Consider the following 72,089-nt stretch of genomic DNA (forward strand, 5'->3'; position numbering starts at 1 on the left):
GTATGTGGTGTTCCGTCCGTATTTCCCACGCGTATCCCTCATGTGTGGTGGGATCGGATTATTATGGGCTAGGTCCAAAAATTAGGCCTAAAACGGGTAGTCTGAACCAAAATATTATTCTTTTGCCTGGACCCGAGAATAAGAACACGACGTTGTTCAACTAATCTTATATAAGCAAAATAACTACCAAAATAAGACTGTCATTTAAAACAAAACTATTTTTTAATATATATTTTTTCAAGATTAAAATAGGTACAAAGCATAAATAAAACTATTTTTGTCATTTTTCGTTTTTATATAAAGATAAAAATATAAAGTACTATTTTTGTATTTTTCAAGATTAAAATGGCTACAAAACGTCAATAACTTTTTTTTGTAATTTTCGAAATTATACAACGATAAAAATATAAAGTACTTTTTTTGTATTTTTCAAGTTTAAAATGACTACAAAACATTAATAAAACTATATTTTTTATAATTTTCGAAATTATATAAAGTACAAAAATAAGGTACTATTATTTTGTATTTTTTCAAGTTTGTGAGAAATATATAAGCTAAAATTTATATATTTTTTTTTGTAATTTTTCTTTTGCGACGAAATAAAGTAAAATAGTCAAAATAGTTATATTAGACCCAATTTAAATATTCACGCTAAAAATGTGAAAATTTCCGGGGAGGGTCAAAAATCACACGTCTACAATGGGCACAATGCTGAAAGGTTTCCCACCAATTCCTTCCATTAGTGTTTTAGTTACCATAGCTAACCTGGTGTGGATCCTTGCTTTCTTCATTGGAAACACAATCATACCCAGGAAACAGAACATGAATACAATGACCCTTCGGTGAATATGCCCTAATGAGGTGATATCACACTCGTCCGGATAGGTACGGTAGGATTGTTGTGACCATACCTCTCGTACAAATAATCAAAAGGGATATAGGATTCTTTCAGACATGTCAGTTCTGGATTCTTCTTTAAACCCATCATTTTGAGGAAACCCCTACACTTGTGGTTCTCAGGCATTAACAAACCCGAATTTTCCCATGGTATACCGGCCAATCCTCCTATTTCTTCTAGCAAGGGTGTCATTTATTCTAGAAAGGGTGTCATTTCAATGTCCCCGAAGCGGAACACGGACCTCTCACAATCCCAGAATAAAGTAGCAGCTTCTATGACCTTATTGTTGGGTTGGATTTCCAGGAGGGAAGGTAGGTTGCCTAGATATTTCCGAACAAGGGTTTTATCACTGGAGTGGAGATCCTCCCACCAGCTTAGCAATTTTGGGTGGATGTTGGTGACCATGCCGAATCTGGGGACTTCGTGACTCATATTTCTACAAGACAAAAGGGTTAGGCATTTACCCCCGCCAGACTCGACTATTTAATATTAACAATTGGCATAAAACATTTAGTTCTCCAAATAAATGCACAGAACGTGGTAGTGTCCGTTTAGGTTTAGGGAAACCCAGTGGACTTTGGACAAGGCTATCTTAAAGAGTCATTATGCGGACAACATAACTGACTCGACTAAGTTTGACCATGATGCATGCATAGTTAAACAGAGTAAGGTTTCTATGGGGTTTTAGACTGGTACCCTTGAGTGGACAACTCAAGGGGGAAAGACACGGAACCATCGACTACACCGTTGATCGACTAGTTTTATCGCAAATATGCCTTTTCCGGATTTAGGGGTAATAATATCGGAAGAGCGCAACCACTCAATATAAGCGTTGCTATGGGATTTGTTCGGCATGAGTGGAATATGATGTTGAGCATGATTATGCAATAATTTAAAACATGTTTTCACGTATTTTCACGTTTAAGAAAGCACTAAATACAACAGTTTCATAATTTAAAGCAGTAGTAAAGGAAAGCAGTAAGGGAAAGAAACAAAAGATAAGTCAGTTTTGCAGTTGAAAAGGGAATTGAATGAACAAATAATTGCACGTAAAGAAGCATAAATTCACAATGATAGTCTGAAATGGTAAAAGCCTAAAAATCCCCAGCAGAGTCGTCATGCTGTCGCTCCCCTTTTTTTCTCGCGAAATCGGGTTTATAACATTTGGAGGGACAACTCTTTCCTTTTGGGAACTGGGTTTGCATTTGAAAAGTCGCCACCTAATGATTAAGGTGCATTAAGACACCAATGGGGTTTGATTTGAATAACTAGAGATAGGGTAAGGGCTTGAAATTATTCTAAGGGGAAGGTGTTAGGCCCCCCTCAGAATCCACTAGTGTGGTTACCGACCAGACAGTTATTGTGAATTCGGGTGCAATTAACATATAAGCAAAGAAGGCTCAAATAAGAGGGGATTTCAATACATAATGGTTTGAAAGTAAACAAATTTGAAAGAACGATCAAAGAGCTGATTTTTAAATAAAGAGTTACAATGCTAAAAAACAATAAAGAATAAAGGGGGGTCCTAAGTTTATTAAAAATATGGATCACACCACACAATGTCCGATAATCACTCCTCAATGAGGGGCTACACGTGACATTATCACATGGTCATCATATCCATATCTACCCTTCCCACCCCGTTAAGGTATTAAAGCGCGGATTGGTCTCGATTACTTATTGCATGTTATTACCCATCCCATTCCTATCAGTCCCGGAGGCACTTAGGACTACTAATCCTAAAAGGGAGGGATATTAGGCTTATTTGAAGTTTCAAAGGTAAAAACTCTAAGATGACATACAAAAAACACATACTGCATATTAAAAGGGAAACACATAAGCATATAGGCTCAAGTATACCTCCTCAAACAAAACACATAAAATAGCATGTCTTACACATACTGCTTCGGTTTGATTTAAAATACTGAAGATGAGGGAGACTAATTATTGAGGCAGACTAGTTTATTGCATAACTCAGATAAGAAGTCTGAATCAGGCTTGCCTGTTGGTTGTAGCGATTAACAAAGTGGATTCAATTTGCAGTTATTACTCTAAGGCTTGCCTAAATATTTAGGCGGGGTCCTATAGGCATGCTTGCTAAACCTTATTAAGCGAGGGAATTAGATTATTAAAAGAGGTTCAGAATGTTCAAAATTAAAAATTAAACCGGTTACAGGTTCTGCAGGTGATAGTATCTACTATTATTGATTTTAGTTCCTAGGAGCATGAAATCTAACATTCACAGTGAATAAAACGAATCAAATTTATTTAGAAACCCCTATAGGCATGATTTCTATATGTAGTGAACATGCTGAATTTAAAACACCCTATAGGCATCGTTTCTAGGTGAAGTTTTGAATATGCAGAATTAAAAAGTACCCTATAGGCATGTTTTCTAAATGAAGTTTGCATATGCAGAATTTAAAACACCCTATAGGCATGTTTTCTAAATGAAGTTTGCATATTCAGAATTTAAAATGTCCTATAGGCATATATTCTACCCTTGCATGCATATTACCCAACCCTTTTTATTAGCCAGCCCCAAATGTTTATTACAACTTATTACAAACTAGAATAATAAAATACATCAGAAAAGTACCAAAAAAGGTACAACCAAAGGACCCCGGGCATTGCTCTCACCCAAGTTTCATAACCAGAATATGGACAAGTGCATTGTGGAAGTGTTAGCCCTCATGTGTCCGAGTTTTGAGGGAGCTCATGGGTCCCAAGGCAAGGCTCACAAGAGCGGGGCAGAACTTAAGTCTAAGAGAGAATGGAAGTGCAGAAATAGAGCTTTACGAACTAAGGAAGGAAAGAGGTGTTGGGAAACAGTTACAGAGTTGATAATTTCATACAAAAGGGGTTTAGGGGTTGGGAATTTATTGCAAAGAGCCTATGTACTTAGGCAAGGGTCAGCTTTGGGCATACACATCGATAGAAGATGCTGGCATGCCTATAAGCCTACCAGAACACACAACATCAAAGAGACATAGAGGTTATGATCCCAGGGGATTAAATTCGAGTTATGGACAGCAATGTTCCATACTGCCATGCCTCAAACAAACCATAAGTATCAAACACATTGGGGTAGGGGTTTAGGGTTCATAATACATAGATTCAGAATAAGAAGAAAGAAATTATAGCATGCTAAAATAAAGTACTGGATTAAATACAAGCAGTAGGCAGACAAGAATGCAAGAACATTAAGTAACCATGTTGTTGTTGATGCTGAAAACTCAATTAGGACATACCAGTTCAAAGAAACAAAACGTAGTAAAGAAAGGTAGCAGGATTTTTGAAATATAGCTTTGGCTTTCAGCCAACTAAATAGGCCACAGTAGAAGTAGTGAATCAAGAGAGAATGTTTTGAGTGTAAGTGAGTTCAGAACTTAGAGTGTTCGTGTGTTTGTGCTAATGAAAGAGCAAAGTACTTATAGTTTGAAAACAGGTAGAAAATAAGGCAAGAATCATATTTTAGCAGTAATTATGAAACTATGTACTAATTAAAATCAAATCAGTATAAGTACTTCCTTTAATTAAGGAGTTAAATTTAAACGGTAATAGGCAGAAAACATTTAAGGAAAGAAATCAAATAGAGCATCATGTGCAGAATAGACAATTGGGGGTAGGTACATAGAGGTTCAATTAAGGGAACAACTAATGAAGAATCCTTGAAATACTCGGTTAATCCAAATAAGGTAAGAAGACAAAATAAAGTTGCAGAATATGGAGATAATCGAAAATTAGTATATAGTAAATCAGGGAATCAAGGATTTCGAAATCACTGATTTAAAGAGATAACATGGGTTCCCATGAGTAAGAAAATAAACCAAGTTAAAATAGGAGAATCGAAAGTCTAAGGAAAGTTTTCAAATCAAGCCCAAAAACAAGGAGCACAGAGTCAATCAAAGAGAGAACCATGAATCCTGTTTAAGCATATAAATAAAGTGCACAAAACATTAGGCATGTGAGGCTAAACTATGGCAAAGAGAAGCAGCATGCAATAACAACCACAAAGTCAGTAGACAATGAACTATCGAAACATGGTAGTCACATAGGTCAACTTCATTAGCTTAGTAATAGAGAAAAAAGAGAGTATCAGAAGCATGCAAAAGGGTCAAGTAAAAAAAAGCCCTTTCTGAAAAGTATAGTCTAGTTTCAATGATTGCAAGAAACCAAATCACATAAAGAAACAGATGCTGAAACAAAAAGGAATTTGAATCCAATCGAGCAACTTCAAACAGGTGAAACAGCTTTAGAAGCTCGAATAGGCCCCAAAGAAATTAGGGTTTTGAAACTTATCGGATTCATAGATGATGAACAAGTAAATCACACAGCAAATGGTCTCAAAACTCGAATGAACCCAAAATTTTAGGGTTTTTACCACCAATCGAGTCTAGAGATGAAAAATAAATAAATCGAACAAATACTAACAAAAATAGAATCAGAAACCTCGAAAGGAGTTAAGGCCCTTAACAAGCAAACTCAAGTAGAAGAATGGCATAAGGAAACACAGCAAAACGTGTCAAACAACTTAACAGAAAACCTAGTCGGAAAGGGTAAAGGTTTTGAAGGTAGAGTCTTAGAAGAAACTTTGAGGAAAAATGTTTAAAAATTTAGAGCAAACACAGATCTAAAATAGATCTAAAAGAAATCTGAAGAACCTTAAAAGTTAGAGTTTCAGAAGAACCCCAAATGGTGAGAAAGTCGAAGACCATTGATCTAACCAGGAGAGTCAAGAATCAGACTCGAATAGCCATAGTTGGCTAGGGGAAAATCAGAGATGACCGGAGAACGACCATAAACTGAAATCGACCCAGGTATGAACCAAGTTTTTTCACGATCTGGCGTTGAAACCATAATAGTCGAGCATGTAAAGGCCAAAGGAGGTGGATACAGGCCTCCAATGGTCTTGGAAGCCATGGATTTGGGAGGTTTTCGGGTGGTAGTTGAGGGCGGCGGCTAGGGTTTAAGAGGGGTTTGAGAGACGATTGAGAGAGAAGGGGGATTCAGAGGCGGCTGTAGGTAAGAAATGGTTAGGGTTTGGGGGTAGTTGGGAATTAATTTAGGAAATGGTTAATGTGAGCCGTTGATCTAGGCGATCAATGGCTGGGATTAAACGGGAATCCGGATTGGTTGTTTAAAAGGGTCATGGGTCGGTTTGAATGGGAATTAGGTCGGGGTAAAATTGGGTTTAAATTGAATTCAATTGGGGTCCGAATTGGGGCTATAATCGAAATGAAATTGGGCTAACATTTAAATAGCCACTTTTCCCTATTTGATTTATAAAAAATAGTAAAATAATTTGGAATTAAATGTACTAAAATGACTAATAGTATATAATTATCAAATTAAAATACTGGACTTAATTTTTATAAATATAAACATAATTAAATCCAAAAGAGCCTAATATTGCAATTATATGCAATTTAGCTTTAAAAAATTTGTAAAAATTATCTTAGCTATATTTTAGCATAAATATGAAAATCCAATAAATGAGTAACCAAAATGATAATTTTGGAAATAATTATTAGGTTTTTCTGGATAAAATAGGGCAATAAATTGATTTAAAAAAATCTTTAAAAATTAAGAAAAAATAATAAAATATTTGGACATGCTTATATATGAATACATATGCTATTTAAAAGTATTTTGCATGTTAAAAATATACAAGGAAAAATTGGGTATCAACACTAACGAGCATATTACTTCATACACTTGTGGAATCAAAGGAAATAACTTGAATGACGATGAAATTGAGTCAGTGTTATTGAAAAAGTTTGGGGAAACACTGTCAAAAGGAGCTATGATTTGGTATCACAACTTAGCCCCCAACTCTATTAACTCATTTGCTATGTTAGTAGATGCCTTCGTGAAAGCACACGCCGGGGCCATAAAGGTGGCCACGAGAAAATCGGACGTCTTCAAAATAAAATAAAGGAACGACGAGATGCTAAGGGAGTTCGTGTCCCGGTTTCAGATGGAATGAATGGAATTACCACCGGCCTCCGATGACTGGACAGTACAGGCCTTTATGCAGGGTCTGAATGAAAGGAGCTCGATCGCGTCTCGACAGTTGAAACAAGACCTGATCGAATATCCAGCTGTGACATGGTTCGATGTGCACAATCATTACCAGTCAAAAATTAGGGTCGAGGGCGACCAGTTGGGAGCCCCCTTGGGCTCAGTTCATCCTAACAGATTGACAGCCAAGCCCCTGAGGGACACAGATCGGGAATCAAGATTCAACAAAGAATGGTATCAGCCATATACCGATCGAAGGAACAGCGGACCGAGCCGTAATGCTTCTCTGAGTGATCGAAGAAACGACCGAGGTCAAAGTTCTTGGGGACTCATGAGTAAAAGCTGGTTCTATAAGAACACCGACCCCGCCGAGGCCCCTCGATTATCAGAGTACAACTTCAGTGTAAATGCATCAAGGATTGTCTCAGCTATTGGGAAAATCAAAGACACCAAGTGACCCAAGCCAATACAGACCGATCCTTCTCAAAGGAACCCGAACTTAATGTGTAAGTATCATGGCACACATGGTCATAGAACAGAAGATTGCAAACAGCTAAAGGAAGAAGTGGCTCGTTTGTTCAACGAGGGTCATCTTCGAGAATTCCTAGGTGATCGGGCTAAGAATCACTTCAGGGAGAGAGATGCAAGGAAAAACGAACAAGAAGAACCACAATATGTAATCCACATGATCATTGGCGGAGTCGATGTCCCTCAACGGCCTGTATTCAAGCAGACCAAAGTATCTATCACTAGAGAAAAATGGACTCGGAGCTATGTGCCCGAGGACGTCTTATCATTCTGTGACGAGGAAGCAGAAGGCATATCTCGGTCTCACAACGATGCCCTGGTAATCTCTATCCTTTTGAATATAATTCAAGTTAAACGTGTTTTAGTGGATCCAGGTAGCTTAGCAAACATAATCAAATCAAGGTTCGTGGAACAACTCGGCTTACAAGATCAGATTGTACCTGCATCCCGGGTCCTGAATGGCTTCAACATGGCAAGCGAAACAACAAAGGGAGAAATTATCTTGCTAGTGAACGTCGTCGGGACAATACAAGATATGAAGTTCCATGAGGTATAACGCACTCATCGGGAGACTGTGGATACACAACATGAGGGCAGTGCCTTCAACTCTTCACCAGATGATGAAGTTCCCAACAGTGGAAGGAGTAAAAATAGTCTACAGGGAGCAACATGTTGCAAATGAGATGTCTGCAATCGAGGAAGTGGTGCCGACTCCAGAGCCTTAGACCTCAAAGAAATCGAGCATCGGAGATAAACAAATGGCCAAATAACAATCACCGCTTCTAGCCTCGATGGAATTGGAGCAACAGGTAATCGAAGACGAAGATGAGGATTTCCTTACTCCCCGAACCTTCGTCGTTCCCGAAGAATCCAATACAACCAAATCAACTATTGAGGAGCTGGAGCAGGTCATTTTGATCAAATACATGCCCGAGAAAAAGGTATACCTGGGAACAGGATTGACCCCCGAACTCAGGAACAAACTCGTTCAATTTCTTATTGATAATATGGATTGCTTTGCTTGCTCCCATTTAGATATGACAGGGATTCCACCAGAAATCACCACGTATCGGCTAAGCACTGATCCCAGGTTCAAACCAATAAAGCAAAAAAGGCGGCCTCAGTCCGAGGTAAAGCATGCTTTCATAAAAGACGAGGTAACTAAACTTCTTAAAATAGGATCTATATGGGAGGTAAAGTACCCCGAGTGGTTAGCCAATGTAGTTGTAGTTCCTAAAAAAGGAAACAAACTTAGAATGTGTGTAGACTATAAGGACTTGAACAAAGAATGTCTAAAAGATTCTTTCCCACTGCCTAACATCGATCGTACGATCGATGCCACGGCTGGCCACGAGATTCTAACTTCTCTCGATGCCTACTCCGGGTACAATCAGATTCAGATGAACCCAGGGGACCAGGAAAAAACTTCGTTTATTACTAAATTTGGGACTTATTGTTACAATGTAATGCCATTTGGGCTAAAAAATGCAGGATCTACATACCAACGCCTAGTTAACAAAATATTTGAAGAAAAAATAGGTAAAACAATAGAAGTTTAAATTGATGATATGTTGGTTAAATCCTTGCCCGTAGAGGACCATTTGACTCATTTGCAGGAAACATTCAAAATCTTGAGAAAATATAACATGAAGCTTAACCCGGAGAAATGTGCCTTCGAAGTCGGCTCAGGTAAGTTCCTCAGCGTTATGGTGTCGAATCGGGGCATTGAAATTAACCCCGATAAGATCAAGCCCATTGAAGACATCACGATCATGGACAGTGTGAAGGCCATGTAAAGGTTGACATATCGAATAGATGCTTTGGGTCGATTCATTTCGTGGTCATCAGATCAGAGTCACCAGTTCTTTTCCTTGCTCAAAAAGAAAAAAGACTTCGCATGGACCCCTGAATATCAGCAGGACTTAGAATAATTAAAGCGATATCTGTCGAGCCCGCCTTTGCTTCACACCACGAAATTAGATGAAAAACTTTATCTATACTTGGCAGTGTCTGAGATAGCGGTAAGCGAGGTACTAGTTCGAGAAGAGAAAGGTACGCCATTTCCTGTTTATTACATAAGCCGAACTCTAGGAGATACTGAAACTAGGTACCCTCACTTAGAAAAATTAGCACTTTCATTGATAAGCGCATCTCGAAAGTTAAAACTATATTTTCAATGTCATCCTATATGTGTGTTTTGCATAAGCCCGAGCTATCGGGCCGATTGGCCAAATGGGCTGTCGAACTTAGCGGGTACGATATCGAATATCAACCCCCGAACGGCCATCGAGTCTCAAATCTTATCTGACTCCGTGGCCAATTTTACGCCAACCCTCATACTCGAAGTGGAGAAAGAATTCCTGCTAAGCTCGGGTACAATATCGGGGGTATGGACCCTTTTCACAAACGGTGCCTCAAATGTGAATGGGTCCGAGCTCAGCATTGTCTTAAAACCACCCACGGGTGATACCATTAGGCAATCTATCAAAACTCCAAGATTAACTAACAATGAGGCCGAGTATAAGGTCATGATTGCAAGTCTCGAGTTAGCTAAAAGCTTGGGAACAGAGGTCATCGAGGCCAAGTGCGATTCTCTATTGGTGGTAAACCAAGTACATAAAAGTTTTGAGGTTCGAGAAGATAGAATGCAACGGTACTTGGACAGCTACAAGTAACTTTTCACCGCTTCAAAGAGTGGACTCTGGATCATGTGCCTCGAGAACAAAATAGTGAGGTCGATGCACTTGCTAACTTGGGATCTTCTGTTACGACCCAACTTTACCTCCATTTGGGTATCGTGATGGCACTTAGTCTTAGGGACTAGGTAATCCTAACTCTTACTGAATATCAACCACAATAAGAATAGTCTAACAGATTCAACATAGAAATCTTTATGAAATATACATTTTCCCAAAACCGGTGGTACAAGTCATAAGCTCTATAGAGTTTCGCTACAACTTCTAAACACAACTGTATGGAAATAAGTACAACAGTGTGATTGCAAAATAGGAAGGTGACTCCGAAGCCTGCAAACGCCGCAGCAGGGTTACCTTAAGTCTCCTCGGCAAGAATCCGCACAACTATTAACAAACAAAACCTGGATCTGCACAAAAAAATATGCAAAAGTGTAGTATGAGCACACCACAGCGGTGCCAAGTAAGTATCAAGACTAACCTCGGTGGAGTAATGACGAGGAACCGTCAAGATACCCACTGGTCTAATAAGCAGAACAAGTGTAAGTATAGAAACAATGGAATATAATATCTATATAAAGACTACGTGATATGGATAATAACCCAATAATTGCAATAAGGGAAGAAAACAACGAGTAACCGCAGAACACCATAATAAGAACATAGAAAAGTGAACGGAAATGCAACCCAATCCGAAATCACAAATACAACAAAGACAAGTCATAACTCAGCAACTACGACAATTTTCTTTTTTCACATTCGGTCTTAGCTAGCAAACTTCAATTAATTAGTCAAATCCTTCAAGTGACAAAAATATTTCGAAATATACTTCGTTCAAATAAATATTTTTCCAAAAATAGTTCTTTCAAAGTAAATACCTTTCGAATATAATCTTCTCAAATAAATAACCTTCGAATATAAGTCACCCTGTGACACCTCATCTCATAATCATACAGTACGGGTCTCAATACCTGAACCCTAACACTTGGCATCTTGTGCTCTCATCACACCACATAATCACACTGACAACTCACGTGCCAAATAGAGCCATTCTCACATGGAAGACAAATAAACAAGGGTGTGCGTCTATACTTGACAATACCAAGAAGCCTCCTATCCGATTAGGGTGCTTAGCCACGTGTATGCTTGTGCAAGTGTCCTAACATAGTTCATACTAGCTAGTAAGTATAAGGAATAAAACAGACATCACATATAATGTTTACACAGGGATAGGATCAATGAAAACAATAGCTCAGAACACAGTGATTTTAACAGGGGATCTCCCAGGATATCGTCCCGTAGTCCAAATCATAAATATGTAGAGGAATCTCCCAGAATACTGATCCGTAATCCCAAAGTAAATATCCAGCACAGGGGGATCTCCCGGGATATCGTCTCGTAGTCCCAATTATAAATGTATAGGGGGTCTCCCGGAATACCGTTCCGTAGTCCCAAAGTAAACATGCATGGGGATCTCCCTGAATACCGTTTCGTAGTCCCAAAGTAAATACGTAGCGCAACCAACAGAAATAACAGTTACAGCACAACAGAAAGATCGTACATCACCATAATACGTATAACAACAACAATGACTATAATACAAGGTAAGACAAGTAAATCAACTCAAGGGCTGTAAATCACAAGGAAACGGTAGAACCAGCTCACAGGGAATAACCACAGAAAAGAATGCTGGCATAAAGGGAATAGTTCAACAACGGGAAAACTAACATGTAGCAACTATCCCACAATATACAAGTCAATAACAAGGAAATCAACACGAGTCAAGTAGTCCCAATTAAAGGCAAGTCAACAAGGATATAGGTTATCTAAACTCCTTTTAAGGTGGGACACTTTTCGAGGATATTCGACAATTTAATTAAGGAAAGATGATCTTAGCTTCACTTAAGACTAAACAATTTCAGGAGGGATACTAATAATTCTCAAATAAGACAAGCGGCTATGAAAAGATAGCATGACAATAGGAGAGGCAAAATTCTTCAATTAAATAAAATAGGAGTCAATTAGGCAATAAGAGTGAACCATGAAGCAATTAATTCCAATTAAGTATGTAGAGGTGAAACTAGTAAACAGGAAACCCAGTCATGTTAAGAACACATTCATACACAGTGAATATAAAGACCTAAGAACCCCAAAGTCTAATTTTCCATAAATACGTCCGAGCACGCACTCGTCACCTCACGTACACGAACTACAACCAACATAAAAGACTCGAATCCTAAGGGGAAGTCCCCCACACAAGGTTAGGCAAGATACTTACCTCAATCCGGCCAATTCAATACTCAATTTAGCTTTTTCTTTACCAATTCATCAACGCTCGGCTCAATCTAGCCAAAAACGAATTAAATACATCAAACAATGCAAGAGAAATAATTTCAATTAACAAAGCTATGATTCTTATAAAATTTGCAAAAAGTCAATAAAAGTCAACTCCCCAGGTCCGTACATCGGAACTCAGCAAAATTTACAAAAACCGAATACCCATTCCGATATGAGTTCACCCATACAAAAATTATCAGATTACGATACCATTTGGTCCTTCAAATCATCAATTTATATTTTTGAAAGACTTTACAAATTTTTCCCAAATTCTATCCCAAATCACGAATAAAATGATGAATTCAATGATATACTCATGAATATTAGCCAAAATCGAGATAGAATTACTTGCCCAGATAATTTCCTTGAAAAACTCCCGAAAATTCGCCTCAACCCGAAATCCCAAGGTCCAAGATGTAAAATAAAACCCTAACCCTAGTTTATATAGTGTACTCTCTTATCTCCACTACGCTGACCGCAAAAATCCAGGCGCGGCCACGAAATCCAACCCCCACGGTCGCGAAAAGTAGCGCTGTACGCGCTTTTGGTGGCTACAGTGATAGATTTAAGTATTTTGGCCATAACTTTCTCTACAGATGTCCAAATGATTATTTAAGGTCTACAAGTTACGTTTTTGAATCATTTAAAAACTCCTTGTAAATCAAAAGATATAGGCTTCTGAAGCTGGACCATTGAATTTGCAGATCTACCCTGGAGCGCCTCCGCGGCCAGATTTACGTTGTATGCACCCCCTACTCCGCCCTCAGCAAAATTTCATCGGCCTCAGCGAAATTCCTTCGCCCTCAATGAAAATTAAGCACCAGAACCATGCCTAAGTTTCGGTAATGCCTGGACTCGCTCAAAACTCACCCGAGGCCTACGAAACCTCAACCAAATATGCCATCAAGTCCTGAAATACCATACTAACTCAATCAAGCTCTCGAATCACCTCAAACAATAACAAAAATATGAATCACACCAATTCAAGATTAATGGACTTGAAACCTCAAACTTTTACAACCGATGTCGAAACATATCAAACCTCGTCCGAATAACCTCCAATTTGGCACACACATCACAAATAACATTACAAACCTACTCCAACTCCCGGAATTTTATTCCGACTCCGATATCATAAAAGTCAACTCTCGGTCAAAACTCTCCATTTTTCAAACTTCAACTTTCCCAACTTCCGGCGAAATGCCTCAAATTACACTACGGCCTTCGAATCCGAATGCGCACCTAAGTCCAAAATCACCATACGGAGCTGTTAAGATCATCCAAAATCCATTTCGGAGCCGTTTACTCCAAAGTCCAATTCCGATCAAATTCTTGCCGCTTAAACTTCCAAAAACTAGATTCCTTCTTCCAATTCTGCTCCGAATCATTCGGTAACTAAATTCAACCATTTACACAAGTTGATACTCATATTATGAAGTTGTTCAAGACCTTACACCACCAAACACAGCTTAATTTCTCATAACGACCGGCCAGGTCGTTACATCCTCAGTCGAAGAAGATGACATCGTCTCGGGGACTGTCGTCCAATTATTAAGGTCTGTGGTTGAAGAGGGTCATGCCGAGATAAATTCAACGAGTTTAACATGGGATTGGAGGAATAAGTATATCCACTATTTGAAGAGTGGAAAACTTCCACTGGACCACAAAGAATCGAGGGCCTTACGAGCCAAGGCTGCTAGGTTTGCATTAGATGAAGATGGGACTTTGTACCAAAGAATTTTCGATGGACCATTGGCGGTATGCTTGGGGATAGGGGACACCGATTACGTCCTTCGAGAAATCCACGAAGGCACTTGCGGGAACCATTCTGGTGCCGAGTCTCTAGTCCGCAAGATTATCAGAGCAGGTTACTACTGGGATAGCATGGAAAAAGATACTAAGGAATTTGTTAGAAAATGTGATAAGTGTCAATGATTCGCACCAATGATCCACCAGCCCGGAGAACAACTCCATTCAGTCATATCCCCGTGGCCTTTCATGAAATAAGGAATGGACATAGTTAGACCCTTACCAATGGCTCCAGGTAAAACTAAGTTTATTTTATTTATGACTGATTATTTTCTAAGTGGGTAGAAGCACAGGCCTTCGAGAAGGTCTGAGAAAAGGAAGTTATTGACTTTATCTGAGACCACATCATATGCCGGTTCGGGATACTTGCCGAGATTGTATGTGACAATGGAAAGCAATTCATCGGCAGCAAGGTAACGGAGTTCTTCGAAGCACATAAAATAAAGAGGATTTTGTCAACACTGTACCATCCGACTGGAAATGGACAGGCCAAGTCAACAAACAAAACTATCATTCAAAACCTAAAGAAAAGGTTAGATGATGCAAAGGGAAAATGGAGAGAAGTTCTACCCGAGGTCTTTTGGGCATATCGGACAGCATCGAAGTCTAGCACGAGGGCCACCCCTTTTTCCCTAGTATATGGTTCCGGGGCCCTTATTCTCGTCGAGGTCGGGGAGCCCAGCGCCAGGTTTCGACATGCATCGGAAAAGTCAAACCACGAGGCCATGAATGCTAGCCTCGAGTTGTTAGATGAAAAGCGAGAAGCAGCGCTTGTTCGGATGGCCACACAAAAGCAAAGGATCGAAAGATACTACAATAGAAGAACCAACCTTTGACATTTTAGAATCGGAGACTTAGTCCTACGGAAACTCACCCTCAATAATCGAGACCCAAATGAAGGGAAACTAGGCCCGAATTGGGAAGGACCGTACCGAGTTCTCGGAGTTGTCGGTAAAGGATCTTACGAACTTAGCACAATAGAAGGTGAACAACTGCCAAACAATTGGAACATATCGTTACTTAAGCGATACTACTGCTAAAGCATAATTTTATCCTTTTGTCTGTTTAAGTTTAAAACTAACTTATTATAGATCTTTCGATCAAAGCTATCAAAGTCACGCGATCTCGAAGACACCCTTTTTCACACGAAGGCCTTAGGTTTTAAAGCATGCGTTGCACTCTTTTTCCCTTAGATTGGATTTTTTCTCAAATGGGTTTTATCGGCAAGGTTTTTAATGAGGCAACAATTATGTGCTACCTAAGGAGAACTCAATAGTATCCAAGGCTTCTTTTCAATCAACCTCGAATACTGGGGGGCATCACCCTCGGAGGTTATATTTTTGAGAAAAATACTTCACGCCTAAGAGGGCCTCGATAGGAGAAATTTGTAATGGGCCAAACGGTCAAATGAACCGTGTCCATATAAAATAGTCGAGCCCTGATGGCAAAAACATGTACGCATGTATCAATAATTTGAAGAAGCATTCTTGTTATCTCAAAAACACTTTGTGTCTCAAAGAAGTTTACTATCATACGAGCTCTACACTTATAATCTTATGGGAAACGGCTTGAGAGACAAAGCATAGAAGCACCCCCGAACAGTCGGGGGCTGTCATCGACAGTCAATACATTCGAGTCATCGAAAACTCGGACTCATAAGACCAAAGAGGTATCCCCTCGAAATAAAGGCCAAGGCTAATATACTCAGGGACTAGCTTTTCGTACAAGTTCGAAAGGTTATGGGGAAACAAGTCCAAGTGACATATCCGAAGGCTACAGCCATATTAAAGACAACGGTCATATAAAAAGGCTACAACCAAAATAATGTGGCTCGGAGACGTTCGACTTCCGCCATAAATTAAAGGCCTTCAAATATTGAAAAACCGGTTAAATCAGGCTACCCTCGGCAAAAGCAAAATATAAAGGGCTTCGATAAATTCAGCCCTCGAATAATTTAAAGGGCTTCGATAAATTTAGCCCTTGGATAATTTAAAGGGCTTCGATAAATTTAGTCCTCGAATAATTTAAAGGTTTCTATAAACATCAGCCCTCGAAAAAACCTCTAGAGAAATTTGATTATTATTGCACAAACAAGTTTCTAATAAGGTTCTGATACGTCGAACCCTCGAAAAACCCAACGGGTACAAAAAACATGTGCTAAGGCATACAAAATGTTTACTAAGTCTTTTAGCCAAAAAGAGGGGAAAATTATAGCTATTTTAAGGCCAAAACGGCCCAACATAAAGAGCCTAAGGGCCGATATCTAAGAGTCTAAGGGCCAACTTAAAGAGCCTAAGGGCCGATGTATAAGAGCCTAAGGTCCAACTTAAAAGGCTTAAGGGCCAAAACATATAGAGGTCGAGATCCTGTTCTCACCCGACTCAGACTCGAGAATTCCGACATCCCAAACTCACATCAAATTGATTTAAATTTAGCTCGAGGATTCACAAAACCCTAAGGGGTATTATATTGATCAAATAAAAACCTAAGGGTTTATTACGTTCTGAGTCCGAACCGATACTCGAGCTGATTATTTGAATTATCGAAATCTTCCACAAATGAGAACAAAATTCAACACAAGTCGAGGATAAAACAAAAGGATACCTTATATTTATAAGGGGATTTTTACAAAAAATATTTACAATACCCACGAGCGGTCCTTACACAAAAACAAAATAAAGAAACCTAAAACTACTCCGGGGCCGCATCTTCGGCAGCTGCATCTCCGGGAGCCGCGCCTTCAAGAGCCTCATCTTTGGGGTCTTCTTCTTCATCTACCCCACTATCAGAGCCACTGGATGAATCCTCGTCATTAGAAAGCAAAGCGACGGCCTCTTCTTCCAAAGCCTTTGCCTTTTCAATGTCGGCAGAGAAATCGAAACCGCGAGCATGCACCTCCTCGAGGATCTCTCTATGGGACTGTCGCCTGGCGTGGTCGAGTGCACATGATAACTTGACTTCAGCAATAGTAGATATCTCTCTTCCTGGGTGTTGGATGACTCGGCGTCGGCTCGGTACGAAGATGCAATTACCTCAGCGTTAGATTTGGCCTTCGCCAGCTCAGCAGCAGATTTAGCTTTAAGCTCCTCGATTTTGCGGCCTTGATCTAAGATCTCCTCCTTCACTTTTTGAAACTGGTGTTTGAGTGAAGCCAGCTGCTCTTGAAGAGTTTCTTTTTAGAGGCGAAACTGTCCATGCCTTGCCTCCACCCCAAGGTCTCGGCCTCCTTCAGCTTTAGCTCCTCCCGAAGTTGCTCTACCAACTCGCCCTTCTGCTAAAACTGCATAATTGAAGTATTAGTCGTCAAAACAAACAAGTACACAGTAGACCTTCAAAGGTTGTATTACCTTTTCAACGAGCTCGGATCGTCTTGACAAGCCTTCGTCAACTCAACTCAGAGATCGCTCATCTCATCCTCTTTCTTGGCATAAAGGATTTTAAGAATGCCCCTCTCTTCCGAGATCTTCTTAAGCTCAGCCTTATATTGAGCAAGCTCAGCTCGAGACTTGAAGAATGCTTTCTTATGAAGCACGATGGCCTTTACAAAAAGGGATATGTTAGATTCAGAACAACAAGGATAAAATACAAGCATGATTTCAAAGGACAAATACTTACTTGTTTGAAGAGCCGTCGGGCCTCATCGAAAATGAAAGAAGCATCTGGGTCGGGGCCATCCTTAATCCCAGCAAGGCACTCTCGAATGATATCATGCCTTTCATGGCTCATTCCTACGTCAAGAGTCTCCATGTCCTGGGCATCTCGGAATTGCCCCTCGGAAAAGATCGGGCCTTGCGGTGAATCGTCTATGTTGATTACCCCAAGCGGTTCACTTGGGATATTATCTTGTCTTTGAAGAGCCTCGGGGTTAGGCTCTTCTATCTCATCCACCAAGCGTCCCCCGAGGTAAGTCACCCCCTTTTCACCTGATGACCCGGGGACTTTGCTCGAGCTCCCCTTAGAAATTTCTTCAGTTCGAGGTCAAACCGTCTCTGCCACCACAGGTTTAGCGGCCTTCGAAGCGTCAGAGCTTCTTTTTTCATGAGCTACCAACAAGCAGTCGTTATATTCTTCTTCTTCCTGGTCCCGGAGGCGTTGGGCCGTTTCTAGAGATAAGGCCACAGTATCGACCTTAGGCTTTAGAACCGTGCTTTTCTTCCGCTTCGGTGTATTTACAGGCGACTCCCTCTTTTTCTTCTTTTCTTTGGGAGGCTTTGAGATCTCTTCTTCACCACGTGGGGGCGGCCGCATTTTAGTAGCTTCTCCGAGGCCTACATAAAAATGAAGTAAGTATTGCATTGAGGAACGCAAGTAAGCAAACAAGAAAACTCACTGTGGTTTTTTGCTTCCAATCGGCCCTTGGGTAACTCGCGCCAGCAGCGCTCCGTATATGAAGAAGTAGAAGCCAGTTTACGGACCCAACCCTCGAGGTCCGGGACCGTCCCAGGAAACCAAGTGACAGCTGCACCATCGGAGAATGGTTATATCGAGAAAAAGATAAAATCATGAAAGAAAAAGGAAAGCAAGGTATAAAGTCGCCATGTACTTATGATTCATGTTCCATTTCTCGGGGGATGGCATCCTCTCGGCATGAATTAAGACGGAGGTCCTGATTAGGATAAATCGGCTCATCTATCCTCGGTCTTTGTCCTGATCGATGCTGGAGAAGAGAGATTTTGAGGATCGCATTGCAGTTTTATCAAGCCACATCGGTATAATCGAGGATTGTACATCCTGATTAAATTGTCAATAGTGAATGGCATCCCCTTGACCTGCTCAAAAAGAATCTAATCAAATAAACAATTCACCAGAATGAATGGTAGATCTGGCCAAGCGTCACTTGGTACCGTTGGCAGAAGTCGAGAATAACTGGATCTACGGGACCCAGAGTTGGATTTACGGGGCCCAGCGTGAATGGGTAGGTGTACACGCTTAAGTACCCCACTTTATGGGTAGTGATGTTCTCTTCCGGGGAGGGGATCACCACATCTTTGTCACCCCAGTTACAATCTTTCTTTACCTGCTCGAGCTCATCCTTAGTTATCAAACAGATGTATCGAGACATAGGCTCACATCATCCTAGTGTCGATATGGGTTTTTCAATTTTAAAATCGAATGTTATTTCGCACAGCGGGAGAATGCACTCCTCAATGCGAGGTGGAACCACCGATTTACTTCTGGATGGCCATGATGACGAAGAGGCCTTTTCTTATTGGGGAATAGTTTTGGATGTTCTAGACATTGTAAGTCGAATAAAGAAGGAAAGGTTGATGATGGAGTAAAGAACAAATTAAGAAGAATGTGATTTCAGGGAAGTTGAAGGAGCTAACAAGATTTGAGAATGAATTGAGAAATAAAGTTTGCAAAATCATGAAGTTGGCCTATTTATAAAAGTTACTTAAGCGTACTGGGGAAACCAAAAGTCCGACCGTCAGCCACCTCTAATTAATGACCTAGGAAGTTGCATAGACGTAACCTTTCAGTTACTTCAGACGCTAATGTCACGAGAATGGCATCATGATCGAGACATCGAGGAGATCGAGATTCAAGTCGTTTATTATCATTCTATTCTAAGAAACGCGAGGACGATTTGTATACAGTCAAAATAGAGTGCCTTCGATCTATATACTCGCGAGGTCGTCCGAAGTCCGAGGCCGGGTAAGAACAAGTTCGAGCTTGAAGGATCAGACCCGAGTTCAAAGACAGAGCACGATACGTACCGAGGTCGAGTGTGCTCGACCCTGAAATAGTACTGTTATGGATTTGTACCAGAACAAGCTAGATTCCTGCCACGTCCCAAAGTCATGGCGCAAATCACGGGATAGAATTGTACAATTCCGTACTAGGCGGTTAGACAGTTGTACCAAGAATATTCCTTACTATAAATAAAAATATTCCTTATTTAGGGTTCCCCTATTATATAAAGGGGACCCCAATCATTTGTAACATCATCTAATCATTGAGCAAAGAATATACTCTCTACTTTTTGCCTATTGTTCATTTGAGTTGTCCTTTAGCTTTATTGTTCTTACTTTACTTTTCCTACTTAATTGTTCTTACTACCCTAAGTCACCTCGAGGTCGCTAAGCTCGAGGTTACTGTTGCTGAGTAACATTGGTTTGATTCACTTCTATCTTTCATTTCTACTTCATACTTCTTAATTATTAATTGGTATTGAACTAAATCATGTATCTTTAAAATTATTAATTAAATTTAGTTGTTACTCGTATTTTCGACGTAAACAATTATGTTGAGATTTGAAAGGCAAAAGATTAGTTTACTTCAAAAGGATTGGTGAAATAGTAAAATGGTTGATAATTTTATTTTACATAAAGCCTTATTCTAGTATCTTTTTCTTTTGCGACTCAATTATTTTTGAAAGAACTGACGAATTTCTGATCAAAGCATGAGCTATGCAAATAAGATTTTGGCTTAACACAAATGGATGTGGTTAGATTTTAATTTTAAGTTATCTTGTGATTTACGAGGATAGGTAGATATGGAGTTGGCATTAATCTCCATATTAGTACAAATTATGCCGATATTAGCTGTTATAAACTGTCTTTTTGTGCTTGCCATGCATATACAAACAAAGTGTGTGATAAGTCTAGGGTCAAATACAAACCCAAGTTTGTAACTGAAAACTAAAAGATGGGAACATACTTCAATGTTATATTATCTAGTGGTTTATGAGGATAAGTGGAGATAAGATTAGAGTTATCATTATTTTCCTGATTAAAACGAGTTTGAAGTCAGTTATAGATCCTACAAATGTTTTTTGTCCTTGTGCTCCCAAGTCAATAGTTTACAGGTAAAATGCTAAAATTAGTATTCGTCATTAGTTAAAATCAGTACCGGACAAGAAGTTAGCATTTACCACTGCTTCCTCTAATTTCAAATATTAGTCGTGTTAACAAACTGAATTTATTTCAAAATGACGTTCTAGAAAAATAAGAAGTCATTTACACTACTTTTTTCTCAAATTATATCCTTATTGTTTCAATTAAAGCTATCACATATCTTTCTTAAGGAATGCGGAAAAATGTGAACAGGAAAGAGAATAATATTTGACCATAAATATAACAATCACTAAACTTTAACAAAAAGCACCATCAGTGCATGGGATACATTTGCTACATTAGCTAGGCTAGAGTTTATAACTGAATGCAAATGGATATGACCAGACTTAAATTCTAGATTATCTTTATGTGTTTTATGAGGATAAATATGAACTGAAGTTAATTCAAAAGTTAGTACCAGATTTTGTCAATTTGTCAGTCTCCAAAAAAGGATAATTAACTTAAATGTCAGTACAAGTTCTACCGACTAAGAAGAGAGTTCGGTGCTTTAACACCCCCCCCCCCCCCTCCCCCTTCCCCTAAAAAAATCACTTATTAACTCTAATTAGTATATCGAATAATATGCTAAAGTAGTTGGAGTAAATTTTAGCAAATTAATGGAGTAATATTTTTGACATGTGCTAATTTGAACACTAAAATTAACATTGTTATGCAACTTCATACTAACATTTTAGCTTTGATAGATATTGAATTCAATACTTATCACTTTATTACTATCTTATTACTTTTTTTTTTTTACTTTTTTAAATCTTAAATCACTTTCTATTTAAACTTTTTATGCAATATTTAATGTTCAAAAAGTATGTTTCTCCAACAAAATCAAGTAACAATAAATTTAATTTTATTATTTTGTAACGTTAAAATTAGAGTGACAAAACATACCTTTGACATTAGGAGTGGGCATCAGTCGGTTCGGTTCGGTTGTGAATATTATCGGTTTAGCATATCGGTTATCGGTTGACAAATATGATAAATCGATAATCGAACCGATAAGATATCAGTTATCAATTATCGGTTCGGTTATCGGTTTACCCGATAAGATATAACTCAATCTAGAGTTAAACAAAAAAGAGAAGATAATTCACTGGAGTTAAGCAAAAAAGAGAAGAATTCACATATAATATACTACACATTTTTACGTTCTGACCACAACTAATATTTGAAGCATGCTTCATTTTGACAAATTCGAGACCTGTGCAATCTCCAAAATTGATACTACAACTCCACAAATATTCCATCTCCATTCACTAGAAATAGCAGTTAACAAGAACATAAATAACAATTTTTTTATTTTATGCCAAAAATTGAATGAAGCTCTGGATGTATTATATACTTAAGAGTAAAATCATAATTTTATTAAATCTTATTGGGTTGTCGGTTAACGTTAAGAAATTAGGCAAATCGAGGCCCGAACAGATAACTCAATAGGGAAAAAATACTAAATCATTACCGAACTGTTAACCCAATAACCCGATATCGATACCCCAATAAACTTTTTTCGGTTCGGACTATCGGCTATACTCGATTATACTCTGATATATGCCCAGCCCTATTTGACATGGTGCATGACGAATGACATTGTCATAACCTGAAGTTGCGAATTTGACCTTTAAGTCATGCATATTTTTTGAGCAATTCACGTATAAATCAGATTACTTTAACGTAACAAAAAAATAGTTTCATGACTTTAATTATATAGTGGCTAATGTTTATGGACTATATGTGAAATTAACAAATGAAAAATGCATATAAAATTGGACTCTAATCAAATTGGAATAGTGAGTGCGGAGACCGTGAAAGTCGAAATTGAAGCTAGCTGTTAAGCTTAATAGCGATCTTGGTCCAGTTGAGGGTTTCCCCTTTAATCAATTTCTGAATATTTGCTTAAACAGTGTTTTGTTGCTGCAATGGTGATTCAGTCCTCACTCAGGGAAGAAATATTTTGTTAAAATTAAACCAAAAAATACTAGTATTGATGGCTTGTTGCTGCTCTTTCATAGTAATTATTTAAAATTCTGTATAATTTTTTCAAATCATAGTAGTAGGGTAAATTCATGCATGCGTATATGAACTATGAATTATGAATCCACACACGTGGTATTAAGCTCTTTTGATTTGAATTACATGTTTATTTGTGTAAAAAAATTTATGGGGCTATGGTTTTAATCCTAAGATTAAGCTCAAGAATTTGAAATTGATGTGAAGGGTGTTGATTCTGTCCTAAAACTGTACTTTGTGAGCGTGAGAGCTACTCATTTTAGTAATACTCGATTTCATTTAGAAATTTGCTTATTATTTAGTTTTTACAATAAATAAATTTATTGGTAGCTCGGGCAGACTCTTGGACTATGTTATTGTTTGATCGAATTGAACTAATTATGTTTTTATCTTTTACTTTTGGGAAGAAATCGATGACAGAGAGTGCGGTTAAGAAGTATGCTTGCAATTTATTTGGAATTCCAAAAGGGAAGAAAAGTTGATCTACAGAAGTATTTGGGGTCAAGGAAATTCGGATTTAGTTTGTGTTCAGAGAATCGATTGTTGGCATGGAACTGGAATGATTTTTCCTCTTTAAGGCAAAAATGCAGTCTTTTATTGACAATGGAGTCATCTTAGACGCTTGTGATTGCTGGAATCAAGGCCAACGCAGATAAAAGAACGATGTGGTTTCTGAATAGTTGAGGTAAATATCTCGATTATTTTTTTTCCATTTAAGTAAGCATTTCTCGATCTGATTTTTGTTTTGCTCGGTAGCTCTATATGGTAGGATCAAGGTCACGCGAATAATTTAGGCATTTAATTTTAGGAGTAGTTTTAGGTTTCCTGTTATGGGTTTGTTGTATTTTTGCGACGTTATACTGCTTTTATGATTGATTACATATAACCCTTGTGATATGAAGTTATCGACATATATATAGTTTTTGACATATTTATTGCAAAGTGGGGATTGCTTATAGCGGACGGTTGCATCTAATTTACTGACAGCAAAGCATGCACCGGAGTGAGCCTAGTGGCAAGATATTTTGGCCGAAAACGCCCGATATCCTCTATATAAGTTTCGTGTAACACTGTAATTTTCAGAAGCAAAACTCATATCGTTTCTGTACTAAATAGGCGAGTGTGTAACTTGCGCTAAAAGAGGGCTTGATTTCTCGTCTAACACTAGAAAAATCAATCCTGAAACAGGTATATGAAAAAATGTTATGCTATTCATTCTCTTTCCTTTTGGATAATTGTTAACTTTATGGCTGGAATCGCTCATATGTTTATACAGGTTCATTTTTGGTAGGGGCGTTTAGGTTTGGCAAATCTAGGCTTTTGCATTGTGTTCCAAATGTTGAATCCTGAAATGAGAGTCTTGCTTTGATTCAAACTGTATTGGATCTTTCTTTTGTCAATGCATTTAATGATTTTCAGGTTCTTTCTGTTTCAGGGCATAAAAGGCCTAAGTATTCTGGTTTTAGATACTACAATTTTGTCTTGCTCGCTTTTAAGGTTTAAATTTGGTTTGAGTCTATTGTAAGCTCGACGCTACATATGAGATTTTGGATTGTGTTCATGTACTATTTTAAATGTTGGCTCTTTTTAGGCAACAACTTATCGGTATGTGTAAATCTGTGTATAAAGATGCCATTTCTGATCTAAAAGTGAAGAAACTGTTCTGAAATAGGTTAAAGAGAATTGGTATACATTTTATGGGCTTATTGCATCTGTGTGCCGGCTAACGTTTGGTAGGGTCCATTCAGAATAGCAAATCCATGTTGCTGCATTGTTTTCGAGTTTTTGGATCTCCAAATAAAAATGTAGTTATGTAACGTTGTAACCTGAGCTGCATTGCTACTTATTGGTCCCTGCGTTCTGTTGATAATTTTTAGGTTTAGATACTAGAAACTTGTTAAGCTTTTCTTTTGGTTTACGATTCTGTTTCTTTATCTTTTGGGTGGATGCCTTGGATATGTGCGCATATACATTTCTTTTTCCCTTAAAACTCTTCTAGGTGGAATCCTTTTGAATTTTTTTTTTTACATCAGTGGGTACTCTTAGAAAGTGATTGAATCTAAGAATACATTTGCCTTGTCTTAGAAACTTTGTAATCCAAACTATGAATGATAATTACTTAAAAAGTTCCCCAATCTGTTTGATCCCATGTTTTATCATCATGAATTGTTATCTCTAAATGGAAATTTAATATACTGAGATTATCGCTCGAGGATTTCTCAGCCTCATTAACTAGAGGGAGGAAAGCTCTCATTCTGTTCCTCTTGGTTTCAAGGAATAACATATGCTCAGTCATTTCATAGCTTGCAATTTATCGCGCCTAAAAATGTGCTATGTTGTCTTACAGAAGGAATATGTCTGCAAGGCAAAGAAGCTGTAACTTCAACGAAGACCGTATAAGTGGACTACCAGATGCCATCCTCATCCATATTCTCTCCTTATTGCCAACAATCGAGTCTGTAAACACAATCTTGATTCGAAGATTTAATCACCTCTGGCCATTCATCCACAAACTCACTTTTGATCAATGCATGTTTCCGGGGCACAACTGCGTCTATTATAGTCAAGCTAATCGTCCTGACTATGACGAAAGGTTCTTGAATTTTGTTCGTCATGTGCTTCTTCTTAATAAGAGCCCTACTCTTTATAAGTTCTCCCTTGATTTTCATTTTAGCTTATCCCATTCAATTCGACAAAGAGTATCCAACAGAACAGACAGATGGCAGTACGACTGTCTGAGGAGTGAGAAAAGGATGGCTAATGAAATTGGTACCTGGATCCAGTTTGCATTAAATAAAAATTTGAAGGTCCTTGACTTGTCTTTCTCTGCACATGGTACATTTGAGCCCCAGGCTTATTATGATCTGCCTAATTTTGTTCTAAGCAGTCCTCATTTGGTTGAACTCCGATTGGCATACTGTAAGATAAATACGAAAAAGAAGAGCGACCTGAAGGCCCTAACAACATTTTCTCTTGATAACGTTATGCTAATGGATCAATCAATGGATTATATTCTATCTGGTTGCCCGGTGCTGGAGGAATTAACTCTGTGGTTTTGCTATGGCCATAGAAGACTGGTTCTGGTCAATTCAAATTTAAAGACATTGGTACTTGGCATTAGATGGTTTGGAACAAGGATACATGTCTCTGCTCCAACTCTTCTATCATTAGAAATGTCTGGAACTGTGGAGGTGCTGGATATTACAAATGTAGCATCTATTGTTGAAGTGTCTGTCAATCGTATGGAGAAGTATGACTTCAAAGAGTACAAGGATTATCAAGAGATGAGAATACTCCTCCAAACAATTACAGGGGCCAAAAGTCTCAAGCTATGTTCCTGGTTTGCTCTGGTATGTGGCTTTTTCTCTTTCTCCACAACTTCTCCAGGTATATTTAACATTTCTGACTCTGGAGAAATAGCCTTTTAGGTGGACATACTAACTATAAACTCCTCTATTCAAGAGATGGAATAACATTAAATTTATTGACTGGAGGGGTTATGGTGTTGGATTTTGTCTTTAACGCTCAGGTTTAGGCATCAAACGATATTTCATGTACATTGTGCAATCAGTTTTTTAATGCTTTTGTTACTTACCTTGTGGTTGTCAGCACAAGTCCTTGTTGATTAAATCGTCATCTTGAGTTTGTGCTTCTCTGCTTTTCTTAAGAAATTTCATTTTAACTTATTGAAAAAAGAAACTTTTATTTCAATATGATCAGATTACAAACAAACCCTTCTCATGTTGTTTTCCATAAACTCAGAAAGGGTAGATAAGTCAATATCCTAAGTCCTACAGCAAAAGGCATATTCTTTCATGTAGAGTCTTATGGAGGCTAGATAATAAAAAGTCAGAGTATAGTGAAGTTGCCATATGACTGTGTGCTACTTCCTCTAAGCAATTTAGATGTCTGCATTTTCATGGTTCAGTTTAGCAAGCATTTACGTCAAATTTGTTGCGATGCAGCATTCTTTGCTATTGTAAGCATCTCTTTGATTGCATTCTTTATCATGACAATATCAAAGGAAGAAACCTCCTTGTTTTCTTGATCATTTAGAAGCATTGTTCATAGTGCATAGGACCATTTCCTTTTAGACATAGTCCTTTTCGCCAACACAAGAATTTACTTATGTGCTGAAGCACACACCAAATTTGTACATCGCATTGAATGTGTGCGTTGCATCAAATGTGTTTAAGCTTAATTTGAACTTACAGACAATATCTTTTTCATGGTGTAGAGATGCGTTGTTCAAATAAATAGATGGGGAATGCTCATGTTTCACATAGCAACAAAGAAAGTTGACCAAGGGCTTGAATAGTCTAATGCAAAAATCTATTTATTTAGTTTCTTTAACTTTTGTGTTTTTATTTTTTGTCTGCCTAGGTATTTTCTTCATGGCAGTTGACAAATCTACCAGCTCCGACCTTCAGTTGCAAGGCGCTTAACCTTCAATTGGATTTTGTGAAATGGCACTTACCAGGAATACTGAACTTGCTGAAGCACTGTCCTTGCTTGGAGAATCTTATCATCGAAATAACTGCTTACTATGATTATCCATCGCGAGTATGACAAAATTTAATTGTTTTATTGCTCTAGTTGTTAACTGTGTTCTTTGCAATGTTCGAGTCGAACCTATTATCATGGACCCTAAAGATTTGGAAACATGTTGGTGTCAGACACTGGTAGGACACTAACCCGAGTTGGCATGATTGGGATATGTTGAATACTAACTTTGACATTTTCCATTTTAAAAAAAAAAATAGCACTTTCAAATTTCATATGCAAATAGCACTTTTTTCCTAATCTCCTTTTTACTCATTATTTGGGGAGTCATGAGAAACCATCAAGTAGCAACATAAGACATCATGTTTCTTCAAGGTGGAAACTTAAATTTCTAAACATGTATGATTTTCTTTGTTTGTTTCACAGTAACTATAGATGTATTTTCATAATGTGTTACCCTAAGATTTTGCAGTTCCGAGACCTTGTTAGTATCCGTTATAGATAGCTCAGGACAATTCTTAACTGGATATTTCCTCTTGTGCTTATTTTAGAACGCAACCTCGTGGATTCACCCATATGACTTTGATGGAGATGAATTTTGGAATATGGTAGATACTCCTGTCCAGTGCTTGACTCATCACCTCAAGACGGTGGAGGTAGCTGGTTTCGTAATGGAGAAGCATGTGATTCATTTTGTGGAATATTTGCTCAGGAGTTCCATGGTATTAGAGGAAATGGTGATATTCGCGGAGAAGCAAACGTGGATCTATGGCCCAATTACTCTTATGTCTGGTAAGGTTCAGGAATTCGAGGAGAGGCTAATAAATGCCCCAAAAGCCTCTGCCTCTGCTGCAGTGGTTTTCTATTGATGGTGAACCCTTCAGAATGATTTGGCCTAGATAGTGTAAAAATCATTTACACTGTCAGTGTTTATAAGTTGAACTTCTGATAATAATGTGCACAATGAATTGTGCCGTGGACCGTTTCCTGCATTTTCTGTAATAACCTGTTGAAGGGCTTTTCTGTTAGATGTTATGTAGCTTTTTCTTTCAATATTTTCTTTTTGTGAAATTGGTTTTATATGAGGTCCTATTAGAGGAGAAAGTTATGAATGGGCTTTCTATTAGTTGTTCAGAGTTCTACCCATATTAGGCCTTAAAACTCACTTAGCAATGAGAATTTAGAGTTAAACAGGCCACTCTGTTGAGTTTTGAACTACACCTTGTAATTTAATAGGAAGAGAACACCAAAAAACTGGGTTGCTATAAAAATGTGGTAATACTTTAGCATTAGATTTTCAAGCATTTCATCATTTCATGCTGCATATACTATGGTTTTTTATATTCTCTTAAGGTAGATGCACCATGTGGTTAGTTGGCTAAAAATCTGGAGTTACTGGACTACTTATTAAATTCGTTATAGGTAGCTTCATCGTATACTCTATATAACTAGTTAATTAGCTCGCGCTTCTCGCGGTCAAATATATCCGTGTGTAAATTAGCTGATATAAAAGATAAAGTTATATAACAAAAAGAATATATGTGTGTATATAGATTGTTGTATATACGTAAAATGAAAAATTGAAAAACAATACGCTGGAGTTACAATCAATGAAGAAAGGCAATTTAGAGTCCAAAATTTGAACAGAGTTGGTAAACCAGATTAGATTTATGAAACACTTATGAATTATGATTCTTGCCCTACTTTATTTAATAAAGTTTAATATAATGACTTTGTGGTAAATAAGGGATACTATTTGTTCTTTTCCTTGACAAGAATAGTGTCTGAATTTGCTTCTTTGGACATTGCATCACTAGCCACTTTTTGGTTTCCACAATCCAAATCACAATGCTTTTGCTCAGATTTGATATTCTCTGTTTTCTGGCAAGATGGACACAGGGCAATTGTCCTAATCTTGGGAAGTCGAAGATGAAAAGGTGATGCCCACTGATCAATTTTGATTGATCTTAGCTCTTGCAACTCTTTCTTTAGTCTACTATTTTCATCATTCAAATTTTGGCAGCACTTCTTCAAAAACTCACAGTCCACTTCTGTTTGCTTCAGTTTGGTCCTTTATAACACATAAACAAATGTTATAATTAAGAATTTAAAACTGTACAAAGAGTAAAATATGAAATAGAGGTATTAAAATTAATGAGAATATAATTACCTTGCTCTTCTATTCTGAAACCAAACTTCTACTTGCCGTGGCTTGAGTTTTAATTTGGCTGCAAGCTCTTGTTTTTGACCCTGCATATCAATCCAAATTTAGCCTATCACTCTTAACCCTCACTTGTTAAAGACATTTTCCATCAGTCTTTTCTTCTAAAGTACATAAAAAAAAAATGGGGAGTCTTGGAGCAACAGTAAAGTTGTCTCCGTGTGACTTGTAAGTCACGAGTTTGAACCGTTGAATCAACCACTGATGCAAGCATCAGGGTAGGTTGCAGCCTGCCTCCCCTTGGGTGCAGTCTTTCCTTGGACCCTACGGGATGCTTCGTGCACCGGGCTGAAGATGCAAACTTGAAGATATTAATGATATACCATAGCAAGTGTAGTGTGCCGTTTGAAACTTTCTTCAAGCAAAGTGGATTGTTCTTTGGTAAGCCTCAGCTTCTTTCTCATACCATTCTTCTTGCTCTCATTATCAAAATTGTTGAAATTTCTTGGACTTGTACTGTTGGGGGCTTGCCTTAGGTCATTTTTACAGTTTTTTGAGGTTGACCCCTCGGTCTTTTTCTCCTCCATATCACTAGAATGAAGAGGAATAGATAGATCAAGACATATAATCTTCTTATGTTCTTCTAATTGGTTTTGTTTAGGTAATAAATCACTTGTGACAAGTCCAAGTGTGAGTCTGGTGTCACAAGTTTCATTATCATTTCCCATGGCATAGAGAGAAATGATATCTGCAAAAGAGAAAAGAATGAGGTGAATATTATGGTATGATTTGAGAATACTGAAACTGTTCCTTGAGCAGGATCTAATTTATATGGTAAGAGTGGGAATAAGTATGTTTTGTTTCAGAAATAATGAATGAGACTGTTAATTTTGTATTAATTATACAAAGTCATTAAGTAGAGAAGAGAGGAGTGAAATACTAATAAGCATTTGAGTAGTAATGGCAATTATGGCATGCGTTAAAACTATGACTCCTATTAGGAGACCAATAACTTACTTTGAACTATGACTTTGTTTGACTTGCCCCCCTGTTTCCCAGAAAAAGATTTTGATATATTCAAAGGGCTTTTCATATTCCAATTACTTGCACATTATTACTCATTTGTTTCTTGCGTATAGAAACTCTAATACATTTATGATTCTCATAAATTAATGAGAAAGGATTCATAATTTCATACATTTCGTAACGATAAGAATTATTTTAGGACAAAGAGAATCATGTAGGGTATTTGGCTGGTGATGACAATATTTGGAGATTGCCGTGGAGAGGAGCAAGGATTTCACATTAAGTCCCTGTGGGACTTGGAATATTACTCGGATTAGGAGTCTATACTTTATACAACACAACACACATTATTATAGCGTTCATTTTTAGGTATATATAATAATAACAATAACAACAACAATACTGATAATAATATTTTCTTCAATATTCAATTGATTGGCCGTAAATCTGGACAACCGCTAATGAGTCACAAATATTAAATGTAATTGTATTGCCCTAATATCGAATCAATCTAGAACCACAATAAAGTATGTCACCAAATAAGAAAATGTTTATTTTTTATAAGCTACATCGACAAGGTCGTTGTAGTATAGTGGTGAGTATTCCTGCCTGTCACCCGGGTTCAATCCCCGGCAACAGCGCATTTTTCATTTTTCTCCTATATTTGCTCCTCAGTTCTACGTTTGAAATGAACCAATTTTAGAATTGCCCCTCAAAGTGTCTTGCACATAGCTCATGTCACGTTTTCCTTTTACTTTTGACCAAAAGGAGGAGAAATTTTGCCAAACGCTTACTAGACGAGGGACCAGAAATATGAAATATTAGTCGAAGTATAATACGCTAAACTACCCGTAATAAAGAGACTAAAATTATTAATTTTTACAACTTCGAATATTCTAAAAGCAAAACAAAACAAAAAAAGAAATGGGAGAAGGATATTGGAGTATTTTGATTTATACACTGGGTTCCTAATCGGGAAAGTACTTACTTATACAAGTCAGTTTATATTTACATCAAATCATAATAAATCAATAATGATCACATAGGCGGAACTCAAATTTTAATATTTATGAGTTTCTAGTGTAATTTTAAGTATATGGGCCAAGTACATGTTTCTTCGGGTCGGGGGTTAACTTTGAAGTATGGAAGAAGATATATTAAGTTTGTCTCTACATAACTAACGTTATCCATAACACAAGTTACAACCAATATGGAGAAATTGTAGGAAGATTAAAATATTATGAGAAGGACCCATTTTTCCACATTTTAGAGGGAGTAATATCACCGAAGAATGTGGTGCAGTGGATATGACTGCTCTTTCCTTAACCAGAGGTCTCGGGTTCGAGCCCTAGGTATGGAAAAATCTTTGGTAGGAAGCGTTTCTCCCCGAATGGGGCCTTACGCGGCGCGAATCCGCATATAGTAGGGCTCCAATGCGGGTACCGGACACCGGGTGGAAAACAAAAAAAAAATATAATGAAACTGAGGATACCTGAATCCAAACTGACTTATTTGCCCCTTGATGGAGAGACGTAATCACAAATTCACAAAAGAGGTGAGAATCAAGATTTCAAACCTGTGGACTCGAGATTTTAATCGTTTTAAGTTACTGGCTTCTAAATTAATAATTTATACATATTCAATAAACTTTTTAAGACAAATACAGAGTTCGAACCAAAGCTATTGGGTTTAGCCGAACCCGCTCTCGGTACTCTAGCTTCGTCCCTATTCACGATCATATTAAGCTAACACACACTTTGCGCAGATTATGAAAAGGTTATTGATTTATTTATTGGTATTTTGGGAATAACAAATTTTAAAATTACTACTCACAAATATTATTTCTCGCAAAAATAGAAGCTTAAAATTAGTATTTTTTATACTGTTAGGTCATCAACTGAATAGTTAAAAAAAATAAAAAAGAAATTTACACCGGATAAATTAAAACCAAAATTAAAGAGGCGCCTTCCATTGCAAAGCAACGCTAATACTAGGAATGCCGGCAAAGCTAAACAAACAGAATCCTCAAACGACACTCCATTTTGATTAAGATTAGTTGCTAATTGCCCAAACATAATCTCTATCCAAGTCAACTCTCTTTAAGAACATTTTACTTACAAACATTAAAACCCAAAACTACCCTTTTTAATTCTAACCAAAATCTCTCCATATAAGGCTATTTACGTAAACTAATAAATCCATTCACCAGAAACCCGGTAAATATGCCGGCTTAGCATCTACATTGCCGCCTCATTTCAAGTGTTTGTTTTTAGTCTCAACCATTTTCGGTAACAAACCAAAAATCAAAAATCCAAAAGCCAAAACTTTTCTCTCTTGACTCTATTGTGTTGTTTGCTTGTTATTTTTGTTGTTACTATGAAGGAGAACGACTGTGAAAACATGGGTTTTGATCATTCTTTGACGCCAAAAAAGCCAAAATCAAGAAAAATAAGTTCAAGATATCTCTCCACAACTTCAAATCGTTCCATTCTTGATACGGAAAATCAGTCTCCACAAAACATAGTGCCAAAACCAAGATCATCCACTGATTGTAATAAGCTTAAAAGCCTTGAGAATTCAGGATTAATGGGTAAACTTTGGCCATCTTCAAGTTCAACGGTCGACACATTTGCAAATCACTTAGGAAATGAGAGGCAAAAAGACATTGAAGAGCACAAAAATCCAATGTCTCTTAGTAAGCAAAAGAGTTGCACCGAGTTTAGTAGATTTGAGAATGAAAAAGAAAAACGTAGATCATTTTTTGGTGGTAGGTACACTAGAAAACTCAAATTTCCAGGTAGATTTTCAACTTCTTCAAATTTATTGGAAGATTATAGCGATCATATTGTCCCTGGAAGACTTTCTATCGATGAGGATGAGAACTCCCTTGGGCGAAGATCTAATTCTGCACGAATTAGATCAGATATAGGACATGATTCTGAATCTGAGTACAGTGACATTGGTTCAAACAACAGCTTTGATTCTCCTGTTATTCGGAGAAACTTAGCACCATCTTATATGGCACCAACAATGAGTTCAAGAAAGGCTGGAATTGAAGTTCCCTCAAAGTACATGCAAGAATCATCATCAAAATGGTCGCGAAGATGGAGTGCAGATTCCAGTGTTCAGAAGCCAGTTTCATCGGACACTTCTCCAAAATTAGGACTCAAATTCAATAATCCAATTCAAAGAGCTGGTTCACTTAACAGTAAAATTTCTAAGTGGACTCTGTCACCTGGAAGGCCAAACTCTCCTCCTGTATTGATGGAAAACAAAGGGACATTTATGTCAAATATGAAGCCTCCGACGAGTCCTTCTAGGGCGAAAAAAGTCGGGAATTTTCTTAGCATGGGGCTTGAATTGTTCAAAGGTAAGAAATTTTCTTCTGTTGCAGCATCTCCTCTTCGGCCAGGCATGACCGAGAGCGTTCATCGGCTAAGAATGCTTCATAATAGATTGCTGCAGTGGAGATATGTAAATACCAGAGCTGATATTGTCAATCAAAATATCAGTAAACACGCTGAGGTTTGTGTAGTCTTTTTCCTTAGTTTAAAATGTTGTGATGAGTACTAGGCCTTAGTCACAAAATCAGCTGATTGGATTATTTGGTTTTCTCAGGCAAACTTAGTATATGCTTGGGATGGTCTAATAAAATTGAGACAATCTGTGGTACAAAAGAAGCTGCAGCTACAGAGGCAAAAGCTGGACATGAAATTGAGTTCTATTCTTCATGCTCAAGTAAGAACTTATTACCCTTAATTAATTTGGTAAAATGACATGATTAATTACCAAAGACCAAAACCATTACAATTGTGTTAAGGTATGATATTTTGGCCATATATGAATGATTGTGCAGATTAAGTTACTAGAAACATGGGATTCTATGGAAAGGCAACACTCTTCATCAGTGTCAAAATCCATAGACGGTTTACAGTCTGCAGTTTGTAGGGTACCTCTTATTGAAGGAGCAACGGTATGTCAATTCAAATAACTAATTTTTTATTCACTTGGTCTATTTGCTCTGCTATGAAACGGGCTAATCCCACATTGGCAAAACACAAGAGAGATGATGGGTAAATAAGTAAATACGACTTACACCCTAGTGACGTGTTTTAAGGCCGTGCCGGCTTCAGCCCGAAGCGAAGAATATCACTAATGGACTAGGCTGTTAAATATGATATCAGAACCACTCTGCGTACGATGAGTCCCTAGGGGTTGGATGTGACACCTCAGGCGAATCTCACATCGATAAAATACGCGAGAGATATTGGGTATATAAATAAACAAGTCTTAGACTCTAGTGACGCGTTTTAAAGCCGTCCGAAAGCAGATAATATCACCAGTTGACTTGGCTGTTACAAAAACAGAGCATTTAGCTGACAAGATTAATTTTGCAGGTGGAACCACAATCGTCTATTATTGCCCTTCAACATGCCTCAGATGTATCTTCATCAATCAAGTTAATACTATCCAATTTTTCATCAGGAGTAAGATTCTTAAATTTCTAATATTGTTGTTTATAATAGTATAGATGATTTAGTTAGAAAATGAGTTGTAAAATAAATTTTTGTTCAGGCTGAGAAAACTGCTGAAGTACTCAAGGAAATGGCAGAGTTAGCTGTACAAGAGAAGTTGCTGTTAGAAGAATTCTTGGAGCTTTTCAAAAATATTTCTGCACTTGAGGTTAATTTTTTTTTTCTTTGCTTTATGGATTATAATACAAGTTGGGCATTTTTTGCAGATACTCAAAATTCATTACCATATTCAGATGCTTTATTTGATACGATTAGCATTTGAGCTTTCCTTGTAAATCTTGTTTGTTTGTTATTGGCAGAATCAAGAAAGGAGTTTAAAATGCAGCATTATGCAATTAGGACTGCAACAAGAACATTACTGCAAAAAAGAGAAGGATATGGTATCTGCTTAATCATTTGATCTCAGCAAACAAATGCTCAAGGGAGGCAGGAGCAAGACGTGCATTATTTTGTTGATTTTTTTCATTGCATGTATAATAGTGGCGTACGCAGTATTTAGTACAAGCGTGAACATAATGGCACAACAAACAGTTAAATAATTCATGTATATAAGCATTTTTACCCCTTGGGCGGCCCTTTCCCTTTGACAAACAAACACCTAATAATTAGACAAATAAACAAACAATCAATAAAAATGACGAATTGACCTCATAAAAGGAAGAAGCTCAACCTAATAACCTATTAGGTGCTATCAGAAGAACATATCAATACTGAATATATACACAGAATAAAGTAATTTCATTACAAACATATAAAGTTTCAACTTACAAAACTTTGGTGATTTCTTCCCATCTGTTCAAGCTGTAGTGGATAGAATTACCTAGTACATGTTGTTGATGGGAGGTGGCATGTATATCGCGAAATTAATTTAGGTGCACAAGCTGGCCCAAATACCATAGTTATATAAAAAAGACTTAAAAACAAATATAATAAAAGTAATTAATATAATAAACAAAAAAAATTCAATTTAACACATAATATGATAATTTTTTCCCAATGAAGTTGGTTAATTTGAATCCACATCCTTGAAGGCGTGTCTGTAATTGATGAATGATGTGCATGTAATTATTATTGTTAGAAACATAATTTGTTGTATGCTATATTTCTATTTTAAAAATGCGTAAAATGTGAAAAAGTCGATTATATATTTTTGTGAAAACCAAATTATTCAATCAAGAAAATGCGAATATAAATTGATTTAGCTCAAGTTTTCTATCCAAAATTGGTTATATTATGAGTGATTTTATGGTGTGCCTCTTTTTATCTTATACATTTGTAGACCCGTATCTTACATATTTGGGTCTACAAAATTCTGGGTCCACAAAATTGTGAGACAAAAAAGAGGCCTCACACAACTAGTATGAGGCACAAAATAAAATTTTTCTTATGTTACGAACTCGTTATACTTTTATTCTTTTCAGGACCTAGTCATTTCCAGAACTGGTTATGTACAGACTTGGTTTAATCTCATCATTTTACTTTCTTTTAATGACCTAGTTATATCATTTTATCCAGTCAATAATAAAATGAAAAAGAAAATCCGACCTGCCGGATTCGAACCAGCGACCTAAGGATTAGCGCTGTTAGCCCTTGCCCACTACAGTCCTCCGCTCTACCAACTGAGCTAAGGTCGGTTGCTATAAGCTTACAACATTAGTATATTAATCGCTAAATGTAACATCCTCTTATGCACTTCTTGCTATTTTTTTCCCAGCCCCTCAGATAAGCTTACCGTTAATAAATGGAATTTATCCTTCGGTCGTAAAGTGCTCGTTCACTTTTTCAATTTTATTGAAAAATAATAATAATAATAATAATAAATTTCTTAATACCTTTTGCAAGTTACATGACTTAAATCTACTAGGCGAATAAATTACATTTTCTTGAGCATATTTTTTATATTAACAAATTATTTGGTTGTCTCCTTCCACATGTATATAATACTGTATTTATTCACTTTCATCAAATATTTATAATTTTCAATAATCGCTGCCCTCGGAGAATGATATTGTGTTCCTCCTCTTTGATAAGCTTGACGACAAGTAGGCAATTCGTCTCCACTTTTAATTTTTGTATTCTCTTCCTTTTGCTAATTGAGACCTTATTCGATGTTACATAGTTTTGTAAAGATGATTGATGTAGAATTCATTTACTTTCTCCTTAACAATCCCTCCAAAAGTAACATCTTTAGTTTGAGTCTTCACATTGTCATCAATAAGTTTTTATTTATTTTTCTTGCATAAGTAATTGATCAAATTTTTTAGTTTGGCTTGTTTTAGATATAAAAATTTGTGAAGGAAATATTTCATCAATTTCCTTAGGTACATCTTTTCAATCAAATTTATGTTTTGCTCTTCCCGTATATACAACTTTTATTTATAATACCTCATCCAAGTATTGGCTTCTCATTCAAAGTATTAATCCCATTCTATTGAACTTATTCCATGTTCATTTAAATAGTGAACAATCCTAAAAATATGCACAAACCCTCCACATTTTTATCATATTGTGCACACTTAGGAGACTCAATTATTTTCTTAGTAATATCAAGTATCAAATAAAGTGAAAAGGGAAAAGCAAAAAAAAAGAAGAAGAGAAAATGCATAAAATACCTATTAACTTGTCCGGAAAAATTATTTACACACCTAAACTTTACGGGCGACCTTTTACCCCCCTATTCTAAACTTAAGTGAATTTAATACCCTCTTGAGTGATGACATGGCGTAAAACGTGTAGTTATGCGCGTGAAGGCAAAAAAAAATAACTTAAAACTAATTTAATGGTCCAGGTGTCACTTTCCTATTGGATATTATAACTAATTAACTTAATACTACTTTTTTCTCTTTTCTTATTCATTTTTCTTTTCTTTTTCGTTTTTTTTTCTCTTTCTTCATTTAACATAAGTAGTGAACTGGGCGCTACCTTGGCTAAAATATCCATTTCCGGTGACCTTATTCTTATCTACATCCTTCTTCAATTGAGATTTTCTCCATCCGATTTTTCATCTATTTGCTGAAAAATACCTCTTTAGAACCAGAAATAGTGTTTAAAAAAAGACAAGGTGTCACCGGAAAATTCTCCGGCCGGAAAAAATTTATAGGTCCTTAACAGGTGGCTCTATATCTCAGATTTTATTCACTCTTCCAATATAAAACTAGGAAGAATAAAGTGACAAAAATTCTACTAAGGAAACCCATACGAAGGAAATTAGGAGCACAAACCCAACTCATCAAAAAATAGGTACCAACGATACCAAACTTTCCGCCCAACCCAAAATTTCTCTCTATCCCAAGCCTTTCGACGCTTTTTCTCCTTAATTTTGTGTAATGTCAAAGCCACAAATAAATTTATCTACAATGAAAAAAGAAGAATAGAGATAGAGATATTTAAGGGAGTTTATGGCTGTGAATGGCTTCCACAGTGGCAGCAGCAAAAATAATGAGGAAGAAAGGTGAAGAAGATGAAATGAAAAAAATATAGAAAAGGAAAGAAGAACTATATATATATATATAGTGTAGCATTTGATACATGTATGGCGTGTGTTAACACATCCCACCACATACATGTATAGCGCGTGTTAACACAACCCACCACAAGACTGGTTCAGTATTTTGAATGAGGTATTAAATTCACTTAAGTTTAGAATAGTGGGGTAAAAGGTCGCCCGTAAAATTTAGGCATATAAATGATTTTTTCGGACAAGTTTAATGGGTACTTTTTGCATTTTCTCAAAAAAAAAAAAAAAAAACAACAACAACAACTAACACAGACAGAAAAAAAATGAAAAGCAAGGCGTTTGGGCCGAATTCTAAGCGTTGGTCGATAAATCGATTTTAACCACCGCATCTCCGCGGCTTCCATTTGAGATAACTGAGAGCTGAAAAAGCAGACCGCCATGGCAACTTCATTGGCAGCGATGACGGCTCGTCGAGCCGCAACCTTCACTCGCTCCCCAATCTCAAGCTCTACGACTCAACCAGCTTCTCTTGCTCAACGCCGCGGCCTTGCCGGCGCTGCTGGTATTAATCTCACATTTCCTCTCTCTAAACTTTTAGATCGATTCAATCATTTCTCTGATGTGGCTCAGTAGCTCTGGATGAAATTAATGTAAGGATGCTGATCCCTGAATGTATACTACCATTTTTGTGTATGTATGTAGGTAGGGGTGTGTGTGTGTGTGTGTGTGTGTGTGAGTGTGACACGGTGACTGATGATATTGAAAAAATGGATGTAATTTCAGATCATCACGGGCCACCTAAGGTCAATTGCTGGAAAGAACCTATGAATCCCGCACAATGGAAAGAAGAACATGTGAGTTCTCTAATTTGATGCTTTAGTTCTAGGGTACATTTTTTTGTTATTTTGTGTTCATCAGGAGTAAAATACATGGAGCTTAAATAAACTAATGATTGTGCAAGTTTGGTGTTTGTAACATGGATATTGATTGGTTTGAAAATATAATTAAAAATGCAAAGTTCATAGTGTTGCCTGTCTTCCTATTTCCCTAAATCATCTCTAGATATTTGTGCCAAATGTCTTCTTAGTAGAGATGAAGAAAAAATATAATTCCAGAAGATAAAGAGTAATATTCTATCACTCTTAGCTGACAATTCCAGTTCGCAGAATCATCTGTCTCTTTTTTGTTGCTCAATAGGACATGCTTTCGAGCCTTTTGATATTAGTTGAAATATCAAACTTATATGTCTTGAACTTGCAGTTTGTGATTATATCTTTGTCTGGTTGGGGCTTGCTTTTCTACGGTGGATACAAGCTCTTCACCGGAGGCAAGAAGAACAAAGAAGAGGTACTCACGTGTTCCTTCGAAATCCTGAACACTGATTGGTACTTTTACATTTCAGTTTTTCAACTATTCCAAGAATTGGAGATAAATCAAATCTCCTATAGGAGTAATGTTGCTTCCAATCACACTGACCTGTTCAATTTGCAACTGGTAGAGCTTTTTAAGCCCAGTTCATTAAAAACTGATTAAGGAATAGAGGAATGTCATTGACTGTAGTAGCTTACTTTCCTATACTTATGTGGAGCTATAGTATGGGCATTATTGATTGAAGACCATATATGGAAATCTCATAGCGTCAGATGGGATGATAACAATTCATGAGTTATTTATGCACTATTATTTGAATAACTATACCTTAGAATCTATGAATAAGTGGTTTGTAAACCTTTGAACTGTTCATCCAGGGTTTGAGGAAAACAGAATCCTGCATTTTTTTTAGTGCTTCCTGAAAGCAGTGGCTTTAGATTCTTTTTTTTTTCCTCTGATGATGGTGGTCTGCTGGCCAGCATAGATGTTATTGTTATTTTTTTTAATAAGGTAGATATTATTGTCATTTTTTAAGTTATATTTGTTTCCCTCAACTTTCATCTCAGTTCTCAGAAAGTAAATTAGTCCTGTTTGACTTTGGTTCTCTTTTTACATGGTGCTTCTTAAGAAATGCCTTTCAGCTGATGTATAAAACAAAGGGAAGAAAAAGGAAGACTTGTGTTTGAATGATCATTCTAGTTTGAATTTTAGTTATTAACTGAACGAGAACAGAAGGAATGTTCTATCCATTTACTTCTTGCAAATACTAACAGTGTGGACCAGTAGCAAAAAAAAGATTAAGGGTCGTTTAGGAACAAGTTTAGAATTTGAAACGTTGCCTTGGTGTATATGTTTTTAACTTTAGAAAACAATTCCCCAAAAAGCAGTGTTTCTATGAATTACTAAATAGGTGCTTTCCATTATTCATTAGTTAAATACACGTCTTTGCTAATGTTTTACTCAATTAGTGATCAATCTTTTAGTAGAGCTTATGAGTAATGACTAATATCAAATGTCTCTCTTTTTCTTTTAATCAGTTGATCACTAACATCAAATTTAATCAAGCTTAATGCAACTATTCTGGGAAAGATTCCCATGCATCGAAGAAGTTTAAGGACTCTTGTTGTAGATATGTTGCCTATTCAAGTAATCACTTTTTTATTTTGCTCAGACCCTATTCCTTTCTTCTTTTTTTTTTTTTGAGAAGGTAACCCTAGTGCAATCATCCATAGTTACAAAAGGTGGAACAAAAGTGTATTAAGCCTTAACCTACTTACAAGGATCCTAAAACATCAACAAAAGACTCTAGATCTTCCATGTATTCTTGCTTGGACCAAAAATAGAAAAGGGATAAACATTGCATTTTCAGTTTCTGGATAGAGCTGTATTTATCTTCGAAGCATCTTTGGTTTCTCTCTTTCCAAATTGTCACCAAATGCAAGCTAGGACAATCTTCCATTTCTCTTTCTGATTGGAGGAGCTACTGTATCTGTTCCAGCATTCTAGAACTTCATGGGTATCCCTTGGCATAACCCACATGCTTAGACCCTATTATTGAGTTTCCAAGTGCATTTGCCTTGATAAGATTATGTAAAACAATTTCTGTAATGCGTGAGATGCCACTAGGTCCAACTTGGTTGAATTGGGGTTTCTTTGGTTGGTACTATGAAATAAGATTATAAGATGTGACTGGAAATGCTATCTTGTGGAAAATGAATTCTTACTTTTGGTTAATGAATAATACCAAATAAACTGAAGAAAAGTTGAAGAACAATGTCACATTCTAGTTGAATTTGTACTTGTATAGCAAAGATATAGCTGAAGTCACGATTTATGATGGATAATTGGGTAGGGGCAAAAGTTTCCTATCATATAATGCTAAAACGACTTAGATTACCGCTTTTGTATTTCATGAAACATTATTTGACTAGATGTAGAGTCTAAGATATAATTTAACTTGATTATTTTAAAAAATAAAACTTACGGCAAATTTCATTTTTGTTTTGTTTACTGAATTTTAATTCTTGATACTTGTGAAAGGTGTATAAAGTAGTGCTATTAGCAGAATGTTGTTGGAATGGCCCAAAATAGAATGAGTGTTATAAATTGGGATTGGGAGACTAACTTTCTTTTGGGGTGTGGGGGAGTTATTACTAGAAATAGTGGCGTCTTGGTCTTTGTGAAAGTGATTATATGTTGAAAAGTAATCATTTCATTTGTGTATCCTTCTTTCTTGCCCAGGAAGCGGCGCCTTCTTTAATCGTGATTAATGACAATTATATGCTATTTATTTCTTATATTTTCAGAAATTGGTTCAAGCGGCACAGTAAGGTGTGAATTTCAAGGCATTATCCCAAGACTGGGATTTTTTCAAGTCCCAGGTCCGAGGGTTTCTCTCTAATAATCCAATTGGTGGACATGACATAAGTTCCTTTCTTTTCTTTATATTGGTTTCTTCCTATTGTTACAAATGACAATGAGAGTTTTTGAGCCAGTAAGTCGCAGACAAAGTTGGTTGTATCACCATTATCAGTTCAGTATCTCCTTATAATATCAAACTATATGGAGTGGTTTATGCCCATTTGCTTCTCTTTGCTATCTTCATCTTGCTTATGCTTTGTCTAAATTCTGTATATCCATTTCAAGATCCCATAGCCTAAATATCATGCAGATTTTGAACGTCAGGTGATCTGGAGGCGTTGTCATAAACAAATTTACAAAGTAGTATCACTGGGATTTAACTACTCAACATGTCGTCAGACTACAGATACAGAGTAATATATTCAATGACGGTGATGAGACATTCATAAGGGTTCTTGTTTAGATCTGTATTCTTATCACTACTAGTCTTCAGTACGAGAAAGCCTAATTTACTCAGAACATGTTCTAAATCTTAATTCTTCGTCATCCAAACCATGGCTCTAAAAGTTAAATGCCTAGATTTTGTGTCTTTACCCGGTGAACACGAGGAGGCTTGTTTCCTTTCTTTTCCCCTATTTTATCCATGGTTATGCTTTTCTGGTGTTCCTTTTCCAATATCTGGTTAGGAGGGAATGAATTCCTTTTTTGTGTGCACTTATGTTGGGAGGATGGGTGTAAATTTTAACCCGGTGAACACGAGGAGGCTTGTTTCCTTTCTTTTCCCCTATTTTATCCATGGTTATGCTTTTCTGGTGTTCCTTTTCCAATATCTGGTTAGGAGGGAATGAATTCCTTTTTTGTGTGCACTTATGTTGGGAGGATGGGTGTGTTGATTGGGGACATGGGGTTGTTTGAAGAGACATAAAGTTATTAGTGAATAGAAGCTACAAATGTTAAAATTTACAGCTGCAAGAGGGCAGAATGGAAGTATTCCCCTAAGCTAATCTTAAACATGACACTTTCTGCTATCGACTTCTAAATGAAGCATAACATTAGCATTTTTAGAACTGCTGTTAGACTAAAATTCAGGCTTGTCGTTGTGGTCTCCATCCTCTCCCTCCTCTCCCAAGCTGGCAGCAGAGCCAGCAGTACTGTCTGTCTGTTCTTCTATGTCCTGATCACTGTCAACTTTAAAGTTAGCAATTTTTGCATGTAGATTGTCCACATGCTTTTGTTCTCTATCTTCTCTGATAGAGTCGGTTTTTCGTTGTGGTTGTGCAGTGTTATCTGATTTTTGATTTCTGGCATCTTGTGATCCTCCAGAATGATCTCCCTCTTCTTCTGTTACTTGATAATAGTCAACCTCTTTGTCTTCATCTTCTTTGGCACCCCTTTCAACAATAGTCGCATGTTCAAAAGAATTTGGAAGATTGTGAGCTTGCCCTAGCTCTGTATCTTCTCTGATGGTGCTGGTTATTTCCTCTGATTGTACTGTTTCATCTGGATTTTGATTTTTGACCTCTTGTGAGATGCTACTGTCTCCTCTAGAACTCTGGAGCAGCTGAGTTTCTGTGTTACTGACTTTTCTTTGCTGCCCTTCCTCAGTCTTCTGAGTTGCATCAGGATTCATGACTTGAGTCCTTTCCTCTGCGTCTGCAAAATTGTTAGGGTTTGACCGTGTCCTACCTGGTGGACTATCATCATGATTTGTGCTAACATCTTGCGTTCTGTCTTTTCCTGTATCTAATTTTACTCCTTGTTCTGTCCTTTTCTGGTTATTGATTTGTGCCTCTGAATCTTTAACTTGTTGAACTTTATTGGTCATTTCTATCCCATGAACTTCCTCATCAGGTTTTTTCCTCACGTCCACGCCCATGTCCTTGTTTGTCTGATGACCCATTGTTTCCAGTGTACTGCCTCCAGCCCTCTCGATCCTTTCGGTTCCCATTTTTACTTTCAAGAATTTTCTGTTTCTCATGCTTGCAGTTCCACGACTTTCAGGATGCATGCCACTTTCATCTGCCTGGCGCTTAACAATTGTTTGCCGTCTCTTACCTCTTTTTTTCCTTATGTGGTCCTTGGTCACTTTTGTTGTTCCTCTGCTTGTTGAATTCTCTTGCATTTCTAACTTCATCACACCTTTATCATTCACTCCAAATTCATTCCTTTGCTTTTGCACCTGATTTCTATCATCTTCAGTTTCCTTAGATGCATTGTCATTAGTGCACCTTTTCTTGTCTAGATAAGGTTCTTTCTCATTCTTATAACTGTTAGCATTCTCTCTTTGTCCTTCATTAATGTGAGAAATGGTGCTGTTTCCTGGAATATCTCCTTGAGAAGTTTTCAGCTGCTGAGACTGCTCTTCTCCAGTTTTGCCGTTTGCGTTTTCAAATCTCTCTCCATCTTTTCCTGTGTCATCAACATGCCCGGTGAATTCCTCATTTCTCGTATGGGCAGATTCATTGACACTGCTGTCTATGTCTTCTGCTGAATTTTTCTGATCTTCTCTTTTGATGGATTCATGCAACTCTTCACTTGCTCTTCTACCATCATGTCCAGCAGCCTCAGTGGTGAAATTTGTTGCAGGATTTGATGGGTCATCTGCACTTACTGACCAGACCTTTAGAGGTGATAATTCCAGACGGTGTTTTAAATCCTCAATTTCAGCCTCTTTCTGTCTCAAGGTTTCAGAAAGTAATGTAACTTGGGAATCATCTGACTTTGTTTCGATGTGTTTTTCCTGAAGCATCTTAATTTCACCCTGCTTTTCCTCAAGGGCACCTTCTGTTGTTCTTTGTTCTTCTTCAAGGGAAGAGATTGTCGACTTCATCTCCAAGATCCTACTGTCGAGATCCATTTTCTGCGTACGAAGCAAGTGTATATCGGATTTCATGTCCTCTATTTGCCTTCTGGCTTCTTTTGCCTGTTCTCTTTCTTTCTGTTGCTCAGGTGAAGAAAAAAGTGTTATACTTAGGTAGCATAATGAACTCGAAAGTTTGCCAACGGCAGAAAATATAATGATTGTTATTTGTCTCATAAAAAAATCGACTGATCATGGGATGGGTCAGCGGGTAATGAGGGGAAGGGGTCCACAACATAGCTTGGTAACTGCATTACACTTGTGGTTTGTCATAATTTGAAGAACTTTATTGATCATTGATTATTCTATACAACTGTTAACACGATTGAATTAGAGTTTTGTCATCCATCTTTTCCCTTACCAAAAGAATTAAAATGCACCTGTATTCATTCAAGAATTGATTTAACATCCGGACCCAGTCTGTGTTTTGTTCTGAAAAGTTGTTATATAAAACCGTTCTTTTAAACTGTATACTTGTCCATTGAGAGGTACTGATTCCTGATGTTTTGGATTTCACGTTTACCAGTGAAAATACTGGTAGTTTAGTTCATTTCTTAGTGAAGAAGTGAAGACTGAGTGATATATATTATGTAAATAGAGGCTGGCCACGGACAAGCGTTCCTCTTTGATCAACACACACACAGGGGGGTGGGGGGAGGGGGGAGAGACCTGCAAGAGAAGTTGAAGGGTGTTGAGCTCGCGATCTTTCTCCTTGACAAAGAGGCTGCAGATGCGCCTGTCCCTGAGCTTGTGGAGAGTCATAACTCCAAAAACGGCAGCACTAAATGCGAGCAGCAGCAGAAGTCCATATGATCTTCCTTTGCTTCCTGTGTTTTTACTGTGCCTCATGCTTTTGCTCTATGTCCTTCAGGAAATGTGTAAAGAGTTGTGGGCAAACAAACAAGAATGGCCTTACTAATTAGCTCTTTCAGTAAAATATAATTCTTATGTATTAGAGGTAGAGTGCTGCTTGTCATTCAAAGTGCTCTCACACAGAAGAGCCACACAAATGGTGTAATTCTGGTTTATAAAGGAACTAAAGAAGAGTAGCGAAAAAAAGGAGATTTTTTGAAGAATACATGTGCATGGCATGGGGACTGTGTACAAAGGGCAGCTCATTCTGCCCAATTTTTTTCTTTTGAAGTCAATCATTCTGCATCTCTTGCGGTATAGGTTAGAGTTTCCTATTTGAAGGCAATGCAGTTTTCCATGCGTTACAATATTTTTGTAATTCGCACATACTCTCCTTTGTCCAATATTTGGAAGAGTAAAATGATGGGAATCTGTAAATCTCTGGATCATTTATTGCTGCGCACTTAAAAAATCGAATACAACAACAGCTATGCCTCATTAATCCTAAGCAAATTGAGGATTAACTATATGAATTCTCACGGATTATGCTACAATGAAATAGGTATGTAGTTGTAATACAATTACCATTGTTTGCATCAAATCATTGATAGTACATACCATTAATCTTCGACACAAACTTTAATCACCAAACTAATAATTAATTATATGTATACTTTTGTACTTTCAAGGTTAAATATTTGGTTTGATGTAAATATCATAGGTGAATAAGTCTTCTTTGGTATTTTCCTCCCTCCCCCCTTCTGTTTTTCCAAATTCGTGTTTGTTGATTATGCACTGAGCGATAGGTCAAAAGGTTCGGCCTTATATTTAGGAACAAGCAATTTATCTGGACTATCTACTTGTTTCAGTACTTCACTGGACTTTTGGTTGACCTTTATTAAGGATTAGAATTGGGAGGGAGCAGTAACTTAAACCCAAACCTGAAGCAAAGATATGGTTGAGTAGAACCAAACTGATCTCATACAAAAGCCTAACTTCACTCTCAAGTATAAATCCGTGGAACTATTTTGCTCCCTGCTGCCACTTGATTTTCTTTTTCCTTTAATATTTTTTACTTGAAAGCGATATTCTTACTTCACGTATTTATGAACTATCTTATGGTTCTTGAATTGAATGGTTGATTGTCTGATGGAAAGAAAGAAATGTAACTGCAACAACGAGTATGCTAATATATACTAGTATTGAGTAACAGTAAAGAGATTGCTATACCGAGTAGCAACACCTAAAATTTTGTGTGGGATTTTGCAATGCGAAAGTTGGAATCTTTATTATTCAGAACACATGTACAAGTTAGTTAAACAAGATCTAATTTGAAAATTATAAGAACTGTTATACTATCATAGATTTGATCAGAAAAATAATTTGATTTACTTAAGTAAGGTGCCTTACTTTATTGTTAAACATATATTTTTATTTCAAATTCTTGTAGCACAAATAATTTCACAGACACACAAGTTATTGTGATATATTTATGTGTGAAACGGAAATGGATATTTACGCAAATAGCTGGCAGGATTTAGTGTTTATTTTTCTAATCCGGTATACAAAGATTATACACTGATTATACACAAATATTAAGAGTATTAAGAAAAGGGGATTTTCCAAGAATCTAAAACCGCAATCCCTTTTGTGGGTCAAATACCTCCTATCTCTACCGTAGGTGCCAAAGAAGAATGAGAAAAAGCCCGAAAAAGAGCAAAAAGAGCATACTCTGATACAACAAACAGAATAAAACCATATGGAAGTCCTAATTGTATGACTTTGGTATGATGACGTTCTAATGTGGATTCACCTAGAGCATCACGCCACCATACGAACATGGTATATAGGATAAATATGAGGCCCAAACTGAGAAGTATGTATGTGTGTATGTATATATATATACACACTATATCCGGTTATTTTTGTTTAAGCAGTTAAATGGAAGGCTATTTAGGTTAATTTAAAGAGGAATTTTGAGAAATGACTATTGTTTAGTGGCTATTAACTTGCTATAACTACCATTTACTTAATTACTCCCTACAACTATATTTTTACTTGTTATAGAGTGTATTCGATGTATTCAAGCTACTGTATTCATGAATACAGTAGCAAAACTCGGCGAAAAACAAGGAAGTCCGGCTAAATATAAATTGTATTCATATGTATTCGCGGGCTGTATTCGTAAATTCAATAACGAAAATCTGCGGAAAAAAGGTCTGCAGCTGTTTAAAAACGGTAAGTGAATCAATTAACGCGATAGACTCCTAATATAACTCAATAAACTCAATTATAACACGCAAAATTTGTATTTCCGGTTATAGAAAAGATTCTCAATCGAAAAATACCCCCAAAACAGAGCAATCTTCAGAGATTCAATCCATCCTTTCTTTTTTTAGTGGTATCTTTATTAAAATATTTTTTATTGTATCTTTACAAATAGATTTATATATTGAAATTATATAATTACATTGAATACAGTTAAATACATACAATAAATTGAATACATGAAGTATAGCAGGTCATCTATAGTGCAAAACATATGAATACATACTGCAGATACATTTAAATACATATATACATTTGAATACATAAATTATATTAATTAAAGAAAACATATGAATACATTCTACAATATATTGAATACATACTGCTGAATATATACTGTTGGATAAAACAGTGAAATAGAGTGAAGCTTTGAAATTATATAATTACATTGAATACAGTTAAATATAGTGAATATATTGAAAAAGTAGAAAAAACTAAAGACAGTAAATACAATGAAATACATGGAATACAACAAGATACATTGAATACAATGAAAATAAATATCTTTTCCCTCAACTCTTGAATCATTACCATAAGTTTTCTTCTCTTTTCCGCATCAGGAAGTGTTAATTCTTTCGAAGATTTCTCAAATTGGGCTTGTTTCGATGTCGGGTAACCCTCTTGTGAGTTGTTGAATCAGCCCTTAGAGATAAAATTTCGAGTTTTCTAGTGAAAGCAAAACAATGGTGAAATTAAAAAATTGGTTGAATTTACATAAGAGAATATAACAAGAAAGAATGAAAATTTCTGATAAAAGGTGAATTAATTTACCTAGCGGTGAAGAACATTCCAGCACAAAAACTACCTATACAAAGAAAAATAGACCATTTTTGTGAAATAACACAGAAAAAGAGTCCATTTTTGTGAAATAACACTTCTTAATGGCGGTTCTGCCACTCCTCTGTTCTTGAAAGACATTTCCAATCTAATTTACTCTAATTCTCCTCGGCCAATCTACCTTTCTGGTTAAAACCCCTTATGCAAAACTCAAAGACAGAACCAAATCAAATAAAACCCCATACCAGCGAAAATCTAACAACTTTAACACTTACCACAACTTTTTGGAGCAAAAAAATTTGAAAATTTCACGAGACAATGGAGATGAATCAATGGAGAATCGTGGTTGTATTCATGGAGAAGAGACTGGCGTTGAGAGAGAGATATAGTGGAGAGAGATCATGGTTCCTGAAGTTGTATTATACGGTGGTCTTGTGAGAGAAAGAACAGAAAGTATGAGAGAGAAAAATATTACCAAGCGTATTTAATGGCTAAACGGGAGGAAGTGACGATAAATACATATTTTACTATAAAACCTAAAAGGTAGCTATAGAAAATAATATTTTAAAAGGATATTTATTTATAATAAACAGGGATGGCAATTTGAGTCCAAACTCATCCAACTCGCCCAGAGATTAATGGATTGGGCTATAAATATTTTAGGTCATGGGTCAATTTGGGCTAAGCCCAAGTTAACCTATTATTTTTTAGGAATTTTTACCTTCTATAGCAAAGGTTAACACCTTATTTATTTTAAATAAATATCATTTAAAAAATTATATTCTATAGATGCCTTTTAATGTTTATAGAAAAATATCTAATTTTGGTTAACTCCTACCCTTAAGCCACTAAACACGCTATTTTTTTATTTTTCTCTCTCCTTTTTCAGATTTTTCTCTCGCATAATTACCGTATTTCATATAAACTTCTCAATCCACGTTCTTTCTCTCTCTACTTTGATACACTTCATTCTCTTCCCCCATTCCATGTAACCACGATGCACAAAATCAGAATTCCTCTCACCCACATCGCCTAGTTCTTCCTCATTCTCAGTCTCAACCCTAATTTCATACACGCAATCTACATTGTATCTCTCAATTGTCGTTATTTTTTGCTATAATTAGTGTGTTAAGTATTTAACTTATTAGAATTTCGCTATTTTTATTTATTCTGAATATCTATACTCGCCAAGTTTTATGTATTCAACAGAAAACTTGAGATTTTCTCACAACGTCTGATTCAACATCCCACAAGTTGGTTATCAGAGGTATATCCACTAAAGTACTCAATTTCAATTGGCCCTCTTTCTCTTTGCAAATCACTCAAGGGGAATTGGATGCAGGTTCAGCAGCAAAAACGGCAGCGGAGAAAAGAACAAAATTACGCAATGACGATTTCAAACAAGCTCAAGTTGAGAAATCATTGAAAGAAACAAGACTTCCCGTTGCGGAAAAGAGGAAAAAACATATTGCTGAAGCTTCATGTGTCAAGGAAAAGGAGGTCGATTCAAGTAAAAGCTCGGATACACGGGAAGAAAAGGTAATTTTTGATGTATTCCTCTGTATTTCAGTCCTCATACACTGATTATTATATGTAGATGTATTTATATGTATATAAAGTTTGACTTCACTGATTTTTATGTATCTAGATACATTTAGATGTATTTAGATGTATTCAAAAAGTACATTCACTGTATTTTGTACTTATAGAAATCAGTGATAGAAATATGTTGATGTATTTATATGTATACAAATTTTGACTTCACTGATTTGTATGTTGCATAATGCATTTAGATGTATTCAAAAAGTTCATACACTGTATTTTGTACTTACTAGACTGACCTTTTCATATTGTATATAATTGTATTTATAAGGATTTTCAAAGTTCCCTTTACTGTTTTCTACTTATTGCAATGTCTTTTATTGTTGTACGTGGATGTATTATATATACACATCTATCTCTATCACTGATTTCTTAATCCAGTGTATTTTTGCATATTGTATTCAGTTGTATTTATATGTATTCAATATGGTTATACTATGAAATATGTATTGATGTTAACATTTGAAATCTTTTTTGTAATTCTTGTTGTATGCAGGAAATTAAGCTATTTGTGAAACAACAGCCTATTTTTTCACCGCATATCAGTTCATATACTAACACAAATATAGTCTCTGACCTCAAAGAAAAACTTAGTCCAGAGCAGTACAAACAACTAGGTAGTACTTGTTTTGGAAGTTTCCTTGAAATGAAGCGTTGTGAAGTCCAACATCAATTGTTCAGGTGCTTCATGGCTCTGCAGTTAGAAGGAAGTATTAACGATGTATTTTCAATATACGTCAATGGTACAACATTATCTTTCTCAATAAGGGAGTTTGCGCTTGTCACTGATCTCAAATGTGTCGGTGACCCTGATGATTTTCAGTTCGATGAAAAGGTTCCTAACCGGATTGTTGAGACATATTTTGGTGGTGCAAATCTTGTCAAAAAGAAAAATTTGTTGACTTGTTTTGCCGAGAAGAATTGGGGTCATGACAACGATGGGGATGCCATCAAGATAGTTGTGTTGTATTTAATACACACTTTCATATTTTTATCCGAGAAGAACAACACAACCATCCCAAAACTACATTTTGACTTGGTCGAGAGTGGGAGATTTTCTGATTATCTATGGGGTATAAAAGCATTCGAAAACCTTATAAAATCTATTAGCAAGAAGATGGATTTTCAGAAGAAGTACTATAGGATAGCTGGGATGCCTCTCGCTATGTAAGTTTGGTTTTACGAATGCTATTCAAATGTTGATCCCAAAATTGCACTTCGTGTTGATAACCGGGTACCCAGAATACTCAAATGGAGATCCACCATCAATCAGCCAACCTATACTGATGTGACGACCCGGCCAATCGTCTCATGAGTTACTGCTCTGTTTTCCCCATTTCTGCTTCTTATTGCTTTGTCTATCGGTTCTATGTGTGATTGGGTTCATTGGCTCGGGTTCGGAAATGATTTGATAAGGTTTGAGACACTTAGTCTCTTTTGAAGAAACTTAAGTTGGAAAAGTCAACCGGATGTTGACTTATGTGCTAGAGGGCTCGGATGTGAGTTTCGATGGTTCGGTTAGCTTTGGGAGGTGATTTGGGACTTAGGAGCGTGATCGGAATGAGTTTTGGAAGTTCGGAGTAGATTTAGGCTTGAATTGGCGAAGTTGATATTTTGGCGATTTCCGATTGGTAGGCGAGATTTTGATATAGGATCCAGAATGGAATTCCGAGAGTTGTAGTGACTACGTTGTGTCATTTGGGATGTGAGTGCAAAATTTTAGGTTATTCGGACGTGGTTTGGTTGAGTTTTTTATCAAAAGCGGAATTCAGAAGATTTTGGGAACTTAGGCTTGAATCCGATTTGTTTTGGTTGATTTGATGTTGTTTGAGGTGTCTTGAAGATTGATACAAGTTTGAATAAGATTTTGGGATATGTTGGTGCTTTTGGTTGAGGTCCTGGGGGCCTCGGGGTGATTTCGGATGGTTGACGGAGGAGTTTGAGACTTGGTGAAATTGCAGATTTTTGCTGCTTCTGGTATTTCCGCACCTGCGGATTGGGGACCGCAGGTGCGACACCCCATGTGCGGAAAAGCGGTTGCAGAAGCGGAAGTTGGGAAGATGGCAGGAACCGCAGATGCGGTTGTGGGACCGCACCTGCAAAGGCGCATGTGCGGAGTGTTGACTGCAGATGCCGAGTTGGCCGTTTAAGTGATTTCTACAGAAGTGGTTCAAGGACCACAAATGTGGTACCGCAGAAGCGAGTATATGGCCTCATATGCGAAAATGTCTGGGCAGAAGGTATAAATTGCGTCCTTCGCGATTTTGAGCTATTTTCACCATTTTTAATTAGGCTTGGGATCATTTTGGACGATTTTGAAGAGGGATTTCAAGAGAACTTCATTGAGGTAAGGATTTTGGACCTAAAATTCGTTTCTATGGTATTATTTCACGAATTAAGCTTGTAATTTATAGAATTTAAGGATCAAAGTTTGGGGAAACTAGGGCTTGGAAACTTAGACTTTTGATTGACGATTTGAAGGACCATTTGAGGTCGGATTTTAGAACTTTTGATATGTGTGAACTCGTGGGGATTTAAGGAATCTACTGATGTAAAAATTATCGAATTCCGAGACGTGGGCCTGGGGGTCGGATTTTGATAATTTCAGGATTTGTGTTGTAAATTGATTATTTTCGCTTGGGCTTCGTTCCCTTAGCATATTTTGACGTCGTGATTCTGATTTTGGATAGATTTGACGCGAGTAGAGGCCGATTCGAGGGGCAAAGGCATCGCAAGCTAGAGATTTGACCGGATTGAGGTGAGTAATGATTGTAAATGAAGTTCTGAGGGTATGAATCCCCAAATTTGCACATCGTTGTGCTATATTAAGGTGACGCACACGCTAGATGACGGACGTGAGGCATGCACTGTTGGGGATTGTGACTTAGTCCGTTCCGAATTACTATTTTGCCACGTATTTGACTGAAATCTATTTTCTATCATCATTATTTGGGTTGAATGCCATATTTGGGCTTCGTGTCAACTATTTGAACCCTTAGGGGACTTTTATTGATATTTCCTCACTGGTTTGACCTTACACTTGAACTCAGTCATGTTATATTTCACTATTTTCGTACTGGGCCATGTTTACTCTGTTTTAACACTTAAAGGATCTTTTAAATGATATTTTGGGCTGAGAATCATATTTTACTATTGCCTGAGTGGCTTGTGAGGATTTTTGACTGAGTAAGGCCGAGGGCCTATGTTGTAAGGAAACATTTGATATTGATTATGAAGCTGAGGGCCTGAGATATATACGCCACGAGGTGGCTTGTTGATATGAGGCCGGGAGCCTAGTGATGATGCCACGAGATGGCTTGATATTGCACTTGGGCCGTAAGGGGCCCCTCCAGGAGTCTGCACACCCCTAGTGAGCGCGGGTACCCATTGTGATGCGAGATATAGCTCGAGGGGCTGGTATTGTTCTGAGATATTGTCCGAGGGGCGAACCTTTATGTGTTTATTTTCTTAATTGCTTGTCCTTTACCTGTTTAAATGTTCAAAAAGGTTTTCAGGAAGTTTAATTGCGCTAAATGATTTTCACATATCTTTTACTGATTTTTACTGCTTCATTATAGTCTGCAAATGTGTTTTACGTGATTTCCTGCTTTCAGTCTTTATTTATGGTTATTACTCACTGTGTTGGAGTACTCACTTTACTTCCTACACCCTGTGTGCAGATTCAGGCGCATCTGGTCCTGCTCCCGAGTGCTGATCTTCCCAGCTCAGGCGGATCTGAGGAGTCTCTAGGTAGATGTCGGCTTTCGCAACCTGGAGCTTCTCCCTATCTTATTTCTCCATGTTTTAGTTACTGTATAAAACTCTGTAGTTTTCTCTGAGTATCCCGGATTGTTTAGATGCTCATGACTAGTGACACCTCGGTATCGGGCTGTGTTGGGTTGTATTTCGCATATTATACTATCATCTTCTTAAACCTTGGATTATTTTATCATGATTTAGACTGTTTCTTACTGTTTTAACTATTAAATACTGAAGATGGGAAGTGTTGGCTGGTCTTGTCTTCACGAGAGGTGTCATCACGACCGAGTCCGGGTTTAGGGTCGTGACAACTTATCTAATGAACGGCATGTTCATTGACCAGGGAAACATGGTAATTTACTATTTGTTAAGTGGCTATTTTTTTATTTTTTTTACAATATATTTCTGTTAGTAAATACAATTGCATACATCCTACTTTTGCATACAACCTACATTAGATTTCATATTTGCATACAACAATGGTAGTACACTTTGAGTGTATTTTGTTTTTCAGATTGTTTACAATGACATCCAGCCAAGCGATATAGAGCTTGTTGTTATTCAGATTCCTCCAGTAGGCGTTGATGAAGAGAACAGTCCTGCTCCTACTCATTCAGACAAGTCCGCAGAGGATTCGGATGACTTCACTCCTACACCGCATCTTAAGTCTAGTAAGAAATATGCTGCAAGTGTTGGTCCATCTTCATCACCGCCCCACGAAAAGCGCAAAGAACAAATTATAGATCCCTCAAATGCAGAGACTCAATCCAAGATTCCTCATGTTGACGTATTGGAAATAGCACAAAATGTATTGTATGATAAGAAGCCGACAGATTCCAAAACTGATGAAGTATCTTCTTTGAGGAAAGATCTACATTCATTCATAGAATATGTGGGGGTTTTATGCACATATTAAACATTATAGTTTAGTGCTTAACATTCATATATTTTTGGGGCACCTATCTAATTATTTCTGTATTGATAAGGTAATGGGCGAGTTCACGTCTCTGAGATCATTGATCAATGAAAACTTTAAGAAGCTTTCTGAACATCTTCAAGACAATCAGCAAAAGAAAAGAGTATACCAGAGAAAGCAAACCACATGGAGACGTGATGATGGTATTCAAATATCATCTGATGCCAACTTGCAAGATAATCTTAAAGGCCGAACACAGAGTGATATAGTTGTCGGCGAGAATGTAGAGGTTAACACTTTTTAACCTCTTTAGTATAAGTTTATATCTTATTTGTGCTCTAATCCAGACTAATCATATATAATACATCATACACATTATAAAACTGAATATCCAAGTCAGAAACTTAATATTACAAGTTGTATATGAATTCAACAGTCTGCAAAGTATGTACCCAACATGTTGTATTTATATCTATTAAACATGTATGTTCATATGGCATCAAATGTATATGTAGTATTATTCAGATGTATTTGGTTGTCTTTGTATATTATAATCAGACATAGTGTATAACAGATTGTATAAGTATGTATTAAACATGATGTATTCGAATGTATTTAACAGGTAGTTTTCAACAGAATTTAACAGACTGTATTCATATGTATACAAATGTATTTGTTTGGTTTGTATATTCAGAAAGATTATACAATCTCAAATCCAAACACTTTTATATCTAGATTTATTTATATGTATTCACAAAAAATGACTGACTTAGATATTACATGAGATTGATACATGTATTCAAATATATTTAGAAGTTTGATACATGTATTCAAGTATATACATATTAGTTCAGTATATTTATTTAATTTAACCATGTATGCAGATGTATTTATTTGTATTCTGTTATCTGACTGTATTTATACATAATACTATTGATCTTTTCATGTTGTACATAGATGTATTCATAATTATTAAAACACTATTTATATACATTTAAGCTTGCATTATATATTTAAGCCAGAAAATAGTAGTTAGATGTATTTCAAATATGCCTCAACAAAATACAAATTTACACTCAAACATGTTTTGTATTTACATGTATTCATAAACATGAATGAATTATGTATATATGTCTTTTATATTACACTAACATACATATGTATACATTAAACAGAATACATATGTTAATTCTCTTTAGGATGACGTAAGAGTGGAGGGGAATACTATATCTGTGGTGTCGTGTAACATAACATCTATATGCCAAGAGGGTGTATCTCGAGAATTCAATGTATCACAATTTGAGCTGGACGACAAGTTTCTTCCAAATCAAATTCGTGAAACTAGAATTGTGATACATCATGCAATAAAAAATGGTGAATCAACCCCATTACCATCTCATAGGAATCATCAACCAAGTCGATGGTATTCTTTGCCTTACGAGTCGAACTTCGACTCTGCCGGTTAGTGAATTATTAAACAAAAATAATGCTTTATAAAGTTATGGTCTATTTTTCTATGGTATCCATAATTAAATGTATCTATTCATGACTCCAATGAACAATAGGTACCTCTGTAAAGTTGACTCCCATATTTGAAAAAAGACACTCATTTAAAGATGATTTAATATCGGGGTCACATCCAACATTAGTCATCGAGGAATACGAGAAATAGGTTCGTGATGGTCTTCTCGCTAGACATGAACAAAAACGAGTTTTTTTCCCGGTATGTCTATTATGTATTTATATTTTTAAAAATAGATATAATATTTTTTTCAATTTCTTGTAGAAGTGATTTGGAAGACCATTACAAGAAGAACAAGTCAACATTGCATATACCATTGGATTTTGGCGTTGATCAAGTCACTTCAAAAAATTGGTTTTACCTTCTCTCATTTGACGGTAAACTATGGAATGACAATGTAAGTTATACCCCTTCCAAATCCATTTTAATCCATTTTTTATGATTGGTTTTTCAATTGTATAATTCACAATTTGAGATCTCACACAAATTTGTATTTATAATGTGAAAACAATGAACATACTGTTATTCAGGTGTATTCGTATGTATTTCTATATATTTAAATGTATTCAGATGTATGGGTCACATGTGTATTTAATTGTATGCATTTGTATTTATATTGTTCATGTGTTATTCAAGTAGTATGTTCTCTTGATTAGTTTCTGAACTATTCAAGTATTTATATTTATTTAGTTAACAGAATGTATTGAACTGTATTCTGCATCAAATACATATATGTATTCAGCATTATGTATCTTAACAGGCGATGCCAATTTTTAAGTTCAATTTTTTTAACTTTTAATGCACAAAATTATGTTCGTTCCATTTATTTTCAGCACCTGATACTTCTATATTCAATTTATTTTCCTTGATTTCATTCGATGTACTAACGCTATGTATTTAAATTTGTACATAGCTTATTGATGTCATATTTTACTATCTGAGAAAGAAGAAAAAGTATAACCAAACAACCAACTTCAAGTATACAACTGTTGATTGTATATTCAACAAGAATCGTCAAAATCTTCGACAGGTATGCTGATACAGATAGTAATGCAAATGTAGCCAAAGAAGAGGATGTGGTATGTGAGTACATAAGGGGATACAGATTGCTAGCTAATGTACCTTGGCATATTGTTGACAATGTCTTGATACCAGTCAACTTGAAGGACAAACTACACTAGATATTGACAGTTGTCTCATTCAAGGAGAGATGTATCAAAGTGTATGACTCATACAAATCTGTAGGTCATGATGTCTATGTATCTTTTGAGATACATAAGCTTTCTAAGATTGTACCTCTGTATCTATCAACCAGTGATTTTTACAGAGATAAGCAAGGCATCGATTGGTTTCATGACTCAGTATACACTGACAAGTCGCAAACTGATCCATTTGATGTTGTTTTCATATCAAATCTGCATCAATAAAGATTAGGGAGCATGTATGTATTCGATTTTCTTGCTTATATCATTTAAAAATCTAATAATATGAATTGTTTTTAATTGTTTCAATCTATATTTTTAGGGATTGTGGGTAGCATGTTGCGGCATACACAAAGTTTCTGAGCACTCTTGGGGTGGTTCCACAAACAACATTTGATGTCAATTTACTCCGTTAAAGATATGGTGCTCTCCTCTAGGACTATGCTATGCGGAAGATAGACGTTGATGCCATAAGCGAGAACGAAGCACCCTCAAAGATTGTTAGGCAAATCACGGAGTCAGATTCGTCGTTGAAGATAATGTTAAAGTAGTTTTAGGTGAATGTAGTTTTGGAAGTTAGTTTTATGTGAATACTGTTTTTTGAATATTGTTTTGGTAAAGATGGTGTTAAGTTAAGAAAAAACATGTTTTTATTTTAATCACTATATCCACAATGTTTATATATGTTCATTTCAAGTATTCAATCGATGTTTCAATCTTTTGTGCATCAATATTCATACTTAAGCAACAAGTTATATTGATATGTATTCAACAAGTGTATTCATATGTATTCAGAATCAGTTGTTTGGATTGTATATCCAAGTCAGAAACTGAATATTACAGGTTGTATATGTTTTCAATAGTCTGCAAAGTATGTACCCAACCTACTGTATTTACATCTATTAAACATGTATGTTCATATGGCATAGAATGTGTATGTAGTAGTATTCAGATGTATTTGGTTGTCTTTCTATATTAAAGTCAGACACACTATATAAAAGATTGTATAAGTATGTATTAAATAAGATGTATTCGATGTATTCAACAGAATGTATTCGAATGTATTCAACATGGGTTTTTCAACAGAATTTATCAGGTTGTATTCATATGTATGCAGATGTATATGTTTGGTTTGTATATTCAAAAAGATTATTCAATTTCAAATCCAAACACTTTTTGTATCTAGATTTATTTAGATGTATTCACAGAAAAATGAATGGCTTATGTACTGCTAAATGAAATATGAAATCTTTTTATAATACACTCATATTCATATGTTTATAATAGTTTTTTTCATCTGTAATCAGACGTATTCGAATATAGAATATGAGTGTACCCTGATTTATGTATTCACATAATAATCTAACACAATAACTAACTATATCCAAACTCCATTCACGAAAAAATCCAAAATGTATTATTGCAAAATATCACCGAAATCTATGACACATTGTTGTAGTTCTAATACAAGTCAGAATGTGAACTAAGTCCTACGTGGAGCATTTATACATGTTCTCTTATTATGTCCTCCCTACCTACATATGCTACATGAATGTTGATTTTTCTACTCAGCAATTCACTGAACGGTTTATTGTGCTTCTTCTTTGGCCTTCCAGGAGGTCTTTTCCATTTGGGTGGTAATACAACTTCCTCTGAAATATGTGCTGGTATATTCCATTCATTTCGGTCCAGCAGCGGATACACAGGCACCTCGTATGTCATTACAACAGATTTTGGTTTGTAATATTCAGAGCAATAATCTTTCGACATTATAAATTTGCTCTTCAATACAGCCCAAGCGTGTGGGCATGATAATTCGTCAACTTGGAACCTCCCACAAATGCATTTTCTCTCTAACAAGCACACGGTATAATGCTTCCCTTCATCGTTCATGGTATGCAAGTATTCAGTCGATGGTACCACCTAAATTTAAACATAGATCTATAAGTTTTGAACACATACAAACCAAAAAATTCATTTATATACCAAAGAATAGACGCATTAAATATACATCAGGTTGAATTAAATCAAATATGTATTGAATAAAAATATATTTCTGTATATAGAATGCAGAAATATGCAGCTGAATACAGCAGAATACATCCGATCAAAATTATCAAAATAATCAGAAAAATACATCAGCAGAATACATTTAAATACATCAACAGAATGGAATTGTTTGAATACAGCAGAATACATCCTATATGTAGACTGGCAGAATATTAAAGATAATGACATCTTATATTATGAACACATTTATGGGTAGAAACAAAAACATTAAATTCAACTAACGATACACTGAACATATGTACTGTATTCCAAATAGTATTGTGATGACCCGGCCAGTCGTCTCATGAGTTACCGCTTTGTTTCCCCCATTTCAGCTTCTTTATGCTTCATTATCCGTGTTTTTGTGGTATCGGGTTGCGCGGATCGAGTCAGGAATGAGTTTGGTGAAGTTTGAGACACTTAATCTCTTTTAAGAAGGCTTAAGTTGGAAAAGTCAACCGGATGTTGACTTATGTGTTATAAGGCTTGGAAGTGAGTTCTGATGGTTCGGTTAGCTTCGGGAGGGGATTTGTGACTTAGGAGCGCGATCAGAATGAGTTTTGGAGTTGTAGAGAAGATTTAGGCTTAAATTGGCGAAGTTGATATTTTGACGGTTCCGGTTGATAGGTGAGATTTTGATATAGGAGTCTGAATGGAATTCCGAGAGTGGAAGTAGCTTCGTTGTGTCATTAGGAATGTGTGTGCAAAATTTTAGGTCATTCGGACGAGATTTGATAGACTTTTTGATCTAAAGCATAATTTAAGAGTTCTTGGAGTTCTTAGGCTTGAATCCTATGTTAAATTGGTGATTGATGTTGTTGTGAGCGTTCTGAAGTTTTGAACAAGTTTGAACGATATAACGGGATGAGTTGGTACAATTGGTTTGAAGTTCCGGGAGTTCCGGGTAGGTTTCAGGTAGGTTCCGGGATGTTTTAGGCCGAAAATCATAGTTGTAGCAAGTCCAGAAGGGTTGCAGGCCTCGGAACCCACCCACGTGGTCCACACAAAAAGAAGTGCGGCCGCGGTATATGTTGTGCGGACCGCACATAAAGAAGTGCGGCCGCGGTAGGTGCTGTGCGGACCGCACAAAATGCAGTGTGGCCGCGGTGGGGAACATTTCACTGGTCCTACTTTGGAAGCTTATATCTTTTGATCTACAAGTAATTTTGAGAAGATTTAAAAACAAAAGTTGCAGCCCTTTGTGTCTAGTTTCCACAAAAAGTAAAGATATCGCAATTTGGATATTTGTAGAGAAAGTTATGACCAAAATACTGAAGCCTATCACTGCAGAGGAAAGCATGTGCGGCCGCGGTCATTTTTGTGCAGACCGCACTGGTTTTGTGCGGACCGCGATCGATTTTGTGCGGTCCGCGAAGGTGAAAATCTGTGGGGTACTCTATAAATATGAGGTTTTGGGTTTTATTTGATATTTTGACCTACAGAGCTCGGATTTTGGCAATTTTTCGAAGGTTTTTCAAGAAATTTATCGAGGTAAGTGATTCTAACTCAGATTTGGCTAGAGTACATGAATCTGTCATTGAATTCATCATTTAATTTGTGATTTGGGATGGAATTTGGGAAGAAAATTGTGAAATCTTTCAAAAATGTAAAATGATGATTTGAAGGACCAAATGGTATCGGAATTGGATAATTTTCGTATGGTTAGACTCGTGAGAGTATGAGGATTCTAGTTTTGTAAAATTTACCTGATTCCAAGACGTGGTCCCGAGGGTCGGGTTTGACCAATTTCTGGAATTTTGTGGTAATTCAATTATTTTCGCTTGGGCTTTATTCCCTTAGCATATTGTGACGTATTCATTCTGATTTTGGATAGATTCGACGTGCGTGGAGGCCGATTCGAGGGCAAAGGCATCGCGAGTTAGAGATTTAGCCGGTTTGAGGCGAGTAATGATTGTAAATGATGCTCCGAGAGTTTGAAACCCTGGATTGCACATCGTAGTGCTATATTGAGGTGAGACACACGCTTGATGACGAGCGTGGGGTCGTGTACTATTGGGGATTGTGACTTGGTCTGTCCCGAGTGATGATTTTACCGCGCATTTGACTGAAGCTTATATGTTATCATCATGATTTGGGCTGATTGTCATGTTTGGGCTTCGTGCTAACTATTTGAACCCTTCGGAGATTTTTATTACTATTTCCTCTCACTGTTTTGACTTACTAATTGAACTCAGTCATGTTATTTTCCACTGTTTTACTACTCAGCCATTTTTACTCCATTTTGAGACTTAAATAATATTTTAAATGATGTTTTGGGCTGAGAAATACTGTTTTATTAATGCCCGAGGGGCTTGTGAGTATTTTTGACTGAGTAAGGCCGATGGCCTAGTTGTGAGGAAACACTGATACTGATTGAGCCCGAGGGCCTGAGATATGTACGCCACGAGGTGGCTTGTTGATATTGTTTATGAGGTCGGGGGCTTGAGATATATACGCCATGAGGTAGCTTGATTGATATGAGGCCGAGGGCCGAGATTTGATGCCACAAGATGGCTTGATATTGCTCTTGGGCCGTAAGGGGACCCTCCCGCAGTCTGTACACCCCCAGTGAGCGCGGGTACTCATTGTGATGTGATATTGAGCCCGAGGTGCTGATATTGTTCTGAGATTGAGCCTGAGGGGCTGGTACTATTCTAAGATGTTGCCCGAGGGGCGGTTTTGTTGATACTGTGCCCGAGGGACAAACTTTTACTTGTTATCTACCTTTTAATTACTTGTTTTACCTGCTAAAAAGGGGATTTTACTTGATTCTTCACTGATTTACTGATTTTATTGCTTCGGTATAGAATGCCTTGTGTTTTACGTGTTTTCTTACTTTCAGTCATTATTTATATTTATTACTCACTAAGTTGGAGTACTCACTTTACTCTCTGCACCCTGTGTGCAGATTCAGGCGTAGCTGGTACCGCTCCTGAGTGCTGATTCCTCCAGTTCCATGCGGTTTTTCGGAGACTACGAGGTAGCTGTTGATGTCCGCAGCCCCGTGTCTCTACGTCTCTATAATTTTTGTTTCCTTTCAAACACTTGTAGTAGTCTATGACTTTAGTAGACTAGTATTATGGATTAGAGATGATCGTGACTTGTGACACCCCGGTTAGGGCTGTGTCGGGTTGGACTTTCCGTATTGTTATCGATATTTCCACTATTTAGTATTGTTTAAATCATGTTTAGACTATTTTCATGTTGATTAACTGCTTTAAAAGTTGAGTTGGGTTGAACTGGCTGGCCTTGTCTTCACGAGAGGCACCATCACGACCGGGTTTGGGGTTAGGGTCGTGACAAGTTGGTATCAGAGCCTAGGTTACATAGGTCTCGCGAGTCATGGAAGGTTTAGTAGAGTCTCGCGGATCGGTACAGAGACGTCTGTATTTATCCTTGAGAGGCTGCAGAACCTTTAGGAAAACTTCACATTCTTGAAATTCTTGTCGTGCGAACTTGTTGATCCTAGTACTGAACTTCCGTTATTCTATTCTCTCATAGATGGTAAGGACACGAGTGTGAGCACGTGATTTTTGCCTCGCGAAAACTACTCCAAATCTACTCAAAAATAAAAAAATAAAAAAATTTCTTTTACTGTGCAATTTTTGAATTTGCGTGGTGTTTGTTAAATATTTGTCTTATGTACGTAAATGTTTACGTTGTCATAATAAAATGAAAAATAAAATAAAATACATGTTGCATGCATATAGGATTTAATTATGCATTTAAAAGATAATTTAAATAAAATCACAAAAAATATGCATTCGTTCTATTTTTAAATATGTCACTGTGTGATTAATGTTTTGACTATGTGTTAAATAGTTGTTATAAAGTAATTAATATTTTGTGTAAGGGTAATTTTGTTTTTATAATTTTAATTAGGAATTTAATAATTAAGAATTTAATTAGAAAATGAAAGAATGGGGAATGATAGAAACGGACCTGGGCCAAGAATTTTTAAACAAAAAATCAGGCCCAAACACTCAAAGGACCCGGTCCATGTCAACCAGTCCCATACAGGACTCAAACAACGTCGCTTCTGGATTTTTAATCTGGGCCGTTGATTCATTTCAATCAAACGGTCCAGTTCAGCCCCTGCATAAATGAAACGACGACGTTTAGGGCAACCAGATCTGAACCGTTCATCCATCTTGATCCCACGGTCTCAAAAACTCACCCAAACCCGATCCATTTCACCCCCGGGTTGACCCCTTTCCCCAACTTAAACCAAACGATGTCGTTTGGTCAAGTGAATTGATCTCAACCGTGCATCTTAATTGATCCAATGGATGAGATCAATCCACCCCACTCCTATATAATGCCCAAACCCCTACCCCGCCCCCTAACTAAACACCCCCTCCTCTCTACTGTTCATCATCCCTTCCGAAACCAAACCCCTAACCCTAGCCGCCCTTATTCCCCACCGCCTGAAACCCGGCGGGATCAACGCCGCCAGTCACCACCTTAACACCCCAGAACCCCCTGAACACCCTCTATCCGAATATGTTAGCCGCTTGGCTCGAATCTTCCTGAAGGTTCTCGAATCTTCATTTGAAGATTCGAGCCAAGCTCAGATCTAATCCAAACAACCCCTAGTTAACACCATAGCACCCCCTAGCATGCCTCGTTATGGATCCGGTGTTTGTTTGGCTCGAATCACTTCAGAGCTTCTCGAATCTTCATTTGAAGATTCGAGCCAAACAAGAACATACCCAGATTTGTTCTAAACTAACACCAAATCACCCCTAGGTTTCCCTCACCCTTGTGTCATCGTTGGTTCCCCTCGAATCTAACCAGAAATGGTTAAACCCCAAATCGAACCTTCAGGAACCCTAGAAATACCAGACTTTTGGATTCTGCCCAAACTAAATAGAAGATTGAGGTTTAATCGACCTTAGTCGAAGTATTTTCAGTGGAAAATACTTCGACTAAGGTCTGTTTGATTTCAAAAAGTCAAGTGGAATTCTGGTCTGAATAAATTTGAAGGATTCAGAGATATTTTTTCTGTTTCTTATGTGTATTCTACATGTATTCTATGTTTGTTTCATTAGTCTGTTTAATTTTTCATAATTTTCTAGTTAATTCTGTTATACTGTCTCTTACCCGTCTACTTAATCCAAATATGAATTGTTTCTGTTGTTTATGATTGTTTATAATATGTGTAATCGACTCGATTAAGTTCGTCGATTAGTTGTGTTATAAATCCTGTTTCTGAAAATGCTGATTGAAACAGTCTGTTTCTATTTTTAGACTGATTATTGACAAATGTTGTAAATAGTCAACTGATTAATACTCGTCAATTAAATCATGTTTGTTTGCAAATCAGTAAATTCAAATGAATGTTGTGTATATATTGTTTTCTGAACAGGGCATTGTCAGTATATTGACAATGCTCCTGTGTTTGTTTGATTTTAGTCCAATGATTCAGTTGAATTATTAGGCTGAATTCAGTATAATATTGTTGTAATGTTAGTTTTGAATTCAAGTTTACAAAGGTTGGTTAAACACAATTGTATTAGGAGGTTAATCCTAGGATTGGTTATAGCTGCTTAAACAGATTTTAAAATCTATAGTGTTAGATTCTTAATTTAAGGCAGTAATAACAGTAATTACAGTAGGATTTCTGGGGCATTTCTGGGACAGAACAGTAAGGGTAATGTGATAGTATAGTGGGTTGAAAGTGGAATGTTAATGGCTATAGTTTAATGAGATAATGGGAAACAAAGGATAATGGGGCTGCTTAAAATCAGGATAAGATCATTTAAAGTATTCAAAAGCAGTTCTTAATGGAACTTTCTGATTTTTAAAGAAGAAGGGGGTCCAAGAAGCACTAAAAGGAAATAGGACAGACCTGTATAAGTACAGGGACTGGAAATTTGAAAGGAGATCAGATTTTAAGAGGAAAAAATAAGGAGATATTTAGGAGAAAAATCTGATTTGGAAATCAGATTTCAAGAGGGAATTGAGAGAGAAAAAATCTGATTTAGAAAGGCAGTTTTTTTTCAGAGAGTTTTGAAGAGAGGCTGATTTCTAAAGCATTAGGAAATATACACAGAAATACATATACATTTGAGAAAAACAGAAAGAAAGAAATAGAAATAGAATCAGAAACAGAAATCTAAAAGGAGGGAAGAAAAATAGCAAAAGAAACAGAAATAGAACACTCGCATACACACAGAATCTGAGACAGATAATAGAAAAGAAAGAAGGAAAGGCTGAAACAGTGTTTCTGGAATCTGTCCTGGTTTGTTTGTCAACATTGTTTGGTTTAAATTTGGAATTCTTCTTAAATTTCTGTTACTGCTCGTCTGGTTTCACGGGTTTTATTATTGCTCAAATCTGGGGAAATACTGCTATTCTGCTGATTTTGTTACTGCTGCAACTGCTGAAATTTACTCCTTCTACCTTCATTTTCAGGTACATATCTTTTAAATTCTATGTTGGAAAGAGATTCAACATGACAAATAAATAAAGTTTGAATTGTAATACTGTCTTCTATTCATTTGAATTCCTTAGTTAAAAATTCAGTTTTGTTTCATGTTGGTCAAATAATTAGTATATGTTGACGTGATGACTGTAAGTTAAATGTCATTTCTTGAAGTTTGTATAAGTGTTGTAATAAGGTTAATTTCTAAATTTTCATTAAGGGAAGACATAATTAAGTTGTCAAGGTAGGGAATATGGCATGAATGTTGGCCATTATTTAAATTTTTTGGTGTTGTTAGCTAAGTAAAGAGTAATGTAGAAATATCAAGAAAACTGCGAGTAACCTCTATTGTTAAATAAGGTTAAAATGGTGTTGGTGGTGTTTTTCATGTATAAGATAACAAATGTATGTATAACCATTAGTGAAAAGTGATTTGATATAACTCGTTACGATGTTAGAATGTTATGAATGTTTTCAACGTACAGTTGGGTTGCATGCAAGACAATTTTATCGAATCAGGTTTGTATATTAATTCCTTTCTTATCAACTTGATGCCTAGCTACCATCGTAAGCAGAATTAACAAAATAATTAGGCCTATTAGATTAAAAACAAGTATATGAGAATAAAATGAGATGTACAAGCACAAATTGCAACACTTTATATCAATGGTAATTAGAAATAGAATTTGCACTAAATAAAAATAAATAAAAATTGTTCAAAAATACTTCTCCCCTTCATAAATCATTCTTGTTAGTTTCATATACAATTCATTCTTTGGCATATATATATGTTGTATTCGCTAAAAATCATATTTTTATTCTTTTCTTTGAATTTGAATAGTTGGGATGAATATAATTTATACTCGAAAATTATAATCGACGGGCAACATTTAATAAATTGTGAATTCTTTTAAAAGAATTTAAAGGCATCCCTTAAATGTGAATTTCTCAGGAATTTCATATAAAATGTGTAGATATAATAAACAATTTTGTGGAAAATCCATAATATTATTACAAAAATTTGGCATAATTAGGGATACGTTCGCGTAACCTGATTATATTGCTAAAAGCAATTCGAATTATGCGTTTGCGCAACTTCGAGTGAACATTTTAATAAAAGAGATTTCTTCGAGGATGTAAAATGATTTCATATAACCCGGAATGCGCAGTTCACTGTTTAAATATAAGGGTGGTGACGTCCTTAATTCTATTTTAAATCACGAACATATGAATTTGTAATAAAGGATATAATATGGTCAATTATATTGTGTACACGCATGCGTGACATGATCCCCGTAATTATGGAAGGTATATAATACGAATATACGTACGCGTAATTCGTTTATATAATTGTAAACAATAAGTAAAAGCGGTAGTAAAATCATGTAATAAAAATGTATTTAATAAAATCAAGATAATTAAGACAATAATAAAAACAGTTGAGCGACCGTGCTAGAACCACGGAATTCGGAAATGCCTAACACCTTCTTCCGGATTAACAGAATTCCTTACTCAGGATTTCTGGTTCGCAGAATAATAAACAGAGTCATATTCTCCTCGATTCAGGGATTAAAACCGGTGACTTGGGACGCCTTAAAATTCCCAGGTGGCGACTCTGAAATAATTAAATAAATCCCGTTTCGACTGTCCTTCAATTGGAGAAAACTCCCCACGCGCCCCGCGGGCGCGGTAAAAAGGAGGTGCGACAGCTCTGGCGACTCTGCTGGGGAACAGAATGTTATGTTCAGGGTTTAAAGAATTCGAGCTTAAAATAACTGTTATAATTGGCTTTATTTATTGTCTAATTTTTACATGATATATGCTCAATATGCTAAATGAAATTTTTACTGCTTTAATATTATTTGAATTATGCATATACAATTGCTACGAAACCTCCTTCTTTCTGAGTCTTCTGATTTATGGTGCACACGTGCGCGTGGCCCACCTTTCTGTTAAAGTCATACCAAATAAGACGAAGTTGGGACAAGTAACTAGGCCGGGTAGACTTTCGTGCTCCCGGTACGTTGCCCCCGCTTCGGCTCAAACTGTCTGTTTAGGTAAGCCAGGTTTAGAACAATCAACCTCAGGTTTTTCACCTAGAATAACTCAGCCATGTACCGGATCCCTAGTAGGAACGAATATTTGCATCATATACATTTGGCCTTGGAGACTCAACATAGGGGTTGGGTCTGTCTAGGACAGGTGAACCCGAAACAAAAAGACCATCCTGATGCATCCTACCTGCTACTTGTGCATTCATTTGCCTCGAACATGCTTGTTGACCAGCTTAAATGAAATCATGATGAGAACCGAGGAATAAAATGGGTTGTTTTAAAAATTTCCAAAAATAGTTTTAAATCTTGAAATAAAGGTATTTAATAAATAAAAATTTTTGAAAATGATTTTTTAGTGTATATTTTCAAAATGAGTCTTGACTTTATTAAATTAAATTTCAGATACAAAATGAGCACCACGCAAAACCCCCCATCCACGAATACAGAAGAGTTTCTATTTCAGCTTCAAATCTGGTGGTATGATTTAGGCGAAGATGGTCAAAAATGGGTCGTCAAGCATTTGGGAAATCTCACGGATATTATGAAAGTTAAACCCCGTGATGATCTGATCGCGGCGTTAGTAACTTTTTGGGACCCTGTTCACAATGTCTTTCGTTTCTCTGACTTCGAGCTTACTCCTACATTAGAGGAGATAGCTGGATATGCTGGTTTTGACGGAAGTCTAAGAAATCAAAGCCTGATATTCACAAAGGCTCCTTCGGTACATCGATTCTTCGGTCTTCTGAACATCAGCAGTCAAATCAGGAAAAACAATGTCATCAATGGATGTTGTTCCTTCAACTTTTTGTATTCAAGGTTCGGAAAGTCAGATGGGTTCGAAATTCATGAGAAAGGCCTTACTAACAAGCAAAACAAAGACACTTGGCAGATTCACCGTCGCTTTGCCTTCATGGTGGCTTTTCTAGGAATCATGATCTTCCCAAACAAAGAGCGAACAATTGATATTCGCACCGCGAAAGTTGTGCAAATCCTCACCACCAAAGAAAATCACACCCTTGTCCCCATCATTCTCTCAGACATTTATCGGGCTTTGACTTTATGTAAATCAGGAGCAAAAGTCTTCGAAGGATGCAAAATTTTGTTGCAAATGTGGGTGATTGAACATCTCCAACAACAGCCCAAGATCATACAGTATGGGTCAAACAATGATAATTGCATCGAGAGTTATGAGGAAAGAATAAAAAATTATCAGGCTCCAGAAGGAATAGAAGCATGGGTATCTCATCTAAAGGCTTTAACGGCAAATCAGATTGAATGGACTTTGGGATGGCTCCCGATGAGGGAAGTGATACACATGTCAACCTCAAATAGTTATCTGCTACTATTGGGATTAAGAAGCATCCAGCCGTATGTGCCACTAAGAGTCCTAAGACAACTAGGGAGATATCAAGTAGTTCCTGATGATGAAGATTTGAGTATGCAAGTAATCGAATTACACCCAGAAGCCACTATTCCCGAGGCTCTACTTCAGCAGATGTGGAATGGATGTCGATACTTGAAAAGTGATACTCAAGTCCCAGACACTACAAAGGGTGAGATAAATCCTGGATATGCAAGGTGGTTTGAAAAACGGTCTCGCGTGGATGATGTACCAGAGCCTGAGCTAAGAAGGCCAACAAAAAGACCCCATGTTCAAAACTTCAATGATAAAATCCAAGAGCGGTTGATCTGGGGAGAAAAGGAAAAAGGGTACAAAGCAACTATCCATGCCCTAAAAGAAAATCTGAGAAGCCTCAGTTTGGAGAAAGATTTGCAAGCACAAGAAGCCGAAGGCGAGAAGAAGAGTCTAGCCTGTGAGAATGAAAATCTTCATGCTCGATTCCAAAAAATGAAAAGAGTTTCTGAGACACCAAAGAAGAACTGGAAGGATCAAAAAACCATCGCCAATCTTTTTGAAAGAGTGCAAGATTATGATTCCATTCTTGCGGAAAACGAAAGGGCGTTGAGCAAAGCAAAAGAAAGGATCTAGCAATTAAATGAAGAGGCCAGATCTAATAAGGAACGCCAAGTAAGGCAATCCGAAGAAGACAGGGCACAATTCAAGAAGGAAAAGACCATTGGATACGATCAAAAGATTAGCTTCGTGTACAACTAGAAGAGGCAAGAAGATGCAACAGAGAACATCAACAAGCAGACATCAACAGGGAAAGAGCGCATGCAAGATTAGATCAGGCCAGACTCCGAGCTCTATTAGAGTCAGCTCTAGATCGTGAAAACCGTGTCAGAGATATAGCCACCACTCGCCAGCAGCAATTGCAGGACCAAGACCAACGTCTCCAAGATTTCAGGGCTCAAATCCACGACCTGGCAGTCTACACCTCTCAAAGTTACGTAAACTGCCAAGGAATGGATTATGAAAGATTTACAGAGCATGCACCCATTTTTGCCCGTCATTTAGCAATGGAGTTGGAAAGGATGTATCGTACGCTGGGAGGTCATCCAGGTCAAGCCCCACATTGAGCAAATAATCTATTAATTTACAACAAAAGTGGAAAGTGGGGCATGGTGTGAGATGTTAAGAATTGTATCTTTATTTAAGTGTGTGTGTTTCAAATCATTTTCTTAAGGTTTTCAAATGTCTGTTCATCTTTGTATAATGAATAAAAGTGTTTGCCTCATGTCCGAACTACGCAAGGTCTGATTCATGCGGGGGCATGATACGTAGGCAATCTCTATAAGATTCGACCACCACAATAAAATATATATAATAAAATAAAATAAAATATAAGTGAATAAAATTTTCAAGAAAACTGGGACGACACAAGCAGTCGAGCAAATGCATAATAGAAAGGGGATATTTGTCTAGGAGCATTGCATCTCAACGTGTAATTATATATGTGTTAAATTCTCAAAACTAACAAGTTTGTTCATTTTCAGAATTCAAGCAGTTAGTTTCTCTAAAGAGTATACTGGCATATTATCATTATCACACAAGATCAAAAGGACCAATACCCAAAAGTATGTCTATCCCAGATGTTGACACATGTATGGAGCTAGAGGAGATGGATGTCGGGAAAATGAAAGAAGAGATGTTTAAACTCAAGCAGCAAATGGCTGAGATGTACCAAGCCTGGTCTACAGGACAGTTACCCCCGTCTTACTCAACTAACCCTGCTCCATCAATGACCTAAACTCAGGATAATATTACCACTGAATTATCCC

The 72,089-nt window shown here is 36.8% G+C and overlaps 4 protein-coding genes, 1 long non-coding RNA gene and 1 other non-coding gene across 6 annotated transcripts; 4 read left to right on the top strand and 2 right to left on the bottom strand.

Moving 5' to 3' along the window:
• The first annotated feature begins 25,497 nt into the window (after nucleotides 1-25,497).
• On the top strand, nucleotides 25,498-27,713 carry LOC107766643 (putative F-box protein At1g49610). The gene is made up of 2 exons (XM_016585452.2): nucleotides 25,498-26,494; nucleotides 27,528-27,713. The coding sequence occupies exons 1-2, from the start codon at nucleotides 25,499-25,501 to the stop codon at nucleotides 27,711-27,713; spliced, it is 1,182 nt and encodes a 393-aa protein (XP_016440938.2). The 5' UTR covers nucleotide 25,498.
• A 243-nt stretch (nucleotides 27,714-27,956) lies between these two features.
• Nucleotides 27,957-28,672, top strand: LOC142164918 (uncharacterized). The gene is made up of 2 exons (XR_012696005.1): nucleotides 27,957-28,022; nucleotides 28,199-28,672. It is a non-coding gene; the product is annotated as an uncharacterized LOC142164918 (long non-coding RNA).
• A 727-nt stretch (nucleotides 28,673-29,399) lies between these two features.
• Nucleotides 29,400-30,901, bottom strand: LOC107766641 (uncharacterized). The gene is made up of 4 exons (XM_016585450.2): nucleotides 30,826-30,901; nucleotides 30,192-30,556; nucleotides 29,818-29,897; nucleotides 29,400-29,718 (listed from the first exon to the last, which is right to left on the bottom strand). The coding sequence occupies exons 1-4, from the start codon at nucleotides 30,899-30,901 to the stop codon at nucleotides 29,400-29,402; spliced, it is 840 nt and encodes a 279-aa protein (XP_016440936.2).
• A 2,211-nt stretch (nucleotides 30,902-33,112) lies between these two features.
• LOC107766642 (QWRF motif-containing protein 3-like) lies at nucleotides 33,113-35,932 on the top strand. Its single transcript, XM_016585451.2, has 6 exons — nucleotides 33,113-34,359; nucleotides 34,453-34,572; nucleotides 34,691-34,807; nucleotides 35,232-35,321; nucleotides 35,410-35,517; nucleotides 35,669-35,932. The coding sequence occupies exons 1-6, from the start codon at nucleotides 33,211-33,213 to the stop codon at nucleotides 35,759-35,761; spliced, it is 1,677 nt and encodes a 558-aa protein (XP_016440937.2). The 5' UTR covers nucleotides 33,113-33,210; the 3' UTR covers nucleotides 35,762-35,932.
• Nucleotides 35,933-36,908: 976 nt separating this feature from the next.
• On the bottom strand, nucleotides 36,909-37,003 carry TRNAY-GUA (transfer RNA tyrosine (anticodon GUA)). The gene is made up of 2 exons: nucleotides 36,967-37,003; nucleotides 36,909-36,944 (listed from the first exon to the last, which is right to left on the bottom strand). It is a non-coding gene; the product is annotated as a tRNA-Tyr (tRNA).
• Nucleotides 37,004-39,142: 2,139 nt separating this feature from the next.
• Nucleotides 39,143-42,778, top strand: LOC107816915 (uncharacterized). The gene is made up of 4 exons (XM_016642695.2): nucleotides 39,143-39,388; nucleotides 39,610-39,680; nucleotides 40,087-40,173; nucleotides 42,504-42,778. Exons 1-4 carry the CDS (start codon nucleotides 39,265-39,267, stop codon nucleotides 42,525-42,527), a joined length of 306 nt encoding a protein of 101 aa, XP_016498181.2. The 5' UTR covers nucleotides 39,143-39,264; the 3' UTR covers nucleotides 42,528-42,778.
• Nucleotides 42,779-72,089: the final 29,311 nt, after the last annotated feature.

Source organism: Nicotiana tabacum, chromosome 10 (genome assembly GCF_000715075.1).
Source record: "Nicotiana tabacum cultivar K326 chromosome 10, ASM71507v2, whole genome shotgun sequence".
NCBI lineage: Eukaryota > Viridiplantae > Streptophyta > Magnoliopsida > Solanales > Solanaceae > Nicotiana > Nicotiana tabacum.

Coding starts and splice junctions, on each gene's coding strand:
- LOC107766643 (XM_016585452.2), top strand. CDS start 25,499: ATGTCTGCAAGGCAAAGAAGCTGTAACTTCAACGAAGACCGTATAAGT. Junction 26,495..27,527: donor TATGTTCCTGGTTTGCTCTG/GTATGTGGCTTT, acceptor TTGTCTGCCTAG/GTATTTTCTTCATGGCAGTT.
- LOC107766641 (XM_016585450.2), bottom strand. CDS start 30,901: ATGAAAAGCCCTTTGAATATATCAAAATCTTTTTCTGGGAAACAGGGG. Junction 30,557..30,825: donor AAACAAAGTCATAGTTCAAA/GTAAGTTATTGG, acceptor TCTCTTTTGCAG/ATATCATTTCTCTCTATGCC. Junction 29,898..30,191: donor GGCACACTACACTTGCTATG/GTATATCATTAA, acceptor ATTGATATGCAG/GGTCAAAAACAAGAGCTTGC.
- LOC107766642 (XM_016585451.2), top strand. CDS start 33,211: ATGAAGGAGAACGACTGTGAAAACATGGGTTTTGATCATTCTTTGACG. Junction 34,360..34,452: donor ATATCAGTAAACACGCTGAG/GTTTGTGTAGTC, acceptor TGGTTTTCTCAG/GCAAACTTAGTATATGCTTG. Junction 34,808..35,231: donor CTCTTATTGAAGGAGCAACG/GTATGTCAATTC, acceptor TTAATTTTGCAG/GTGGAACCACAATCGTCTAT.
- LOC107816915 (XM_016642695.2), top strand. CDS start 39,265: ATGGCAACTTCATTGGCAGCGATGACGGCTCGTCGAGCCGCAACCTTC. Junction 39,389..39,609: donor CGGCCTTGCCGGCGCTGCTG/GTATTAATCTCA, acceptor ATGTAATTTCAG/ATCATCACGGGCCACCTAAG. Junction 39,681..40,086: donor CACAATGGAAAGAAGAACAT/GTGAGTTCTCTA, acceptor TTGAACTTGCAG/TTTGTGATTATATCTTTGTC.